General features: G+C 44.1%; 1 protein-coding gene across 3 annotated transcripts; it reads left to right on the top strand.

The window, feature by feature from the left end:
- The first annotated feature begins 54,034 nt into the window (after positions 1-54,034).
- Positions 54,035-70,967, top strand: ST8SIA3 (ST8 alpha-N-acetyl-neuraminide alpha-2,8-sialyltransferase 3). 3 transcript variants are annotated; one of them, XR_006383882.1, is made up of 5 exons: positions 54,096-54,483; positions 55,868-55,990; positions 58,469-59,026; positions 61,578-68,422; positions 70,325-70,967. XR_006383882.1 is itself a non-coding variant. In XM_044242904.1 (4 exons), the coding sequence occupies exons 1-4, from the start codon at positions 54,305-54,307 to the stop codon at positions 61,858-61,860; spliced, it is 1,143 nt and encodes a 380-aa protein (XP_044098839.1). In that variant the 5' UTR covers positions 54,035-54,304; the 3' UTR covers positions 61,861-70,967. The 3 variants fall into 3 exon arrangements, 1 of the variants encoding a protein (XP_044098839.1); XR_006383881.1 differs by having other exon boundaries at positions 61,578-68,434; XM_044242904.1 differs by having other exon boundaries at positions 54,035-54,483; positions 61,578-70,967.
- The last annotated feature ends 1,122 nt before the right edge of the window (positions 70,968-72,089 follow it).

Here is a 72,089-nt window from a genome sequence, read left to right as displayed (position 1 = left end):
CAGAAAACCTTCAACTTATAAGATATGATAGTCCCCTTTAAGGGGCACCATTGAGAAAAGAGGATCCCAAACTTCTGCGAGACACAGGGATGCATTCTTTGATCGGTGAGCAGAAGTTTCTGAAAGACAGGTGACTCCAGAAAGACCTTCTCTAAAAGAATCTTTAGAGCATGCAAATAATAAATTTTTGGTATAAAACCTTCGGCCATCTGAGCAGGTAATCTTAATTTAGTCCATCTATCAGAAACACAATTTGGATCAATCAAGCTATACTGCTGAGTTTTGTATTACTGTATCTTAAAAATTGGCCAAAAAAATACTTTTTTTTTTTAAATGAAAACCATTAGGGCTGTGTGTGTCTGTTTATACTTTTTTTTTTTTTAAAGATTTTATTTATTTATTTGACAGAGAGATGCAGGCTGAGAGAGAGGAGAAAGCAGGCTCCCCGCTGAACAGAGAGCCCGATGCGGGCCTTGATCCCAGGACCCTGAGATCATGACCTGAGCCGAAGGCAGCGGCTTAACCCACTGAGCCATTTTACTTGTGTCTATATATGCATGTGTGTTAGGTGTCTATGATAGTTTTCAAAGAGTTCTATGTAACTGGCCTTAAAAAAATAAGCTCTTACGGGGTGTCTGGGTGGCTCAGTCAGTTAAGCATCTGCCTTTGGCTCAGGTCAAAATCTGAGGGCTGTGGGGTCAAGCCCCGCATCAGGCTCTCTGCTTAGCAGGGAGCCTGCTTCTCCCTCTCCCACTTCCCCTGCTTATGTTCCCTCTCTCACTGTGTCTCTCTCTGTCAAATAAATAAATAAAATCTTTCTAAATAAATAAACAAAGTATTCCTAAAATTCTCAGAAATATAGGAACTAACTCAAATGTTTCTCAAGTGTACATGATCTCAAATAATATTTGATAAATAAAAGAGAGTTCAAGCTTGTTGGTTTAATAAAAACAGACATGTCTTCAAGATTTTCAACATTAAATGGAAAGTAAACATACAACTTTCTGTACTTGGGTTTCTTAGCCAAATAGCTCACATTATCTCTATGCTACAAGATTTCTCAACAAGAAAAATAACTTAAGATGGTGGTTAGCTGTTTAATGTGTAACCTAGACATAACTGCTAAAAATAAGTAATTTAAATAGATGTAAGTAATATAAAAGTTTGCACTAAGTTAAACTAAATAATGGATATTCATCAAACATCTAGATAATTTCCAAGTAAGATAATGTACTGAAATATTAATTGCTAAACAGAAGTTATCTACTTCTGGCTTCTTTTTTGTTAAGTATTTTCCTGATAAACATCTCAATATCTCACACTTTTTTTTTTTTTTTTTGGTAATAAAAAGTCTACTTGAGGAGTTCTATACATAAGTTTCCTACAAATTTTGTGAAAGTGTTTATCCCTGAGATGCTCAAGGAAATTATGTAATGACCTCTGGAATAAAACAATCTACATTTCAAAGCTTCCAAGCACTGAAAAAGCATGAGATCATCAAAAACACCACAGACACTACCAGCAACATGTTGAGGTTTTCCTGGGGAAATCTTCTTTAAAGATTCTTTCTTTACACTAAAGAAATAGTTATATTATGCTGCGACTCAATGTTTGCATATAATATATTCCCTGTCCCCACACCGCCCCAAAAAAGCGTAACTGAAACCAGACAAGAAGAGCCATCCGAGGGACTTATATCCTTATTTTGGTTGGTACTTTTTATAGCATCAGACCAACAGAGTAGGAATATGGCAAGAACATGTTCCCCTTTAGGAAGGGTTCCAACACTGTCACATTGCCTTCCAGCTCCAACCGCGACTGTCCACAGCAGGCTATCTAAGTAACTATCTTCTGACTAGCAAACCCACCAACCTAGACTCTAGTCACTTCCATTCGGTATGAGAGCTGTTATTTACCACCCCCTCCACCCCCCCATTTGAGTAGAAATATAGGCTTAGAGTGGAAAATGTCTCTTAAACATATTTATAGAGTCTCTTAGTATCAACAGTTCTCCCTCTCTTTATATACACACATACATACATGTATATACACTTGTATGTGTGTATGTATATATGTAATGTTCTTGCCATGAACATTTTCCCAACTATTTCAGTTTTACATAACACCAGATATACAGTCAAAATAACTTCCAATAACACCCAATCTGCCTCCTTTTTTTTTAAATAAAAAGGGTACTTGAGGTTACCTAATATTAATTGCTAAATATAAGTTTATCTACTTTTGGCTTCTTAATTTTTACAGAGAGACAAAAGATATTTATTTGGGCATATTAATAACTATTTTTGCCACATTCAAAAATTATACTATGAAAACATATATCTTGAAAAATATAAATTTTATAACTACGTATTAATAAATTTGCTAATCTATTATGAGATGTTGATATATGGATTCTCAACTGTCTGCTTCCTAGCTTCCTTGGAAAGTCAAAGTCACTACTAGTTAAAATTCATTATCATACATAAAAATAAAACTACTTGAAACAATAAGAGCGAAGGGAAATAATTTCAAATGCATTTCTTATATGAAAAATATGCAAGGATTATAGGATGTGTTTCAATTTTTTTAATTTTTAATTTTTTTATTAATTGAGAGAGAGAGAGCATGAATGCATGGGGGGTGAGGTACAGGGAGAGTGAGAGGAAATCTCAAGCAGACTCTGTTTAATGCATAACCCAATAAGGGGCTTGATCTCATGACCCTGAGATCATGACCTGAGCCAAAATCAAGAGTCAGATGGTTAAACGACTGAGCCACCCAGGTGCTCTTTTTTTTTTTTTTTTTAAGTAACTTTTCCTTTAAAAAATTATTGGTTGAGGAAAGAAAGAAGGAAGGAAGGAGGGAGGAAGAGGGAGAGGGGAGAGACAGAGGGAGGAAGGAAAGGAAAGGAGAGAAGAAGGAAAGAGGGGGGAAGGAGGGAGGGAGGAAGAGAGGGAGGAAGGAAGAGAAAGGGAGGGAGGAAGGAAGTGAAAAAAAAGAATGAAAGAAAGAGAGAGAAAGAAAGGAAGGAAGAAAGAAAGAAGACAAAACGTTAAGTGAATATAGAAAACTGCTGGAGATTTTTGGAAAAAATTGTGTTATGAGGTCAATGCTGACTAAAATTGCATAAATTTATTTATAAGGTGTTTTAAGTAAGCTCAATAATATACTGATACAAACCTAGAGTTTAATTTTCTCTCTCTTAAAAATAACAGAATGTCTTAACTATTGATCTGCTTTTAATAAAAGGTTATATAAAGTTTTATTTACCTTTAATGTAATCTTCCTAGGAAATAAATTTTTTTTTTCAAGTAAGCTTTATGCCCAATGTGGGACTCGAACTCATGGTCACAAGATCAAGAGTTGCATGCTCAACTTACCGAGTCCGCGAGGAACCTTGGGAAACAAATATTCTACAGCTCATCAAAATATTTCCTATGCTTCATGTTGTCTTTATCAGGTCTTTAATTACTTAGAAAAACTAAGTCTTTTCAATGTTGAAAGAGCTAAGAATTTTTTTTTAACTATGAAACTTTCTGTATTTGCCCTTAAAATCTTTTAATTGACACTTGAGCTGAATGGATAACTAAGTGTTGTTTCACAATGACCTGTGACTCCATTTGATTAAGTGTTTTAAACATTTTGACGTTTTGGACAAACTTCCCCAAATCAAATTCTGAATGAAGACTTTTCAACCTTGAACTGACTTAGTGATTTTTCCAGAGGGTCTTTGGAAGATCTCAAAGGACCTGCTCTCTCTCCTTTTAATAAAAGAAATGCAAATTATATTTCATATTAAATTATATGGGAAACAGTATCAAATGAGAAATGATACTCACCATTCTTAGGTTATATTTATATAGGTATATATTTTTAACATAAGTATTCAAAATTTATATGAAATTCCTAAAAATCTGATGTATCCTGGTGTAATGTTAGCAATCCCAGTTCTAGTTATTATTTTATAAAATTGTATATCACAAAAAAAGGAAATTTACTTATCAATTGAATCATTTTTTAGTGAACTCTCAGCAGACCTTTAACTATGGCTATTTTCAAGACTTTTTTTATTCATGGACAGTTATTATTTTACTCGTGATTCTTCCCTGAAAGCATTTATAAATCAACTATAGGCAAAAATGTTTCCTCTTCAAAGAGATCCATGGACAGTACTCTAGAATGCAGTACTCTAGGATCCATATTTCTGACAACTTTAAGATCATAGCACTGACCTGAGTAAAGATTTCTAGAACTCTCATAGAAAAATTGATTGATTATAAAACTGCTAACTCAAGATCAAACAAACATGAATTAATCACATGACCCTGAAGGAACTGATAAAAATGATTATAATTTTTGTGACTTCATTTAAAACATTACTGATTCTTTAATGTTTGCTTTTCAGGTTTATAAGGACCCCTTTTCTCCTCTCTTTGAAGCTATCAATAACTTCATACTGTAACTATTATAATTTACCAAAGCAATTTGGTAAAGTATACCATTGCACACAAAGGCTGAAACATGGAAATTTTTCCCCCTACCAGATCCCTCCAGAATTCAGAAACTCTTATTAACTTTTCTTGTTTTTTTTGATACCGTATGTCTTTACATAAATTCAATAATAATCTCTTCTCTTTTTAACAGTACACAATTAGACAAGTCCTTATTAGACAAGCCTTAGCTCGACTCCTTTGCCTAGAGAGACTTTTAAAGGTCTAACCTGAGATTCCTTATTATCAGACAATTTTAAAGAACTAATGTTGGCTTTATGGAGCCTTGGATATTAGCAAAGCTTTGGCTAAAATGTCATATTTGAGAATATGGATAGAATCATTATTCTTGCTACCTTTATATAAATAATCAAGCCAACTTTAATAAGATTAGGCTTATTTTGCAAACAAATTAGTTTCCTTGTGATTATTTTTCATTAAAATGGGATGACCATAGAAAAAAATTACATTTCCATAGAAAAACTATACATATACTCATGATCAGATTCTAGTCTGTTCATTGTCTTTAACATTCTATCATCTGTCTGTAAATCTCAGATAAACTATCTCAATAGATTATGTGTAAATGGTTTTCATGCCTGTTACTATACAGACCACTCAAAAAGCGTTGACCAGGATAACTCAATGAAGACCAGTGGCTTCATCATCAAAGACAGTCAAACTGCAAATCAGGAAAATCCATCAAATTGAAACTGCCATCTCAGGGTCCCTGGGTGGCTCAGGTGGGTTAAAGACTCTGCCTTCCGGCTCGAGTCATGATCTCAGGGTCCTGGGATCGAGCCTCGCATCGGGCTCTCTGCTCAGCGGGGAGCCTGCTTCCTCCTCTCTCTGCCTGCCTCTCTGCCTACTTATGATCTCTGTCTCTCAAATAAATAAAATTTAAAAAATAAAACTAAAAGAATAAAAGAAACAGCCATCCTCTTTCTACCATCTAAATTTCCTTCAGGGGCACCTGGGTGGCTCAGTCAGTTAAATATCTGCCTTCAGCTCAGGTCAATCTAAGGGTCCTGGGATCCAGCCCCACATCGGGCTCTCTGCTCAGCAGGGAGTCTGCTTCTCCATCTCCTTCTGCTTACCGCTGTCCCTGCTTGTGCTCTCTCTCTCCCTCAAATAAATAAATAAAATCTTTTTAAAAAATAAAAATAAAAAAATAAAGTTCTTTCAAATTCAAATATAGAAATGTTTTCAACTGGCTACCCTCCAAACTCAGAAATTAAGTTTATAATTTGCTCCAACTATTAACCTTTGTTTTTCTTGTTTTCATAGCAGTTTCTCTTATTAAATTATCTGATTATTCACAACATATACAGGCTGTATATGAGGAAGCTCACACAGAACATCCCCTCCTGAAATGAAATATCCTTGTGTTCATCTTCTTCTAAGTAATCATGAAAATGGTGATTGTCGTTACATATGTTGTGCCTATTTAAATAACTCAGAAAAACTGATACCCAATTACACATTACTTAAAAAATGTAGATTGCCTTAAACTTGAATCTTAATGTAATCCTTTTTTATTTATTTAGCTGGTTAAATTTTGGTTCCTGGAAATCTCTGCTCTAGAGAATTTTTTTTCAATCCTGGGCTATTTGTTTCTTTGCAGTCATCATATCAGCCTCCCTAGTGCTTTGTATCCTCTCAAGGGTTTTAAATGCCATTCATAGGTCAGATTTATCCATCAGGATTAGACAACTGGAAGAATCCAAGGATGGTTATACAAATGATGAAAACAGTGACTACGTGACCCTCCATCCCAACTACTCAACCATTGGAGGTGGCAACTCCATGACTCTCCATCCTGACTACGTCAACAATGATAACTGAGAGTAATACTATATTGGTTAGTCACCCACCCAGCTTGCTGAAAGAATGACCAAAAGAGGAGAATTGTTAAATAAAATCAAATGGAGGGGCGCCTGGGTGGCTCAGTGGGTTAAGCCGCTGCCTTCAGCTCGGGTCATGATCTCAGGGTCCTGGGATAGAGTCCCGCATCGGGCTCTCTGCTCAGCAGGGAGCCTGCTTCCCTCTCTCTCTCTCTGCCTGCCTCTCCGTCTACTTGTGATTTCTCTCTGTCAAATAAATAAATAAAATCTTAAAAAAAAAAAAATCAAATGGAGACCAGGCTTGAAAATCTCCTAAGTAGACAAAACCATTCAAGTCATGTAAATAAAACTAAATTGAGCTTATTTCAATAAACATAAGTGAAACTCAACTTAGATTATTTTTCATAAATGCCTCTGATGAGGGGCACCTGGGTGGCTCAGTGGGTTAAAGTCTCTGCCTTCGGCTCAGGTCATGATCAAAGGGTCCTGGGATCGAACCCTACATCAGGCTCTCTGCTCAGCAGGAAGCCTGCTTCCTCCTCTCTTTCTGCCTGCCTCTCTGCCTACTTGTGACCTCTCTCTCTCTCTCTGTGTCAAATAAATAAAAAATATCTTTAAAAATGAATAAATACATAAATAAATAAATGCCTCTGATGATTATAAAGGAAACTTCAGTTATCTTCCTAAAATGGCATGAGATACTCACTTTTATCCAATCCCTTGTTGGCTGGAAACCCCAATTGTAATAACCAATAATTGTAAAGGTTAAATTACATTCTCATTTTCACTTTATTAGCTCTCCTATAACATCATATCCCTGAATTTCATAACGTATTTGAATTTGAAAGAGCCTAGTTTGCAAACTGCTTTTATATGCACACACACAAAAATTCTTGCTAAATATTCTCTTACTTTTTTGGTTTTAGTTTTTTCTATTTCTGGATTTCAGATGCTTGAAAACTTCAAAAGAGATTTTTAAAGAACTCCCAAGCTAAAAAGAAATACAAGCAAATTACAAACTATTTATAACTCAACAAGAGTGCTGCATGGCAAAATTTATGGGATGCAGCCAAAGCAGTATTTGGAAGCCAGTGAAGAGCCATAAACAGATGTATTAATAAAAAAGATACGAAACGAACTCAACTTTCAAATCAAGAAGAGCAACAACAAAACAATCCAAGGAAAGGAGAAAGAAGGAAGTAGAAAATATTTTTTAATTATAAATTAATCAATACAATAAAACTGGTCTTTTGATGTGACCAACCTTTGGCAAGTTTGACTAAGAGCAAAAATGCATGAACACATGGTACTTGAGGAAGGCACAAGTAAATTTTACACACAAAGGCAAGTTCCTTAACTTTGCTCAGTGCAGGAAAGATGCAGATAATAAAAGCCCCTGGCTCACAAATTCCTGACAGAATCAGATGAAACAGCGTATGTATAGGACTTCTCACCTTGCCTGGCCCATAGAAACAACAGTAAACACTAGTAACCATGATGTCATCAACTTAGAGCAGTGGCTCTCAGTCACGTTGGGATTCCTGTGGTAACTTAAATTCTTGTTGATTGACTATTTCTGTTACTAGGAGCAGTCTGATTTTCTCATTGGCAGAATCACTTTTATCATTCCCCAAACTACTTCGTAACACAACAGTGTTCCATAGGTGTTTCCAAACTTGAGAGTGTCTGATTTTGTAATCTTCTTTCCCCTGAATATTTCTTAGGTTTCTTCTCAAATAAGCTTCAAGACTGGGAGAGTCTGAGGGGCACTGGGTATCTCAGTTGGTTAAGTGTCTGCCTTCAGCTCAGGTCATAATCCCAGGGCCCTATGATGGAGGCCTGGGTTAGGATCCCTGCTCAGTGGGTAGTTTCCCCACTCACGCTCTCTCTCATTCTCTCCCTCTCTCTCTCTCTCCTCTCTCAAATAGATAAATAAAACCTTAAAAAAAAAAAGACTAGGAAAGTTTGAAATTAGAATATTTTTCAGCATTTTCTTTCTTTTTCCTCTCTACCTCCTTAAAGTCCATATTCAATGGTTAGTTAGGCACAAAATAAAATTGTAAACAGTTAAGCTGTCTTAGTTTGGGTTCCGCAGAAGCAGACCCTGAGATGCGGATTTGTGTTCCAGTAGTTCATCTGGGAGACTATCTCAGGAAGCAACAACAGGAGAGCAGGAAACAGCCAAGGAAGGGAAGGAGGCCAAGAAAGTACATTAACGCCTAGGTTGTCCCTGTGGCACGTAGTAAGGTGTCAATCTCTTTTTCACTATTTGCTGGTCAGGAAGTCTATAATGCCCCTGACCATCTTTAAAACAATTTAAAAAAACCATTATTTTCTATTTGTAACAACGAACTAACCAAGAATAGAAAGGCCATCAATCACAAAACTGGCAGGATATAAACTTCTAATGAGCATCTTGGGGTCAAGAGGTTCTTCTTAGGTTCAGATGGCGGTATCTTAGCTTCCTGAAACACAATAACTAAGAAATGAAAGTAATAACAATACTGTGATTTGTAGGATCCCTTTAACCTTCCAAAATGTTATTCTACTCCCTTACGCTTTCATTCAACATGCTTTTACTTTAGATTTACATTTATAAGAAGCAGTAAGCTCTAAAGAAGATGCGTAAGATAATTATTGCCCTTAAAAATTCTTGAAATAACCTATAAAGTACCATATACATGGTCTGTGCACTGACAGAGTAGTTGGTTTGCATTTAAACACTGTGTTGTATTAAAAACATGGTTAGGGCACCTGGGCGGCTCAGTTGATTGGGCAATTGCCTTCGGTTCAGGTCATGATCCTGAAGTCCCGGGATGGAGTCCCACATCGGGCTCCCTGCTCAGCAAGGAGTCTGCTTCTCCCTCTGTCCTTCTCCCCTCTCATGCTCTCTCTCTGTCTCTCTGACAAATAAATAAATAAAATGTTTAAAAAATGTTTATTTAAACAGCAGATTGATAATCACATTTAGCAGGAGAAGCTTGCTCTAAGAGGAGCACAAGGAAACGGAAACTGACAAAAGAAAGGCAGATTCAAGATTCCCGTCTCGTGCTCTCTCTAGAGCAGGAATCAGCAAACTTTTCCTGAAGGGGAAAAGTTGCAAATATTTTAGGCTTCGCAGTACCCAACTTTGCCACTGTAGTGGGAGAACTACCCTAGACTACATGGAAATGAATGGACATGCAGTGTTCCAATTAAACTTCATTTACAAACACAGGTGGGCAGCAAGGTTGGACCTGCACTTTGTAGTCTGCAGGCCCCATTCTAGTTGCCCACCCATTGCCAGGATTGGTAAATGGAATCACAGAAGCTATTTTGATGGCTTTCCCTCACTCCTCTGTGTAGTTAGATTTACCGAAATTCATCAGCTAGGTGACGCAGTTCTACTGGACTGAACACCTGTGTCAGGAAAGACGGAGGGTATCTAGACAGAGGAAGGACAACATCTTGCCCTCACAGAGATCTTCACTGTGGAAGCGATAGTTAACTGTGCTTTAAAGATTCAAACTTTTCATTGAATAGAGTTGCCTCTGGGGCAGCTGCCCAGCCAAGGACTCTAGTTCCCCGTCTCCTTTGCCTCTAGGTGGAACCACCGACCTCACCGATGAGATATAAGCGGAAGTAACGCAGAAGTAACATGAGTCACTCATGATCCAAGATGGTGAAGACGCAGGTGTGCATTCTCCATGAGTTCATCCTGTGTTTTCTGGCTGGGTGTGTACAACTCCAGAGATCTCGGGGATGACAGAGCTACAGTCCAGAAGGAATCTGGGTCCCAGAACTCCAAGTGATTGATAAATATACTTCATTGGGCTAAGTCTCTAAAACTTGATGGTTTTATTCATCATGGCCCCTAGCATTATCCTGAAACAACAGTGCAGCACAGGACACAAACTCTGGAAACTGTCCTCCCTGAGGCCAGTGAGAACTATGCAAATGGTGAGCTGTCGCTCTTGCCATCAAGAACGACCCGGGGGCACACAGGGTGGCAAGCTTCTTTATTGCGCTCTCTTCATAGCCTCCCTCCTTCCGCTGCGGGCACCACGCCGCAGCGCCGGAACCGTGCTGGTCCACCACGCTCCCGCAGCCCCGCGCTCCTCCCCTACACGGAAGTTCACACATATACATACAGTTTGCAACAGCCAATGAGCAGCCCTTACATGCAGCACGCGCATGATCATTCCCTTCCACCACCTAAGGGTCACGCAGTGTTCACGCAGCTCTTACATAAGTTGTCAGCCAATCACATCTAGTTCTCAAAAGCACATGCGCCATCTTGTTCTTGTTCTGCCAGCGTGGCTCCCGACAGTGACCCGTGACAGTACCAGAGAGGGAATGATGGGAGAAACTCCTTCAAAGTGGGAATTCCAGAAATATGTACCAGTTAGTGGGCCTAGAAAGATTAGCCCATCTGATCTTCATAAATCACCCTGTCACCACATTTGACATGTTAAGACTCTGAGATTCAGGATGGTTCAATGACTCGGGTGGCCATGGGCTCAGAATCAACTCCAGTTCCCTTCTGTTTGCATGACACTGTCTGAAACCTCTTTCTGAAAAAGCACAACCCCATAATCTGGAGACTGGACTGCACTGGCTGAGATAGGGTTTCTCCAGAAGATACGTCCCACGTTCCTCTGCACAAGACAGCTAGCTGTTGCCGCATCTGCTGGAGCAGTCTTGCTCCGCAATCCATGACTGAGCCAACTCCTTTCCTTCCTCGGGGGAAGGAGCTAATCAGGACATGGGACCTGGAGCGGCGGGAAAGGGCTTGTTCAGGGGCAAATGAAGGTGCTCCCGGCAGCAAAGCATTTGTGCCCACCGCAGATTGCTGGCCTTCCGTCTTACCATCCTCCAGCAAGTCTGGCAGCGTGGGAGGGGAAAGGCAGGCAAGAGAAAGGAGCACGGCAGGGAGGAGGGAGGGGGGCATATTAACTATTTCTATTTTTCACTTTGAAAGATTTTTGACACATGAAAGAGAAGAATTTGAATACATCTGCACACACGAAAAAGCCAGTTTCCCAAGTGCAGCTTTCCCTGCTCCAACATTCTTTCTGGCAAGAGAAAGCAGCCCACACTTTGCCTTGCTTTTTCTTGTTCCTGATCATCTATCTTAAAAGCAGATTTCTTCTTCTCTTTTTTTTCCTCCCTATGGAAACAACAACAGGGGGCTATGACCTACAGGATGAAAACACACACCTCCCCTGACATAAACACCAGAACACACAGCTGTCTAGAACACACCGCTCTCCCCGGTTTGATTTATGCTGAAAACAAACCCATCTCCTTTATACTCATGCAAACATACCACTTCAAGATGTTTTGCAACCTTGCATCAGACGAAAATTGTATCTAAACCCACAAGTCTGTGTTAAAGAGCAGAATTCAACCAGAACAGATTGAATTAAGATAAACAGCTTTAAAAATACATTAACTGTTTAAATTCGCTTTTCCCTGCCCACCCGTCCCCTGTTTGTATCCACATACACAAACCGATTTGACTAGATGAGCTTAAAACTAACAGGAAAGGTGGAGGAAGGGTAAATTGCTGTGACCTTTCTGGCCACAGGTATCAAACACCTTTAAAATCTACATTCCCTTTGACCCAGTATTTCCACTTCTATGAATTTATCCTAAGGAAATAATCACACAAGCAGGCAAAGGTTTATAGACAAGAATGTCCATCAAAGAATTTATAACAGCAAAACAAACAGAAAAACACTTAAAAATCCAACAATAGATAACAATAGTTTTCTGAGCTATAGTTTCTATAAAATGAAACAATATGAAGTCATTTGAAATGATGATCCTGTTGTGTGGTGCATAAAGAATGAATTGTGGAACACTGAAAAGAAATTTAAAAAATAAATGAAAATTTAAAAAAATGATTCTGTTTCTACTTAAGATAGAAAAATATTAAGAAAGAACCAATTTATAAAACAGCATACAGTTATGTAGAGTGTAAGGGAACTATCAGAAATTCCTGTTTTGGCATTGGAAAGTCTGGAAAATATGTACACCAAAATATTCAGAGTGAGTTATCCTTGATTCATGGAAATTTGCGTGGCGTTAATTCTTTGCTTACTTCTCCGCATTCTCTCACTGTTTTTCTTTAAACAGACACTACTTGTACCACAACAAGTAATGAAAAAAATGAATACAAGTAAGCACAGTGGTTCTAAGATATTTTTGATCACTACGGTCCCAGCTACCTGGAATGGTCAAATTTTCCACTAACCCGTCAGTGGCTGCAGAATTAGAACAGAAACCCCCAGTTCAAAGTGTGCTAACTAAATGTTCGACACATCTAGGCTTCTCAGACTCCTTGCCGTGACACTTCTATGAGACTTTATTACATAAATATATAGTTTATATTTTAAAATACAGGTACAGTAATCGGAAGATGCCACGATTCCACTCTCCTCCAGACAGGTGGAGAGGGGAACAGGAGCCCTATAGAAATGGGTCTACCATGGAGTTTTTTTTGTTTTTTGATTAAGTAGGAAGAGCAGAGAGAACAAAGAATAACCTTCAGTCGACAGGTCATTTGATGGATGCCCTGGCCATCTGTAAGAGGCCTGGAGCACCCTGGGTCCTGGGACGTGGGCCAGGAACCGGCTGGTGAGGAGGGCTCCGCAGCCTAGAGCCTCCGACACCGAGCGCCCCTCGGCGAAAGCTGGGGTGGCTGCCAGGTTCATCTGTTTAATCAGCGAGCTCCCAGATGATGCTTGGGGTTTCATATGGATCATTCCAGCCTCTCTCAAATCGATCAACAAGTATTGATTGAGTGCCTACTGTTTGCCGGGCTTGACGCGAGGCATTTTGGGAGATGCGGAGTGAGTACAGAACAAGGTCTCTGTCCTCTTCAATTAGCGCTACAAGCCCATGCGTCGCGCGGTGGGAGCTGCCTGAGTGTGACAGTGGGAGTGGCAGAAATGCAGAGGACAGGGCGCACTGAGGTCAGGGAGGCCGGGAAGACTCCAGACCAAGGCTGACTTGGAAAGGTGTGTGTGTGGGGGGTCGTCCAGGGATATCACTGGTTGAGACATGAATATGTATGAGGGGAACACTAGCCACAGTAACAAATCACTCTGAAATATCAGCGCCCTGACACAGCAGAAGCTTATTGCTTGCTTATTTCAGGCAGAACACTGAGCACTGGGGATGGGGATGGGGGTGGGAGCCCTCCACGCAGGCCCTCCGGGTCCCACGCTGTGGCTTCACTTACTTAGTTCACATGCCCTTCAGCGCCACTCAGGGTTTCAACTTTCTCCCAGCGAACAGGGAGAGGTGGGCCAGGATCACGTGGAAGGTGGAGGTAGTCCGGGCCTGCCGGGGGCTCACATCACTTCTTCCACATTCCCGGTCTCTGACCCACCTGGTTGGAAAGAGGATGAGACCTATGATCCCCGATGGGCCCACCACTTTCAAACTTTGATGGGAAGTTAGCCACAGACAAGGCCAGAGGAGAGACCCAGGGCAGCAGATGGGGAAGGTGCAGGAGACGGTCACACGGGAGGGGACAGAATCTGGCATGGAGTGTGGAGCCCAGGGACAGAGGAAAGGAAGGGACTCTGACAGCAAGATGACTTAGGACGACTCTTGAGGTGATAACAAAACATACAGCTGGAAAGTTCAATCCAGGCAGAGACCTGCCTTGGTGACCCGCACTGTGGGGTTGGGGAACTGGAATGACTTTAGGGAAGGCCTGCATTCCCCCAGTGCCACAACGAGAACCCCTTGAAGGGTCTCAAGGCCCTGTGGCCATCTTCATTGTGGGCTTGGCCGGAAAGGCCGAGAAGTTTGCAACCCGCCCCCCTTCAATATTACTTGGATCTTAGCAAACGTCCATATTCCTGATGCAAATTAGATAAAAACCAGGAGGAGCTTAGTTGGAACAGAGGGTCCACGGGTCCCCGCTATCCTATGAGAACCATGTGGGTGGGTTTTCAGGAAGGCCCAGAGCATTCTACCTGAGGCTGTTGGGGGTGTGCTCTAATGGCCCACGGGGACGGAAGTCTCACCCCATCCCAGGGCCAGAGAGGTGATGAGGTGCTGTCCCATAACTATGAATGCCTGTGTTTATATTGTTTTCAACGAGGGCACATGGATGGACCTCCCCAGGCCTCAGCTCTCTCAAACCGGAGAGTTCAACAGGACGCTCTATCCGATTACAGCGGAGGGCCTCCGCAGCTCTAACAGCTGACCACGGGACAGCCCTCCACGCCGGAAGCCCGCGCAGATGCCGATAAGATCCTACACGTTCAAGAACTCAAAATTAAAAGTTGAAATAGGGGAAAGGAAAAGGTCTTAGAGATTGTTAGACGAACATTGTCCAAAATGTATTTCAAAAATATCAGTTCTGCAGATTCTTACTAGGCTGTGCAAATGTGTGTGTATTGTGTGTTTGTGTGTATGTATGTATCTACTCATCTACCTCTAAAATATAAATACATTGTCCAAAATGTATTTCAAAAATATCAGTTCTGCAGATTCTTACTAGGCTGTGCAAATGTGTGTGTATTGTGTGTTTGTGTGTATGTATGTATCTACTCATCTACCTCTAAAATATAAATACATTTCTTTACAGCATGTATCTATGTATGTCTACCTGTTCGTATCTATATACACAGTATGTGGATACATATTTCTGTAGAGGCTATATCCCTCCCTCTCTCTCTGTGCCTAGGTAGGTAGACAGAGTAAAGGCAGCAGCCATACGCTAAGCCTGGCATCGTGCAAGAGTTTTCATGCCTTGGTTCTTCTCATCCTCCCAGAAAACTTGTCATCAGTGCGCCCATTTTACAGACAAAGAAACTGATGTTTATAGAGTTCGAGCACCTGCCCGAGGTCACTGCAAAAGACGTAAGCTCGGCGGGAGCTCATGCTAGCCTCTGCTCTCAGCCCTCACACCCTGCTGCCTCCTGAGGGTCAAGCCAGCGTGCAGCCCGCTGGGGTGTTTACCTGTTTGTCTCCAGCAATACTTCTCAGAGCCCTGCCTGTCTATCACATGTGCACAGAGCAGCCCAGTGGTTAAAGCACAGATTTGAAGGCAAGGCTGCCTGGCCTTGAGGCTCAGTTTTGCCCCCTACTGACTATGACCTTGGGCCCATCATTTTACGGGCCCTCATCCATAAAACAAGTAGCACCTGCCGCACGGGATCTGGATGGCCTGCAAGGACAGTGCTCATATGCTTTGAGATCAAAACCAACTGCAGTTTACATGCCGGCTATTACTAGAGTGGGCACCGCGGTCCACCACACTGATCCTGGAGCTCGGTTTTCCCAGAGAGTCTCTCGGGGCAGTGGCACGACCCGGCCCATCCTTCTCACTTCACTGTGATGGAGCTGAGGCGATTAGGCTGGCTCCGTGCCCCTTAGGTTGCTGCTGCTCTAGCCTATGGGGGGCCGGAAGTCAGGTCCCCAGACGCAAAGCCCTGCCCAGCCCCCCAAACCCACTCTGCCTCTCTCTGGCAGCTTCAGCAAGTTTAGCCACAGAATTGTAACTAAACGCAAATCCCAAGGCTCCAGCCTTTCCTTTCCCTCTGAGTGTCTTTCCAAGGCCCGGGGAAGGGACTTGTTTTCACTCAGAACAAAAAACGACATGGTCCGAAGTTCTGTGCAGCGGCAGCGGCCTCCTAGAGGGCGGTGTCTAGGGCTGGCCCCGATGCAGCAGCCTTTCAGCGGCCTGAGGCCCAAGGACCCTGGGCGGGAGCGCTGCATGCGGGCGGCCCCCACCTCCGCGCCACATCCCAGTGGGGCAGCCCGCCCCGTCTGGGCAGTGCCCACAACACGCCCTGGGAGCCTGGAAAGGAGGAAGGAGGGCAGTCCTCTCTCTTGAGCTCTTGGAGGGAAGCATTTTGTAAAATAGAAAAGATTCACGTGGCTCAGCCAGTAAAATGACCCAAGCTAGGATGAAAAGCTTCCCGGGAGGATGACAGCTCTTGGATGTGAGTGATTCCTTTGTGATGCTCTGTGTATCTTACCGCTCTGGTCTGGCAAGTCCTGTGTGTGTGTGTGTGTGTGTGTGTGTGTAAAGGCAGAAAAAGATTAAGAAGAGCCAGGAGGGGAGAAGATGACCCCAGGGAAGGCCAGAGAGCAGCCTGTGAGCTTGGAGCTGTTCTGTGGTCCCTCCTCAGGGGGAGGCCTTGTTTCTACCTCCCCCACCGCCGGCTTGTGGGGTTGTGCTTGTCTGCTCAAGAGGTCTGAGCCCAGCACCCACCTGCCACCTTTTTCTCATCCTGATTACATAAGCTGGCCCAACATTTCAAGTACAGCACCCCCTTTTTGTGCTCTAGATACAATGTACCTTTAATCGTAAGTTATTAATGACTATTTATTACTCACCGGGTGCTGAGTTCGCTAAGCTGAGCGCTTCCCAGGACCCAATGTCCCCCGTGTGCACCATTTCCTCTTAAAGGAGGAGGATTCCGGGAACCTGCTGTCTCCCGAAAGGCCAGGGGAATGGTCTGCAGGCATTGGCTTGGTAGAAGGATTAGATTAATGGACTTCACAAATAAAATCCGTGGGTCCTTTCAGCTACTCTTGCCCACCTCCAGGGGCTAACACGTCAAGAGGGTCTGCGAGCTGCTGAGAAGGAAATCTCTCTCTCAGGTCTGCTGGCCGAAGTAATGACCGCCCATGACAACTCAGCTGTCCCATGAGATGCTCTGTCTATGCAAATGGACACAATTTATTAAGCATCGGCTGGGCTCCTCTCTTGAATCCAAATAAAGCAGTTTTGTTGTTGTCATTTTTTTGTTTTGTTTTGCTTGCTAGGCAAAAAAGAAACTAAATATGTTCGTGTTTAACCATCAACAAACATCTGTAATTATGCTTAAACATCCTAGTCATTGTTTTCAATATACTCGGGAGTTTTTGAATTAATGGGTTTTACTATTGTCCCTCTTTTTTTATGATTTTATGCTATATGTAGATTCAGAGAGAGCATGCGCACAGCGTAGGGATGAGAAGGATGAAAGATGAGAACCCGTCAGTTTGCCCAAAGCAAACTGTATGTCTGTGAAGTCCCCTAACTTCTCATCTCTCCCAAGAGATGTTTTAGGATCAGCACCATCTAGGGAGCCCGGGGTCACAGCTAAAACTGCTGGGGATCAATCACTTATTCAACAAGCACTTACTAAGTACTTACTACCCGGCAGATACTGCGCAAGGCACGAGGGACCCAGCTACACACAAGAAAGCTCCAGTCTCCACCTTGCAGAGTTTCCATCAAGGCGCTTGAGAGCTAAGACCATTAGATGGGTCCCCTAGTTAGACAGATGAGGGCAGAGGAGACCAAGACCCAGAGAGGAAAAGGAATGTGTCCAAAGCCACCTTGCGCCCACGTGCCAGAGCAGGGACGGAAGCCCAGGTCTGCTAGCCCTAGGCTAGGCTCTGCCCCAGCTTGTGTTCTCCGCCTCTAACAGAAGAAAGTGTCCTCAGTCGGCTTCCCTGTGCCTGTGGCACACTGCGGATCATGGGACCATGACAAGAGAAACCAGAGGAAGATCACATTTGAAACCACACCGTGCACACAGCTTCTGCTGCCTGTTTTGTTACCTGCCCATGTAAAGCACATCATCAGCTTCCAAAGGGCGGCTCCCCTATGTGCATCACTGATCACACATACATGTTTAGAAGAAAAAAAGTCCTCAAAATAGTTATACAAAGACATTGCTTAAGAAGAATCTTTTCTCGACACCAAAAGAGACCGGTTCTTCTCAGATCCCAAGGAGTTTACAGGTGAAGTCAGAAGTGAATAGGCCTGAGCTGGAGGTCAGAGTGGACCGCAGCATGAGGTCACTGCCTTCTTAACCTCAGTCCCCCAGGCATCAGTTGCTCCCCCTCCTCTAGGAAGTGAGATCAGGAAAACAGGCAGCAGAGGTGGGCCGCAAGAAAAGGACAAATAATGACACTGGCTAATACTTACTAGCACCTTCTGTATGTCTGGAGTTGGGTTATATTCAGCATGTCATCCAACGGCCGCGACAGCCTGTGAGGTGGGTGTTAGGGCCCCCGTCTTACAAGGGAGGGCATGGAGCTTCACCTTTCTCCCAGGTACTCAGCCAATAAGTGACGGGACTTAATTCCAAACCTGAATCCCTCTGACTCTAAGGACCTTCTTTTGTCCACCACAGCAATAAAATGGAACAGTTTTTGTGGGAAGAGATGATGAGAACAAGGAAGAAGTACGATGAAAAGGAGGGGAATGGGAGGGGGCTCAGGCAGTGAATCAACAAATGTTTAATAAACACCAGCTACACACGTGGCATTCTGCAAGGCAACTGGCAGAAGGATACCAAGGAAACCGGTCCCCCCTGCCGCCCCAGTGAGGGCATGAGCCCAGCGTTCACCCACTGGTCAAGCCGGGAACTGAGTCAACACCCATGACGTCGCTCCATCCCTCACCCCCCAACCCTTTGCAACTTCCACCGTCTAGATCCCTTTGGATGCCCTCTGTCTATCTGCTCACTTGCTAAGTGGGGAGACTCAGGTGTCTCCTTCATGAATGCAAATGTAGATAAAGTCATTAGGACAGCCTAAGGCACCTAGCAAGTTCCCAGTAATAGAACATCACCAGAATAGTAGGAACCAGCTCCCAGCTCACTACGGGGAGCTGTCATTCCTGCATTTTCTTTACCAGCTGAAATGATGGCGAAACTGACACCGGAATCCTCAGAGAGCAAGATCAAACATGGGGAAAAACAGGGGTGGTTTCAGGCCAACGGGTCCACCCTCTTTTGCTAAAGATATCTTGGGAGTGTCAGGTATCTGCATTTTTCACATGTAGGATCCCATTCTCTCTTAAAATTTCTTCAAGACCTAAATGAAATATGAGCATTTTAGAAATGGACCCCCGACAGAATAGCTTTGTGAGTAGCACTATACACTAGGAATATATATGAGCCACTTCTATAATTTCAAATTTTATGTATCCACATTAAAAAAATAGTAACAATATTAATCATAATTTAAAATTTTTATTTACCCCAATAAATCCAAAATGTTATCATTTCATTGTATAATCAATATGAAAATTACTAATGAGGGAGTTTACATTCTTTTGGGTGTGCCAAATCTTAAATAGCTGGTGAGTATCTTACACTCACAGCGCATCTCAATTTGGACTAGCCACAGTTCCAGTGCTAACCGTTACACGTGGCTAATGTCTACCATTTTGGATGTTGTACATTTAGAGCAAGCTGAGTCTGTTCCTTTAAAGATCAAAACATCTCCCCCATTAACTGGGGTGTGTGTGTGGATCATTAGAGTAGCAGGTGGTCCTACTGGTCTCTCTTCCCCCAGGGAATGTGGGAAGAAGGAGCCTGTATCTGGCCAGAGCAAATCACACAAACCCATCCAAGGTCCTGCTGATAATACATTCATAGAGTTTCACACCCCAGCACACAAACAGGCTCTGGCTAAATAAGCTTTTACAAATACCTTCAGATCTGTGACCACCCCTCCCCAAAACTGGCTTCACAAAGACAATACTTCTGCATCCCAAACACTCCCTTTTAAATGACCACCCAAGGCCCCCACTTTCTCTAGTTTCCTGACAGCAATAGAGCTCTGAATAATTTATTCATTTTTTACAGATTTCCTAAGCATCACTGGAGGCTGGCTACCTTGCTGGATGAATGAGATATAGCTCCTGGCCTCAAGGCTGTCACCAGGGGACACGAGCAATATTAGGACCCACCTTTCTCGGTCCTTTTTTTAGAATTCCAATTGGAATTATCATGAGTGTATCCCAGAATGACAACTTTTGTGACCACTCAGCCTGCAAGCTGGCTTCTCTGCTCTTGGTTGTGGTACCCTCTGGATTACTCAAATTAGCTGCCCTATACTACCTCCACTGTGTATTTCAAGTCCGCAGTTCGTGTAGGTTCCCAGAGCCACCCAGGTAACCTGGAGAAAGGATGTTTATCCAGCTGTACCTCTGACCCAAGATCCTTTCCCCCACCCTTGTGTTCTAGGTGCTGGAGATCAGAGTTACAGACAACTGTGGACTGACTCCTGTAGGACAATGAAAGCCATCAAGAATTCTGCTTGTCTCCAATTTCTCTCTCTGTCCAGAAAGACCAACCAGAGGACTCGCGAAAGTTTTCATGGAAGAAACAGCCAAGTAAATGCCGGTAGTAACTGACTCATGAAGACATTAGATGTAAGCTCAGTCAAGTACACTGAGTCTTAACAGCCAATACGTTGATGGTCTCAATTATTTCTCATCAACCAGCTCTCGTGACCATGTGAGGGCACAACCATAGTCTTAGAACTAAAACTACCCATGAGAAGACATTTAGCTCTCACATAACACGATCACCCCCAAAACCATCAGACTACATGACCATCAGGAGTTCCGTTTCGAAGGAGACAAATAGAGGTGTTGAGGTGGCTATTGACTGTATGAATCTGGAGTTCAGGAAAGAGAATCAGACTAGAAATGGAAATAGATGAGTCATCAGCGTACGGATGATATTTAAAGCCAGGAACCTCTCAATCAGGGGATTGAGAGAAGATAGAAAAGATTAGAGATCCAAGGACTGGATACTGGAGTTGGGGAGATGAGGATTCTGAGGGGGTATAGTCCACACAGCAAGAGGGAACACAGAAGAGTGTTAAGACTCAAGTGAAGAAGAGAGGAGAGGGATAAAGAGGAGAGACGGATACACGGAGTAAGAGGCTACGCTTCAGGGCTGTAGCAAGTAAGATGGGGATGAAGAATTGCTCGCTGGTTTCCTCAACATGGACATCATCAGTAACCTTGATGAGAGTGATCCTTTTGGATTGTTGGGAACAAACGCTTTATTATGGTGGATTCAAGAGATACTGGAGGACAGCAGTTGGTTACAGAAAGTATAGACATCCTTTCAGAGTTTTTGCCATAAAGGCAAAACGTTTTGCAAAACGATGAGGCAGTAGCTAGAGGCAGTCAAGAGAGTCTGTGCTTTATTAAAGATGTGGAGAAATTACAGCATGTCTACACGACGATGGGAATGGTCTACAAAGGATGGGAAATTTTAATAATTCAGGAGAGAGAAGGGTGATTTCAGGAACTATGTCCTTGAATTGGCGAGAGGAGGGAATCCAGTGCAAAAGCTGAGGTTCTGGACCTAAGGGAGAGGAGATTGGTCATCCATAGCAAAAGGAGGGAAGGCAGAACTTCTGGTGTCAAAAATCCAAAAACAGCAGGAGCCTGAGTGGCTCAGCCTTTGGCTCAGGTCATGATCCCAGGATCCTGGGATTGAGCCCAAGCATCGGGCTCCCTGCTCAGTGGGGAGTCAGCTTCTCCCCCGGCCCCTCCCTGCCGCTTCTGTACTCGCTTTCTCCCTCTCCCGCTCTCTCTCTCACACACACACAAAAATAAATAAAAATCTTTTCTTAAGTATCTAGAAATAGCAAAATTAGAACTACCAGATCAATAAAATAGTATTTAGTAAGAGTTTATTGTGCATTTAAAAACAGTTCACAAATGAGGAGCTGCCAAATTCAAAACTGATATGAAACTCATGGCCATGACATCACAGGCTATCTTACAAGGAATAGAGAAGTTGTTTAACCTTTACAATGATTGGTTATTACAATTGGGGTTTCTGGTCAGCAGGGGATTGGTTAGAAGTGAGTCTCTCATACCATTTTAGGAAGATGACCAAGTTTCTTTGATAACCATCATAGACATTTACACGAAATAACCCAAGTTAAGTTTCACTTATGTTCACAGGCTAGGTTTAATTTTGTTTAGGTGGCTTTAACGGTTTTGTCTGCTGAAGGAATTTCCAAGACCTCTCCATTTTGTATTTGATTTTAATTCTGGGCACAGGGGCAGGTAGGTGAGTGGACTTGGTATTGGGAGTATGCACAAGTTCTCCTCTAATAGCTTCTATCTTCCTGTTGAAATAGCAAACCAAGATCATCACCTGGTCGTAAATATGGGGAAGGTTTGAGGAGAGAGGAAGGAGAAATTAGTCAGACGTGAAAGTGTGAGCCGACCCGAGAGAATTCCACTGGAATCCACTGGAAGTCAGAGGTCGTGAATTTAAGGCAAGAGTGGTCGCTGTGGCCGTGTGTATCTGTCTGGTCCCATTCAGCTGTGCAGGCGCAACTGTAGGGCAAGAGCACAGATGGATTGGGCCAGAGAAGGAATTTGCGGGGAGACGCTAGCAAAAGGAGCGCGCGCGTGTGTGTGTGTGTGTGTGTGTGTGAGAGAGAGAAGATGTAAATACAATGACAGGCCACAGAACTGAAGGTGGGTAAGGAGGGAGTGCAGCACGGTGGGAGGAGAAAGGACGGTGAGAAGGCGGTAGGCTCAGTGGACTTGCAGGCACCAGGCAAGGGTGAGTTGTTAGGTTTGGGGAACAGAGAGCGGGAACCGAACAGACGCGGAGTGCACGTTACTGCAACACAACGGCTGGAGCTGAGGGGCTGGTGATGACGGCCAAGGCCATGACTTGAGAGGAAGGTGAGCTGGAAACCGGGGTGATTTGGAAGGAAGAGGTCCAGGAGCAGGTAGGCTAAGGTAAGAAAAGATCCCCTACCACTAATTGCAGCAGGAATACAGGCAAGGGTCATAGCCAGCTGGGAGGCAGAGTCTTCAAGGAACAAGGGGGATGACCCTGGAGATAGCGAGGGGAAGAAGGGGAGCCGGGGGGGAGCACGACGACCAGCACGGATCTTAGCACGCTCTGTGCCAGGCTCTCCGCCCTCCATAGCCCTTTGGAGCAGCCATCATTATTACCCGCATGAGGATAAATCAGATCCCAGCCTCGAAGAAAGAAGTTTCGGCAATCACTTTCACCTCGCCCTTCCTCCCTCCCTGCAGGTGCTGACTGCTGGGCACAGCCATGCTCAGGTTCCCACATTAACAAAATGTTTCCCTTCACCTTGTCCACAACATGCTACTGCTTCTAGAATGGTTTCTTTCTGCCACCAGCTGCCTTGAAAGAAAAACGTACACGCCCTGTTCCCTGACCCACACTTCAGGTTTCTTGAAAGTGGCTCCAAGTGAACAAGTGGTTGGACCCAGGCTTCCCTCCTCTCCAGCCTCTCTCCCTCGTTCTCTCCTTGAGCTGTCGATGACCACTGGCCCCGCATCCCCACTGACCTTGGCGTGACGTCCACCTCCCTTGTCAGCCACGTGTAGGTCCCTCCACCTCTCTGATAGTCTATCTGGGTCATCTTCAGTAGTTCCTCTCCTATGGGTAACTCTTAAATTGGCCATTCCCCAAAACCCCAAGAAGGCTTTTGGTCCCAAACCCCAGAGCCTGAGCCAGTGGTTCCTAGCCATCATGAGACATCACTGTCACCTGGTCCCAGTGCCAAAAGTCTGAAGTAATGGGTCTGAGATGCTGCCCAGTATCTATATTGTTTTTCAAGTCGCCCAGGCAATTCCCCTGTGTGGCTGGTACACTGAGCATGTCTTGGGGGAGGGGGACAGAGGAAGTCACAAGAGCAAGGGAGTGGGGGCTAACAAAACTCCCTCCCCCTCAGAACCCCTGCACAAAGGGCATGCCCAGCATCTGTCCTGCTTCTGGTTTCTGAAGCCACTTCTAAAACATTTTCACTTCTAAATCTTTCCCTCCCCCGCAAAAATCTATCTCCCTCCTGAGCTGAAAACAATCTGCTAGAAAGGAAAAATAAGTAGAATAGACCAATTTCTCCTTGTTAGGACAGCTCCACAAGAATTGTTTTATTGCTTTTCTTGGAGTTTGATTTTTTTTTTCTTATAAGATCAGGCAAAAATGAGCATTAGTATTCCATGTATCTACAGAGGTGACCCTTGGTATTAGAGAAAAAAAATAACATAAAGCAACAGACCGTTCCCATCAGGATCATGTTCGGCGTTATTTTTCTCCCCTAACAGTGTTTTCACGATTCGGATAATTGAATGGGAGCATTAGAAGGTCCCCTCAAGGCCATTTGGTGCAGCCCGTCATCCCTCGAGGAACTGGGGAGGCTTCACTCCAGGACCATGATCTTATCGTCAGACCCACCTGAGTTCCAGTCCCAGCTCGGCCACTTTCTAGCTGAGCCCCTTGGGCACGGAACTTACATTAATATAGACCCCTCAGTATACTTGCCCACAAAAAGTGGACCTCGATACCCGCCTCCACTGTACCACAGAGCTTTTGTGAACAATAAATGCATCAACAATGAATGTCAGTCCCTTGAGTTGAATTTTGGATGTTGCATGTGATATTTGAGGCTGGAACCATGACCACACACAGAAGCATTTTGACACGGTCAGTTTCTGTCACCAGAATTCAGGATGCTCTGTGGCATCAGTGTCGTCTGTGGGCAGACCACAGGGCCTCCTAGGCAGCAGCCTGTCTTGGCCAGACGTCTTCTCCCAGCAGTTTGCCTGGCACCAGGAAGCACGCCATTATTGATAAGCCCTCACTGGAAAGCAGTGTGGTAAAAGGAAAGAAGTCAAAATGATTACGCTGACCCCGATTCTACAAACTTTTGACTGTGGGACCTTAGGCAAGCACCTTAGCTACTCCCTGTTTTCTCCTCTGAAGGTGAGGATGATAAAAGTTGCTCTCTGGGGCTCCTGGGTGACTCAGTCAGTTAAGCGCCTGCCTTGTGCTCAGGTCATGATCCTGGGGTCCTGGGATGGAGTCCCACATCAGGCGTCTTGCTCAGCAGGGAGCCTGCTTCTCCCTCTCCCTCTGCCTGCCGCTACCCTTTCTTGCGCTCACTCTCTCTCTCTGTCAGAAAAATAAATAAAATCTTTTTTTAAAAAAATTTCTCTTCCCCCCCTCGTATTATGGGGGTCAAATGAAATTGTTTAAGGCAGTAACTCTCACTCAGTAGCAGGAAGAACCATGAAGAACGCGAGGAACTTTATCTGACATCTGCATTTAGATTTTTCAAAGACACCTCAAACCCAGTATGATTAATACCAAACTCATGCCCATTCCAAACCCGCTCCTTCTCTGTGATTCTCCGCCTCATCAAATGGCAACACTATCCGTACATATGGTTGCTCAGGCTAGAAACCCAGGAGTCATTAATTCTGCTTTCGCCCACCATTCTCATCTAACTCATCACCCAAAACAACCAATTTTCTCTTAAAAATATCTATGGATTGCTCTAGGCAGTATAGACATTTTAACAATGTTTATTCTTCTGATCCAAGAGCATGGAATGGTCTTCCATCTATTTGTGTCTTCTTTAATTTCTTTCATGAGTGTTCTGTAGTTCCTCAAGTACAGATCCTTTACCTCTTTGGTTAGGTTTATTCCCAGGTATCTTATGGTTCTTGGTGCTATAGTAAATGGAATCGATTCTCTAATTTCCCTTTCTGTATTTTCATTGTTAGTGTATAAGAAAGCCACTGATTTCTGCACATTGACTTTGTAACCTGCCACGTTGCTGAATTGCTGTATGGGTTCTAGTAGTTTGGAGGTGGAGTCTTTTGGGTTTTTCATATAAAGAATCATGTCATCTGCGAAGAGAGAGAGTTTGACTTCTTCATTGCCAATTTGGATACCTTTTATTTCTCTCTGTTGTCTGATTGCTATTGCTAGGACTTCTAATACTATGTTGAACAAGAGTGGTGAAAGTGGGCATCCTTGTCTTGTTCCTGATCTCAATGGGAAGGCTGCAAGCTTTTTCCCATTGAGGATGATATTTGCTGTGGGTCTTTCATAGATAAATTTGATGAGGTTCAGGAATGTTCCCTCTATCCCTGTACTTTGAAGCATTTTAATCAGGAACGGATGCTGGATTTTGTCAAATGCTTTTTCTGCATCAATTGAGAGGACCATGTGGTTCTTCTCTCTTCTCATATTAATTTGTTGTATCACATTGATTGATTTGCGAATGTTGAACCATCCTTGTAGCCCAGGGATTTTCCACCGGCATTCTTCAAAGAGCTGGAGCAAATAATCCTAAAATTTGTATGGAATCAGAAGAGACCCCGAATCGCTAAGGAAATGTTGAAAAACAAAAATTAAGCTGGCGGCATCACCTTACCTGATTTCAAGCTTTATTACAAAGCTGTGATCACCAAGACAGCATGGTACTGGCATAAAAACAGACACATAGACCAGTGGAACAGAGTAGAGAGCCCAGATATGGACCCTCAACTCTATGGTCAATTAATTTTTGACAAAACAGGAAAAAATATACAGTGGAAAAAAGACAGTCTCTTCAATAAATGGTGCTGGGAAAACTGGACAGCTATATGTAGAAGAATGAAACTCAACTATTCTCTTACACCGTACACAAAGATAAACTCAAAATGGATAAAAGACCTCAACGTGAGACAGGAATCCATCAGAATCCTAGAGGAGAACACAGGCAGTAATCTCTTTGATATCAGCCACAGCAACTTCTTTCAAGATAGGTCTCCAAAGGCAAAGGAAACAAAAGCGAAAATAAACTTCTGGGACTTCATCAAAATCAAAAGCTTCTGCACAGCAAAGGAAACAGTCAAAAAAACAAAGAGGCAACCCACAGAATGGGAGAAGATATTTGCAAATGAAAGTACAGACAAAAGGTTGATATCCAGGATCTATAATGAACTCCTCAAACTCAACACACACGAATTAGGCAAACATATCAAAAAATGGGCAGAAGATATGAACAGACACTTCTCCAATCAAGACATACAAATGGCTGTCAGACACATGAAAAAATGTTCATCATCATTAGCCCTCAGGGAGATTCAAATTAAAACCACATTGAGATATCACCTTACACCAGTTAGAATGGCCAAAATTAACAAAACAGGAAACAACATGTGTTGGAGAGGATGTGGAGAAAGGGGAACCCTCTTACACTGTTGGTGGGAATGCAAGTTGGTGCAGCCTCTTTGGAGAACAGTGTGGAGATTCCTCAAGAAATTAAAAATAGAGCTTCCCTATGACCCTGCCATTGCACTCCTGGGTATTTACCCCAAAGATACAGATGTCGTGAAAAGAAGGGCCATCTGTACCCCAATGTTTATAGCAGCAATGGCCACAGTTGCCAAACTATGGAAAGAACCAAGATGCCCTTCAACAGATGAATGGATAAGGAAGATGTGGTCCATATACACTATGGAGTATTATGCCTCCATCAGAAAGGATGAATACCCAACTTTTGTAGCAACATGGACGGGACTGGAAGAGATTATGCTGAGTGAAATAAGTCAAGCAGAGAGAGTCAATTATCATATGGTTTCACTTATTTGTGGAGCATAACAAATAGCATGGAGGACAAGGGGCGTTAGAGAGGAGTAGGGAATTTGGGTAAATTGGAAGGGGAGGTGAACCATGAGAGACTATAGACTCTGAAAAACAATCTGAGGGGTTTGAAGTGGCGGGGGGGTGGGAGGTTGGGGTACCAGGTGGTGGGTATTATAGAGGGCACGGCTTGCATGGAGCACTGGGTGTGGTGAAAAAATAATGAATAATGTTTTTCTGAAAATAAATAAATTGAAAAAAAAATATCTATGGAGTCCATCCCCTTCTTTCTACCTCCACCTGAATCTCAGCCAACACCAACTACTGCCAGGATCACTATCTTGTAATTGGCTTATCTTTTCCCACTCTTGGCCCTCCATTGACTTTTTCTGATATTTCTCTCTCTCTCTCTCTCTCTCTCACACACACACACACACACATACATACATGCATAAAAACACGCATTAAAGCTCCTAAAAAGCCCTCCAAATGCTTTTGTGATGAAGACTAAAGTTCTCAACACATCTTGGCTCCTACTCTGACTCTCCAACTTCACTTCTTACCTTCTTACCTTCTCCCTACCCTCAGCACTGGTTAACTGGATGGGGCTTCTTTTAGTTCCTTGAAACAAACGTGCTACAGGACCTTTGCACATGCCTTTGCATATGCCTTCTCTTTTTCCTCCCCCACTCCCTTCCCCTGACTAACTCCTACTCTTCCTGCAGATTTCAGCTCTAGCACTGAGTCACCACATTCTTAGGGATCGGTGTCCTGACCTTTCTGACCAGACCAGTCCTCCCTGTTATCCCTCCCGTGACCTCACCACCTCTCTTCCACAGCATCCGTTGCACTGGTAGTTTTATATGTTCGTGTGAAAGAAGACATTCCATCTGATTTCTTGCTGACAATTATATTCACAACATAAAGCACAGTGCCTGGCACACAGTAGGAATTTTATACACATTTGTTGAGTGAATAAATGAGTATGGCTCACAAAGGCATATTGGAAACCAGCTCTTGAAAACAGCAACAACAAAACCCTCAGGATCCTTTTAAGCTGTTAAGGAATGTTTGAACCTCTTCGGTGCTCAGAAGAGCTTTTGGCCTGATGGAACATCTTTACGCTAGATTGTCTGAGATGCCCTCCCATTCCTCTGAGCACTTAGGCAAGCACACCTGGTACAAACAGAGATTCTCAAGCAATCTGCCTTCCCAGCACTGAATCCTGTTTTCCTTGGGCACTTCCCAGCTGCTGACAAACTTGCTGAACACTCTTCCCTCTGGTTTAGAAGCTTCTTTTTCCTGGTGGTGGGTATTATGGAGGGCACGGATTGCATGAAGCACTGGGTGTGGTGCATAAACAATGAATTCTGGAACATTGAAAAAAAAATTAAAAAATAAAAATTTAAAAAAAAAAAAAAAAAAGGAAGCTCCTTTTTTTCTCCCAGGCTTTATGAAGCCAGGTTAAAGCCAGGAACAGCACTCCATGTTGCCTACCAGGCTTGCCCTACAGAGGGACTCATTGTAGAAGGTTCTCTCCTGATAATGATCTGGCTGGTGTCTACTCTTCCTTCTCTGAACTCCATAAGCAGCAACACAGCAGGAACCAGGTTCTGACCCCTGAGGCAGGAGGTGAGGAGCTGATCCTTGTATCCCTGGGAGGTGGGGCCCCTGAAGGAAACTGAGGTCTTCTCTCTGTGTCCGACCCTAGAGAGGGGTTCTCAGCTATAGCCACTGTGAGGGCTCTAATAGATTGATTGATTGATTGATTAATTCTGACCAAATGAGAATTAACCCAACATGAAAGATGGAACGTGCTGTATTTTTTTTTCTTTCCTCCAAAGTCCTTGATGTTACCACATACTGTGTTGTGTATTTTCTAAGTTTTGTTTTGTTTTGTTTTTTGTTTTGTTTTTGTGTGAAAGGAAACGAGAGGACGAGACAGATTCGGGAACAAAGGGGAGGAAAGAGTGGACGAAGTTAGGAAGGAAGCAGTAGGATAGGAAGGGAGAGAGTAGCGAGAAGACACGAAGAGAAAGAGGAAATTGGGAGGAAGGAAGCTCCTTCAGGAGAATTTTTTCAGTAAATCCCAGCCCACGGGAGCTGTGCACATGGGCTCCCCCACTTTCTCCTCCTGAAGCCCGAAGGCAAAGCGAGATGCTGTGTCAGTTACAGGAAAAATCAATGAAGATACTGCTCAGGAGTCCTTTTCGCCATTCAATGCGGATGGTATCCTTCACTTTCTACCACTGATTCATTTACTTCCAGCCTCTCTCGGGGCTGCTGACATATCGCTATCTCTGAAGAATAGGAAGCAAAATCACCTTTGTTTCTCACTGCAACTGTTCCTCCGTACGGTTTGTTACGGGAACCACCACGTGACCTCCCCTGGCCTATAGGGCTGAAGGGCAAGATCTCACCGGGCCAACCCTCCTTGGGTGCCTTCTCCCACCAGCCCAGCAACTCCTTCAAGGAGCCCAGGCCCCATCAGGCCTCCAGCATGGAGGCTGAGAACTTCTCCTACCTTTACCCTCGGTTTTCTTCAGGGCATCTGTCCTCTAATGCATTAAAACCTGCTCTCCTGCCAGTACGCTCCCAGCTCAATAGTAGTGCGGAAGGGGCCTTCCTAGAGACGGGTTCTCCACAGCAGTAACAGGTAAGGGAAGTGCAGGTATGAAACTCAGGATGAGCATCCCCGGAGCAGGCCTTGTAGGTGAGGCAGGAGGCCGCCTGCATGGCTGAAATCCCTCCTTTACAGAGTCCTTTACTTCAGCTAAGTAGTGCCCTTCCCCTGGGAGCCCATTCTGGACTTGCCATATTTCTAGGGCGTCCAACCTTCAGTCCCCATACTGGTTTCCTATTGCTGTTGTAACAAAGTATCAAAACCTTTTGGGTTAAAAAACATAAACTTATTTTCTTATAGTTCTGGAGGTCAGAAGTCTGAGCTAAGTCAGGGGGGGCTGCATTCTTTCTGGAGGCTCAAGGAAAGGATTTGTTTCCTTGTTTTTCCTACTTTCTAGAGACTGCCTATGTTCCTTGACTCATGGCCATCTTCCTTCATTCTGAAAGACACCGCAAAGCCACTTCCGATCTCCGTCTCCCTCTCTCTGTCTCTTTCTCTCTCTTTCTCTTCTGACTGTGCTTCCCTTGTCACATCTCCTATTTTGTCTTTGACCCTCCAACCTCCCTCTTAGCAAAAGCCCTTTGATTCCATTGCCTCCCCAATAATCCAGGATAATCTTCAAAACTCGTGAATTAATCCTACCTGCTAAGGTCTTTTTACCATGTAAGGGAACAGATTCATAGGTTCTAAGGTCTAGGACAAGGACATTGTCCCCTAGGAAAAGGGGGTCAGCGTTATTCTGCCTAACACATTTCCTCATGGTTAGAATGAGTGAATGATGCAACCATATTTCTTTTCAGCTAGAGACAGGTGGGATGAATGGAGAGACTCGAGAGCTGGGTAAGAGGGGGATGTTGGGTACTACCGAAGGGTAAGAGGGCAGAAGTGAGAGAGAGAAGTGACGTAGTATTGCTTTCGGTGACTTAACACCCTGCTTTTATGTGACTAAACTCAAGGGAAAAAGCAGTCAACAGAACAAATCCCAATCCTCCCAGATTACACAAAATTTGGTGCTTTGCTATAAAGGAATATTACTCTGCCCCAAAAAGTAATGAGCTACTGGTGTATACAACAACATGATTGAATCATAAAAATAAATTTTGAGTGAAAGAAACAGACACAAAAACTGTATTCTGTACAACTGCATTTATAAGAAGTTCAAGAACAGGAAAACAGATATAGGATTGAAAAAACCAGAACACTAGTCCATAAGAAGTAGGACTTGACAGGAAGGAGGTATATGGGAACGTTCCTGGTGATGGGAATGTTCAAAAACTTCGTTGGGACTGTAGATACTCCGGTGCATATATTTCCCAAATTGTATGCCTCGGGTCTAGGCATTTCTCTCTATATAAAATTTACCCCAATTAAGATTTTTTTTAAAAAAGTTAAGAAACATAAAATATAGATCAGAAGACTCACATATCCATGTACTCAGACTTGTCTGCAGAGAATGGAGAAACTGAGGTCAAGCAATAATCGGAGAGGAGCTGGCTAGGCATTGAGGCGAGATGATGAGCTCTCAGATGGAAAGAGTCCAGGTGCCAAGCAGAATAAACAGAGATAAATCCCCACTTAGACACAGCCTGGTGAAGCTGCAGGATATTAAAGATAAAATCGTCAAAGCTATCAAAGAGAGAGAGAGAAAGAGAGAAAGAGAGATCACCTACAAAACTGTGTTCCTTAAACACACTCATTAAACTGACCTTTCTCAGGGTACCTGGGTGGCTCAGTGGGTTAAAGCCTCTGCCTACCTACGGCTCAGGTCGTGATCCTGAAGTTCTCGGATCGAGCCCTGCCTCGGGCTCTCTGCTCAGCGGGGAGCCTGCTTCCCCCTCTCTCTCTGCCTGCCTCTCTGCCTGCTTGTGATCTCTCTCTGTCAAATAAATAAATAAAATCTTAAAAAAAAAAAATAAACTGACCTTTCTCTTTTCCGCAGCAACAGTGGATGCCAGAAGACAACAGAACAACATCTCCAAAGTGTTAAAGGAAATGTAATAAAAACTATATACTCTGCTAAATGATCATTAACAAGTAAGCACGAAATAAAGATATTTGAAATATACAAAAACTAACAGATTTTTTTTAACTATCCCCATGCCCTCTTTGTATAAACTAACAGGTATTCTTCTGCAAAAAAGAAAAGTTGAACTAGAGGTAAGGCTTGAGGCACACAAGGAGCCCAGAGATTGTGAAACATACTGGCAGCTTTCATTAACTAGTAACTACAGGAGGTCGAAAAGACGTTTCACTTTTATTTATTTATTTATTTATTTATTTTTAAGATTTTATTTATTTATTTGTCATAGAGAGAGAAGCGAGAGCAAGCATAGGCAGACAGAGTGGCAGGCAGAGGCAGAGGGAGAAGCAGGCTTCCCGCCAAGCAAGGAGCCCGATGTGGGACTTGATCCCAGGACGCCGGGATCGTGACCTGAGCCGAAGGCAGCCGCTCAACCAACTGAGCCACCCAGGCGTCCCACGTTTCACTTTTATTTTGAAAGGTAAAATAATATAAAAGAAACATAATGAGTGTTCATCATAGGAAACTTGGAAAGTACAGAAAGTTATAAAGAAAATATAAAGACCACCTATAGTCTAGCACTGCTGTTTCCACTGCCCCTGGAATCACCCCTGAAGCTCTGTAAATTTTTTTTGCAAGAAGATTTTTAATGACATGCCTTTTTACTTTTCACAATGGATACAACCAGAATAACATATATGTATATATTATGAGACACTATTTTGCTAGGATAAATCTCCAGCAAACACTGTTCTAGGAGATTCTTTTAAAAAAAAAAAAAAAAGATTGTATTTATTTATATGGCGGAGAGAGAGACAGCAAGAGAGGGAACACAGCAGGGGGAGTGAGAGAGGGAGAAGCAGGCTTCCCGCTGAGCAGGGAGCCCGATGTGGGGCTCGATCCCAGGACTCCGGGATCATGACCAGGGACAAAGGCAGACACTCAACGACTGAGCCACACAGATGCCTCTGTTCTAGGAGATACTGAACAATGTGGCAAGGCCTGGTTTTGTTGCAGCAGAGAGACCTTTCAGTCCCCCTCAAACAAAAGACATAGAAGGAGTGCGTAGTAATCCTGGATTGAGAAGCCAAAATGTTACTTCAACACTGGTGCCAAGAATATACAATGGAAAAGGTAATCTTTTCAACAAATGGAGTTGAGAAAATTGGACATCCACATGCAAAAGAATGAAATTTGGTCTTTTTCTTAACACACAAAAATGAACTAAAAAGGGATTAAAGACTTGAACCTAAAAACTGAAACTATAGAACCCCCAGAAGAAAACACAGGGGAAAAGCTTCATGACATAGGTCTTAAAAATGAGTTCATGGGTGTGACATCAAAAGCACAGGGACCAAAAGCAAAAATAGACCAGTGGGAGCAACTCAAACCAAAGAACTTCTGCACAGTAAAGGAAACACTCAACAAGAGTGAAAAGGTAACCTACAGAATGGTGCAAAATATTTGGAAAGGGGTTAATTTCCCAAATATATAAAGAATGGCAACTCTATAACAGTATGAATAACTCAACTAAAAAATGGCTACAGACTTGAATGGACATTTTTCCAAAGAACACATACAAATGGCCAACAGATAGATGAACAAGTGTTCAACATCACTAATCATAACCACTCTGAGATATCATTTTATATCTTTTAAGATGTGATTATTTAAAAAAAAAAAAAAACAAGAGTTGTTGAAGATGTGGAGAAAGTGGAACCCTCACAGGCTGTTGGTGGGAATGCAAAATGGTGCAGCGATGAAAAGCAGGATGGAGTTTCCTCAAAAAATTGAACATCAAATTACCAGATGATCCAGCAATCCCACTTCTAGGTGTACGTCCACAAGAACTGAAATCAGGATCTCAAAGAGATATCTGGACTCTCGTGTTCATGGCAGCACTATTCACAACAGTCAAGAGGTGGAAACAACCTAAATGTCCCTCAGCAGGTGAACAGACCAGGATGAGATGGTATATAGCTACAGGGGAATATTATCCAGCCTTTAAAGAGAAGGAAATCCTACAATACGCAACAACACGGATGAACCTTGAGGACATCATGCTAAGTGAAATAAACCAGTCACAGAACAGTCACGATTCCACTTATATAAGGCATCTAAAATAGTCAAAGCCATAGAAATAAAGAATCGAACGGTGGTTGCCAGAGGCTGCAGGGAGGGAGACATAGGGAGCACGAGTCAATGAGTATAAAATTTCAGTTATGCAAGATAAGTAAGATCTCGACATCTATGTATAATATTGTGCCTATAGATAACAATACCACTTTTATACACTTAAAAATTTGTTTAGAGAGTAGACCCCAGGACCCTGGGTGGCTTAGTTAGTTAGACGTCTGCCTTCAGCTTGGGTCTTGATCCCGGGGTCCTGGGATCGAGTCCCACATCGGGCTCCCTACTCAGCGGACAGTCGGCTTGTCCCTCTGCCTGCTGCTCCCCATGCTTGTGCTCTCTCTCTCTGACAAATGAATGAATTCTTTTTTTTTTTTTAAGACTTTATTTATTTGGCAGAGAGAGAGAGAGACCAGGAGAGAGTGAACACAAGCGGGGGGGAGGGGGTGGTGAAAGTAAATAAAATCTTAAAAAAAAAAAAGAAGGTAGATCTCATATGAAGTGTTTTATCATAATAATATTTAAAACATTATTAATCTTTTTTTAAAAAAAGATGTTATTTTTAATCTACCTCTGTCATTACACAGCCAGTTGTCTCTCTGGGCTCCCAGATTCTCATAAGTAACACTCCAAAAATAACTCTCCCTTCCCCCAGAAAAGGCCCTGGCTCTAGCACAGTGGAAACTTCTGTCTAGTTCCAGCTCCCTGGGCAAGTGAACTGAGAAGCAAGAGCCGCCTGCAGAGAGAGCTGGGGCCCGAACCGCACCCACCCCGGCTGGAATCAGATTTCCCCGGCTGTGCAGGTGGCTCCGTCAGCTTCTTCCACGCTCCCTCCCGGGGGCCCAAGGTGGCCCGTCTCCTCGCCGTCTCCTCCACCTCCGCCCTTCGCGTTGAACAGACCCACAGGCGAAGGTTCTGCCGCAACACTTCCCACAAGCAGATGACAGGGAGGGCCAGTCCTCCAGGATCTGGGAAGAGGCATAAAGTGATCCCCAGCAAAAATCTGTTTTCACTTTAAAAATGCATGTGCCTTTTGTATTTCATTCCATACTCTCTCTGTATTTATTTTACTGGAGAAATCTTTCCCCTGTCCTCCAAGTAAAACGGATACACAGCAAGGAGATGCACCACATTCCTCTACTGGGCTTTAAGTCCCTCCCAGCCCATGTGGAAGCCCCCCAGCCGCGCCCCCCCCCCCCCGCATTGGGTACACTAGCTGGTGAGAGAAGCAGGGGGTCTCTCAGGGCTCCTCCTTCCCTCCCACCCCCACCGCACACCGGTGCTCTTTCAGCCCCTGCTTCCAGCCCTCTGTTTGGAGGCCCCTTCCGGTTGTCACTGTCGGATTCATACTTGACCCTCAGGGTCAGAGGCCTCGGCAGTTGTTTCAACCCAGACACTCCCTTTGGTTTACAGGAGGAGGCCCTACCGCAGTCCTTAGACCCACAGAACCCCATTTCCCAGCACCCTAAGGAGAGGGGGGCACTTCTGAGAGCACTTTCAAAAGTTCAATGTCCTGGGGCATAGTATCAGCTCAGGCCACCTTAGCCAGACCCCTCCCGCCAACATCCGTAGCTGGGTAAGTCTAGCCAAGGAGAATTCCTAAGGCAGCTGAAAAGAAGAAAAGTGGGGCTGGAGGTAGGGGAGAAGGTTGAGCAGAGCAAACAGAGGGCAGCCCGCAAACTGAAATGCAGGCAACCAGCCCCAATGCCCGTGCAGGTCACCACTACAGGGACCAAGGGGTTGGGTCCTGGTGGGTAAAGGTTGCCACCTCCCACCTGACATGTTACCCAAACAAGAGCAGTCCCCTGCCCCCCCCAGAGAGCACCAAACCCAGCTCTTTGGGCCCTTGGGATAGACCCACTATTGGCACATTTTGCAAAAACTCTTGCTCAAATCATTGGTGCCTCAGAATAATTGTTTCCTTTCTCCTCTGCTCCTCTACTGGCAGCCTGGAATTTTCCGTGAGCAACAACTGATGGTGCCAGCCAGGAATTTCTAGAAATCGATGGTCTCCAATGCTTTTTTGATCACTCATGTCTATTAGTAAAAAACTTAAGATGTGTTCCCAATATATGGATATTTAAAAATTTATCAATTACATACAACTGTACCTGTAGGTTAGTACATTACACAGAAATAGGCATTTTTGAAGGATGAGTTGAAAATTAAAAGCAAACAGACCTAATGTTTCTTGCTCCACTCCATCCAGCCCATCATCAGGTGCAACCTGCTTTGGAAGCCACGGCTGTACCTCATTGTCTGTTACTCTTTTGTTTCTTAAACTGTGTTGAGGTGCCATGTCTCTGCCCAGCCATTCATCTCAGATGTGCCAACTTGCGAAAGAATGTAAATGTCTTCATCACCGGGATGAACGTGTGTGAGGATGGGAAGAAGAGCGGGGAGGGTTAACCCGGCCCTCAATCTCAAAGGATCGGCCTACACATTCTGCAACAATTCAAACGCCCAAGGGACCACTGTGTGCCTGGCACTGTGTTGTGTACTGAGCAGAACGCAGGGAAACCCACGGATGAGTTGGTCATAGAGCCTGCTCTCTGGGGCACCCCATCTTTGCTATTGCGGGTGCACACATCACTCAGATTCCGGGCAGCTAGGCAGAAGGAGGAAATAATGGACTGTGAGAATGTAAGAGAAGAGCTAAAAGGTAGGCAGTGGAGGGGTGCCTGGGTGGCTCAGTGGTTTAAAGCCTCTGCCTTAGGCTCAGGTAATGATCCCAGGGTCCTGGTATCAAGTCCTGCATTGGGCTCTCTGCTCAGAGGAGAGTCTGCTTCCTCCCTCCCTCTCTCTCTGTGCCTACCTCTCTGCCTACTTGTGATCTCTGTCTATCAAATAAATAAATAAATTCTTTTAAAAAAATGTTTAAAAGGTAGGCAATGGAAGCAGGTTCCTGAAGGATGGGCAGGACATTGCCACAGAGGTTGGGAGGGTGGGAAGGTGGACTCCCCACAGAGGGCCTAAATGTCTCCAAAATTCAGGTAATAAAATATGCCAGAGGGGGTGCCCTAATGAATATCCCGTGTCAAAGTCTACTGGATGCAGGAAAACACCGGAAGAACATGCTTTCACATAGAACCAGGCGTGGTTCCCTGGGCTCCAATGCTGGCTCTTCCACTAGCTAGCCATGGGACCCGAAGCAAGCCATTCCACCTCCCTGAGCCACAGCTCCTTCTCCTATTAGGTTCAGATACTCCAGTTCTCAGGGTTGTTGCAAAGGGTAAATAACATAAGTGTTTCCTTTAAGAGCACAGGATCAGAAAGCAAACTTTCTTGGTCCAAATTCTGCTCTCCCATGGGCCAGCTGCATGTTGCTTGCCAGCCCCTGTTATCTCAGTCTCTTTGAAAAAGAGGATAGGTACCTTCCTCAGAGAGTTTCTTCTGGCGTGTGCAACAACGCTGGGGAACAGACAGACAGAAAGCCCAGCTCTAGAGGAGAATGTGTTACAGAATAAGCCTAGAACATCTTGTCACGGGAGAAAACCAGGCAGCTATCCAAGGTCACAGTAGAAGATCTGAGGATCCAGCCCGAAGCGACGCCTACTTTGAGGGAAAGTGTCAAATAAGACTAACAATAACAATGGATTGAAATATATCACATTTATAAAAATCCATATGTTCATACTGATATTTTTCAAATGATCCCATTCTGAAAGTGCCGGATGTATTATCCTGAAAACTGAACAAAATAAGATTAAAATCAAGCATTGAAGTCACCCTTCCTGAACGAGCTGTATCTCAAGATAATTCAATAGTTGATGAGGGGATATTTTACTCTGTACGAGTGGGTTCTATATTTTGGACCATAAAGTGGGTTCTATATTTTGGACCATAAAGGGGAAAGAAAGGACAGAATAGCATCATCTTGCAAACCCTCTAATGAATTAAAGGGGCTGGGTACGATCTTCAGTGCCTGCTCCCACCACTACAAGAGACAATTCTGTGACTGATTGTGACATTCTGTGACATTCTGTGACTCTTGACACAGCACCATCTCTGAAGAACCCTTGGCAAACAACAAAAGCCAAACCTGGATCTCAAGAAGCCTCTAAATCAACCTGTCTGCAGGAAATACAGGGGACAGGAGAATGTGCTAAATGCTCTCATGGAAATGCAATCAGCAAGATCCAAAACAAACGACCCAGTTTCTTCAACAAGAACCTCAAAGTCAGGGAAAAAAAAAAAAAAGAGGGAGGGAAAGACAGGAGAGTATATCTTCAAAGTTCTCATCACAAGAAAAAAAATTCTGTAACCATGTATGGTAACAGGTAGTAACTAGACTTACTGTAGCGATTACTCCCCAGTGTATACAAATATCAAATCATTATGTTGTATACCTGAAAATAATATAATGTTATATGACAATTATACTTCAATAATAAATAAATTCACGAATGAAATACGAAAAAAAAATTCAGAAATTTTCAGCCATATTTAAAGCCAGGAGACTAGTTGAGTTCATCTACGGAATGAATATAGATTAAAAAAAAAAAGAAAAATAGTAGCCTGGGTTCTGAGTCCGGGGTTCCTTCATGGGTGACAGTTTAGGGAAATGAGAATCGAGGGGGAAAAAAAAAATGAGAAGGGACCATCAGTGAGGGAAAAAGAAAACTCAGAGGAGCATGACGTTCCTGCATCCAGAGGGAAATGATCACCTCTGTTAAATGATGCTGATAGTCTAGTAAGCTTAGGACTGAAAGACATATCAGCATTAGATTTAGCAATAGGAAAGTCATTAGTGATCCTGGCAGGAGTGCGATCTCTGGAAAGGTATAGCCAAAACTCGGTTAGAGCGGGTTCTAAGGAGAATTGGAGACATCAAGAATAGGCAACTTTTTCAAACACATGATCCCTTATTGTTAACTGCACAGGATTGTACACTTGAAAGTGTACAATCAACTGAGAGTTGATCTGAAACATTTGTACCACACAGAGACACACACACAGATACGCACACACACAGACACACACACACACACTCACACAAATGGGGGTATTAACTATCTTAACTATGTCAGTTGAGGGATGGGTTCATTATCTTCATCTTGGTAATCATTCCACAATGCATATGAACATCATTTCATCACATTTTACACTTTAAATATATACAATTATATTTGTCCACTGTTCCTCAATAAAGCTAAAAAAGAACAGACCACTCTTTTGAGGGGTTTTGCTCTAAAAGGAAGCAGAAAACTGGGGAGGTAGTGGGAGGAGTGTGTGGAGTCAAGAGAAGAAATTGTTTTAGGGACGGGAGAAATGAAAGTGTGTAGGTAGGCAGGTGGAGCGAAATGGCAGGCAGCAACAACTCGATGATGCAGGAGAAAAGGATGCCCTCGGGGAGGCGAGGGCAGACAGGGTCTACTGCACAAGGACAAGGGCAGCAGTCCATCCATGGTAACGCGAGGGAAGGATAATATCACGATGACACAGACTCTGCAGATGGTAAGACATGCAGCTGTGGAAGTTCTGTTCTGGCTGCTTCCATTTTCTCAGCGAAGTCATCATCTACGAGCAAGAATGAGGAAGGGGCTATAGAGAGAGGAGGTGGGGCGGCAGGTATCCACGTGAGGGGAGTGGAAGGCTGAAATACACATGAACAGTTAGGGTAATGCCTGCAACGCCATCATAAAGTTTTAAGAAAGCACTTAGAGGACACATTTAAAGGGCTTAGAATAGTGCCTGCCGTACAAACACATAACACAGATTCATTTTTTTTACTAGGCCCCTCTTCCTAAATCCCCTCCATCTTCAAGAACTGGCACTACTTTGGATGTACACAGTTGACTGAAGACCCAAGCGTCTCCATCTGACAGCTCTTGGGCTGAACCCCTGGAAAACAGCTCCTGATCTCAAAGCCACTGGAGCGGTCCCCGCCACAGACATCTCCCCGCCCGTGAGGAGTCAGCTCTGGAAGGCAGCCTTCCCAGCAGCAGGCACAGCAACAGAACACTGTGTCCTGCTGGGAGGAGAGATCATTCGGACCAGAGAGCTCCTGGTCGGTAATTACGGTCCCAGCCTTGGCATTTCCCCAGAACGTGGTGGGGCTCCTGGGCTCCCAGGGGCTTCCGAGCGGTGAAATGGAAATCATACTTAGCTGCAGGGTGTGCAGGCTCGGGGGGCTCGGGGCTGGGATCCTCTGTGGTGAGCTGCCAGCATGAGGGTGTGTTAACTTATGAAGATGGAGATGAGTCACCCATCCGCAGACAGGAGCGGGGGCTGGGGAGACACTGAGTGTGATGGTGGGAAGTACTGAACCACGAGTCTAAAGGCTTGGGGTGAGATCTTGGCTCTTCCACATGAACGATGTTACCTTGAACTATTCAGGTTCCTTTTCTGTAAGGAGAAGTAGTGATGATGATGATGATGATAGCTTTACTCAGACTCCCACAGGGCACAGCTGCAGCAACTCTCAAGTGTATGCTCCAAAAAAACAAGGGAGATGGGAAGAGGCAAGACACCTATGCCAGCCGTCCTCTGTTTGTACCTGCAGAGCCACTCCCCACTCTGATCCAGTCCGCTTCATGCCCTGGGATGCAGGCCTGGATCTGAACTGTACCGACTGGCCTCCCCGCCCTCCCGTGTTAGGTTCAGTTAACCCCAGACTCCAGCTGGAGACCAGCGACTGGAAGGAGTGTGAGGTCATGCATCTGTTTGCCATGGCTTGGATACATCCATCTACTAATGATCACAGCTCTTGGAGGCTGTCCTCTTCTTCACCTACCCTGCCCAAGTCCTGGTGGCCTCTTGTTTTCCTGCCCTTCGGGAGGGGAGGAAGAGCTCCTCACTGTCCTTAGCCCCATGATGCTTCACCACCCCTTACTGTTCCCTAAGTCCTGCCTACATCTTTCTTAAGCTCTCTCTAATGCCCAGTTTGGTGGCATCTACTATTTTTTCACAAGATCTGCCCTGGGTTCTCTTTCCTACTAAGTAACAGACTCTTGTTTCATCTCTCAACTGAGTACAGAAATCATCAACAAACACTTGAGTAATATTTATTGAGCAGTTAATGTATACCAGGTTTCAGTTAGGTTACAAAAAAGCGAAAAAGCATCACTTTACTGCAAAGGTCCTGAAGTCTCACTTGAAAAGTCAAGGCATATGTACATCAAAAACCATGAGAAGTGCCTTGCATGTGCTTAATGAGTCTTTTTCTCCTTACTAGATGGAGAAAACTGCTTTTCAGTTGCTGAATCCCTGGGTCACTTGTCCAACCTGGTCTCCTATAGACCAGGTCCCTATAGCACCAGGAAGCATAGTAAGCAAACTATAGGATACAAGTTGTAAGATTTCCCCTTGTAGCACATACTCTATCAGAATTTCCAGTTTATTCACCATATCCCTAACAGGACAATGAGCTTTGTGAGGACAGAGCTCCTATTCATCCTGTCAACCATTCTCTTCTCACCTGGACCACTGTGGGGCTCCTAGCCATCCTCTCTGCTTCAACCTTTACCCGTCCACCCTCCATTAACATTCTTCACATGGTATTAGGAGTGGCTTCCAAAACTATAAATCTAACCCTACTGCTCTACCATTGAAGACCTTCCAAAGTCTTCCCACTGCAACCGTGATCAAGTCCAACTCCATCAGCTACAAGGGCCTATGGAGCTCAGGAGCCCATCTCCCTCTTACCACATGCCTGTACTAACCTTTATGTACCTCTCACACACCAAGTTAAGTCCAACTTTTGGACCACTGACTTGCTGTTCTCTCTTCCCGGACCATCTGGCTCTCTCCTTGCTCTCTATCTACTAGGCTTCAGCTCAAATGTCACATCCCCTTTTATGCTTTATACATAGCACCCAGAACCATGGAAATAATTTTACTCACTCATTATCTGTCACTTGCACAGTATCATGAGAGTGGAACCTTGTCTTTGTCACTCACCACTAGATCCCCAGAGCATGCAACACTGCTTGGCCACACAGTATGTTCTCATTAAATATTTAGTGAATGAAGGCATAGTATTCAGCTGAGCTCAAAGATACTTTGGAGCAACATATTAGAAGACGAGAGAGGTTCTTTAAGCAATAATAAGGGAGAAATAAACAAACCTGATACCTTATGTTGTTTTAGCAAGTAACTGACAAGAGCTGGCTCATGAGAAAGAAGAGTTGAGTCCACACACAAGTGAGGTATTAGACTAATCCCCTAGGAGCCCTTATAAGTCTGCAGACCTGTCCTTCATAGACTGAGAGGGGGTAGGGAGCCATGCAAAGCAGCCTCACTCTCTTATGTACCCTTCCCCATTATCTTTTCTCTCCCCTCACATTTCCTTCATCTTCCTTCATGGGTACTGAAGTATTGCCTTCATCCAGCACTATCAGAAAAAGTCTCTCTTTAGACCAGGGACCAGATTTTTTTTTTTAATGAACATCAGAATTTAAACAATGTGCCATGGGCACTATGTCAGTTAGGTTGCCTTTGGCCAAATTAAACCCAAACTCAACTGGTTTAAGCAAGAAGGAAGATGTATTTTCTCACATAGCTAGAGGTCATGGCAAAAGGATGCTTTAAGGTCAGCAAGATCAATTCTTTGCAAAGTCCTCAGGACCTAGTTCCTTCTGTCTTTCTACTTCATCATCCCCAGTACTAGGTTTGTCCTCAACTATCTCCCCTCAGGGTCACAGGATGGCTGCCACCATTCCAAACCTCACAGCAAACACAAAAATGTCCATGGGAAGAAGAGCAACCACTCTTCCTTAAGAATCATTTTAAAACTGAGGTAATAATCTTCCTCAGAAATCCTGCCAGACACTTCTCTTCATGTCTCATTGGCCAGAAGGAGCTCATGCTTCCCTCAAAGCAGAATGTAGCAAGAAAATGGAATTATCATTTCTGCTCAAGAGCAGAACTGATGAAGAACTGCTCTTGAGCAGAAGAGTTTGGAGAGTTTGCCAACAGTGCCAGTTATATGCACTAGTTGGGAGTCTCACTGTGTTCCAGGGTAGTTGCAAAGTTACCCAGATTTCAATATAATAATCATTGTGAAATTCAGTATATGAAAAGATTGCATAGCCCTAAATTACAAAGTAATAGGATAATATGTAACTGATGAAAGATGAAAAATTCCTAATTTTAACTCTTTGTGGGGACTGGGAGATGAGTGGGAAAGGAAAAGGAAACCGGAAAGCTTCCTCAGAGGAGATGTCAATAATAAAGCCAACATACCTTGACATTTACTCTACTAATGTGCTAAGTGCATTACATAAATCACTAAATTTTATCCCTTCAATAACCTTCTGACATAGTTACTACTCTTTCCTATTTTAAAAAAAGAAACTGAGGCACGGAGAAATTAAGTAGCTTTTTCCAGGTCACCAATTTAGTTTACTGATCCCTGGATTCAAGCCCAGGCAGCCTGATTACAGATCCATTCTTTTACTTAATCCCTAGGCCATTCCGCCTCCCTAATCCTGCAAAAAGTGTTTCAAAGGAACAACTTTGAGTTTCCCCAGATGCTTTAACTAGAGGCAGAAAGTCTAGGCAGACAGAACAAGTACACCTGCTAGAAAGTCATTACCTGGTTCAGGCAGGAGGTAGTTAGGACCTGGTTAGATGGTACAAAAAGAAAGAGGCACATTGAAAAGTGTATTATTTTTGAAGGAAGAAATACTAGTACTAACATCAATATAATTGTTTCTGGATAGCTGTTGCCAGAAGAGTCTCGTGTCAGCAACCTTAAGAAAAATTTAATTTCTATAAAGGATTCACAGGACCTGGAATTGAATTTAGAAAGCAATTTGGTGTCTAAGCAAGTTGACTCACGAAGTCCATCTGGGAGTTCCCCCATATCTGCCATTAACATTTTCCATATTCTCCCTCTACATTCCAAAGGAACTGAGAGCCTTCCTTCCTGAACAGATGGCCAAGGGATGGACGAATCCACTCCTGGTCCAGTCAGTGCCCAGAGCACAGCCTAGCACCGACTGTCCATCTGGATCCAAGGGCAGGGCAGTGTCAGCCAAATGGGGAGACCATGATGTAGGCCTTGATTAAGGAGAAAGAAGATTCAAAGCTGATTTCCAGGACTGAAAGGATGAGGCTATTGGAAACAGTCATATGGTTGGAAAACATTTTTCCAATTTTGCTGAAGGAAGGGAAAACATTTTTCCTATTTTGTAGAAGGAAGGGAGATGTGCTGTTTTGAACAGGTTGGGATTGAGAAGATGGTAGCACATCTAAGAGATAGCATTAGAGGGGCAAGACTGGAATGCAAGTCAGGACTGTACACACAGGTATGAGATTCAGTCAAGCAGATCCATTCACCCAGTCATTGAGCATGGGTCTGTCCTGGGTTCTAGAATGGTCCTAGGTTCTCGAGCTGCACCAGCAGTTGGAATAAAGCCTCTGTTCTTACCTATGGCCTATGTTCTACCCAGGCCCTTGCAAATAAATGACTGATTGCACAACCTCCCACACTATTCGCTGTACGCTGTGTGACCATGACGAGAAAAGAGCAAAGTCAAAGTCATGTAAGTCGAGAAGACAAAACAAAGGTGGTGAAGCAGAAAATAAAAAAAGGAGTGGGACGACACCAGTAGAGAAGAGCAGGGAACCAAGAGAGTATCATTTCATTAAAACCAAAAAGGAGTGAATTTGAAGAAGATTTAATGTCCAATGGGCCCAGGCTGGTAGTGAAGAGAAAGCCACTGAACTTGACATGAAGATTGCCACTGCTCAGCTTCCAGCAATGGTTTTTGATCCCCACTGGGTATCAGAATCACCTGAAGAGCTTTAAAGACACACACAGATGGCTAAGAGCAACCCCCAAGATCCTAATAGAGTTGGTCTGGGGTGGGGCCTGGGTTCTGGAATTATTCTTCAGTTGTTCAAATGACTTAAATAGTTGAGAAACGTTGCTTTAAAGAAAGGGATTTCAGCAGTAGAAGCTACATTGCACAGAATAGAAAAGAAGGTATTTTTTTTTTTTCAGTAGTGGAACTAGCAGTCTTAACATCAGACATGGATGTTTAGCCTCAGTCTCTTCCTGCCTGGCTGTGTGATTTAACCTCCGTGTGTCTTATCTATGAAATCAGGATAGAAATACTTGCTGTGCCCAACTCACAGTTTCCTTGGGAGGTCAAGATGGGATAATAGATGTGAGAGTACTTTGAAAAAAGATTGAAGTGCTATAAAAATGTAAGATTTATATGGTTGTCAGTTTTTTTCCCCCAAAGATGGCCCTAAAGATAGTGATTATCAACTATAAAGACCCACGTGGAACCAGCATCCCTTTCCACTGAGCTCACAAAGAAAGCATCCTTTGATAAGTGCTCACAGCCACTGTCTAAAGGTCTAAGGCTGTTTGCAGCTCTCTCTTTTTCACAGTTGGCCCAGCACAGAACCTAGAATAGATGCCACTTTCACAGTCTTGCAAATCCTACCTAATATTGCTAAATCACACAGCCATCCAACATAAAACTCAAGAGTGAAACATGCTGCCATAAAAATTAAAAATTAAGTTTAATGTTATAAGGTTTCCATTTAGTTGTCAGTCCTACTCGTTACAGAGAATGGGGAAGGCAGAGGAGAGACTGAGAGGCGTCTGTGCTAGAGGTCAATGCTGCAGGATCAGAGCAGCCTAATTCCCCTGGCAGATGGGGAAAGATTACCCAAGATCTGAACCAAAACTCCAAGGTGCTCAAAGCATTCACTGACCACCTTGGGGTCTACTTCAGGTAGGTAGTTGAATATACCTATCTCTGTAACATGTCATACCTGATCCCCAAGACATGGGGACCCATCTCCCACTCTCTGACTGCCCTTGAGATAGCACCTGGTACCAGGGGAGCAGTGGTACCTGTTTGTGACGACCAAGGTCCAACAGACCCCCAGATGACAGGCGGGAAGCGCAGTATGGTAACATGCTCGATACTCCCTCTTGGTTGTTGTCTTCCTCCAGTAAAAATACAAGAACTACAATCTTTGTCAAGTAAACAACACACATAATGGTTGAGTTTCTTTTTTCTAATAAGTAGCTTGAACTCAGAGCAAGAATAAAGACAGGCCACCTCCTGCCTAGAAACTGAGCCAGGTGTCAGATAACTTGTGTAGGCTTCGGAGATATCTTGGGGAAGATCGGTTACCTTGCTCTCGCCTCTGAGCCTGGTCTGGCTCCTTCTACTCCAGGTGCAATGAGGGAGAAGGTGCTAATTACATTCTCCATCTGCCTGCTACTCCTCTGATACTCTCCACCCAACCTTTTCCACCTGCAAGAACGCTGGCTTCAAAACTACCCTCCTCAAAACAGAAGTACAGACACCCACAGCCAGAGAGTCCCTCATCTTACCCCACCTCCAACAGGATTTAGACCTTTTGGCCGATAAAACTATACAACAACAGAACAAGACAGGATTTTGAAACAAAAAGATAAGAGGTTCTTTGTAAGTTTATATTAATCCTCTCATTCATTGAGAAGTTACTTCCCTTATGTTCAAACGTCCTTATAAAAAGCTAACCATGAGGAGAAAAGGGTCCAGAAACGACGGTGGGTACCATATCCTTGGCCCCTGTTTTAATAAGAAACATCCACTTCAAAGAAGAACGTTTCATGCCCCAGTGTACAAACCCTAAGCTTCTAGCGTCTAGCATGGGAGGCAACAAGGTTTACGGAAAAGAGCTATAACTGTGCAGTCATATGGCCCTATATTAAAATTCCATTTTTTAAAAAAGCTGCTGTGAAGTTGGCCAAGTTACTTAACCTCTCTGAGTCTCTTTTTCCCGTATCTATGGAAGGGAATAAAAATGCTCTCCCATAGCATTATTGTGAACTTGACTTGATATAGAGCACGGACATCTGTCCTATACAACATGCAGCTGTCTCTTCCCCCACGGTCCCTGCTGAGACTGGATTTTTCAATATTCAGAAGGTCCAGTGACCTCTTATCCCTGTGAATTCCCTGTAAACAGAACACAAGAAATCTCAGGCAAGGTGCATGCTTATAACTGGGAAGGGGCGTCCAGAACCCAGGGGAGGGGGATACTTAGTAATCCATCCATCGACAATCCCTACCATTTCCTCTGCGGAAGCAGTACCTATCAATAAATCATCAAGTGGTAGTGTACTTTTAATAATTACATGGAAAGTTTACTGACTTTGGTTATAATAATATACAAACAAAAGTTTGGGTTTTTTTCTCCTCTCTCCTTTTTCCTCTCAAAGATATGGTGTTGACAATTACCATTTTAGAAGCATAAGGGACAAAATCTGCCCCAAAACTCGAGATGAAAGCTAAAATTAGATTTCTTTTTAAAACACCTCCTCTGACGGTCTGTAGGTAATGTTACTGCGGCAGCTCTAACCATGGGTGATTTCCTACATCCACAGTCAATGCAATAAAAAGACATAATAGACATAAGAATAGCTTAAAAGTTAACTGTAAGATTATTGTTCAAGTAGCTTCTCCAAGTATAATATCTGAGCCTCTAGAAAAAAATGATCGCTGCAAACATTTGAAAAGTGAAAATTCTATGCAAGGACCCAGGAGATTAACACAATTGAACATAATAGCTCCTTCCAAACCATTTCCTAGGGACTGGATCACAAAGAGTCTGAAGACGGCTTTCCAAATATATTTTATTTATTCAATGAAGAAAGGGCTATTTGAAGTTCTTGTATTTCTTTCACATAGAGACGCTCCACTGAGCCTTAAGAGAAGCATTCGTCTGTAGGCATAAATGAGTAATTCCTCAGCTTCCAGAAAACGTAATCATTGCAAACATCTGAAGTGTTAAAATTTTATGCAAAATATCTTTTGTAAAGACACAGACAAAAACCTTGAAATAAATATCATTTTAAACTGGTCTCAGCAATTATGTTTTAAAAATTAATACTCCCATGCCCGTGAATGTGTAGAGCATCTCCGGGTGGCAGCAGTGGCTGTCTCTAAGGAGACAGGGTTGGAGGAGTCTCAGTGTTCCCGGTGCCTCTCTCCTGTGCTTTATAGTTTGTACTGTGTGCATGCCTTATCATTGATCTAGCTTGATACAATTACGTTCTTTAAACATGGTTTCTTCACTAGGTAAGACAACTCATCCATTCTCGTCCCGGTGTATGATCTTTCTCTACAACCTGTGCTGGAGACCAAATTTCTCCCGGGCAGAGAGGTTCCCTGCCTTCTTCCCACCCTGAATATCAGCTGGGTTGAGTGTTGTGCTGACCCTAAAGAAGGCAATGAAAGGGAGATGCTGTCTCTTGGCTGACTGCACAGGATGGCTGGCTCTCTAGACCCAGGCACCAGCCCCGCCCAAGCTTCCTCTGGCCGCAGAGCAGGCCATCGGGCTTCAGATGAATCCATCTGGTTTTTCCTTGGCTGCCCCTGGCCCTCCACTCCTACAAGTAAATAGCTTTTTCAATGCGGCTATGTACTCTCTTCACCAGTAATCCTGAGACACGGTGACCAAGAGAGGAAGTCAAAGCCCCTCTTCATCTGAGCCCTGGAACCCACCGGAGCCAAATCCTCTTCAGGAACACAATAGTTGTGTGGCCTCAGACACAACCTACTTAACCTCTCTGAGCCTCAGTTTCTTCATTCTTGAAACGCTGGCCAACCCTCAGAGGGGTGGAATAGAGGAAACAAGATCGGTTGTTAAAATGCGTAGCACAATACCCGACACATAGTAGATGTGCAATAAATGTCATATGACATGATCTTCCTCCTCCTCTGTTTCCTCCTCATCATCATCAGTTTTAACTGATTCTCACTCTCAAAAGATGATGCTTTCAAATTTCCCAGGGCTGCACACATCTCCAGCTCTGTCTCAGGAACCACTGACAAGCATATGGAATAGCGGAAAGGGTAGGCTTTAGAGTCAAAAAGGCTTTACCTTGAACAAAATCATTAACATCAGTGTCTTCAGGTACGAAGTGAAAATAATTCTACCTTCCTCTCTAACAGACTGGGTAAAGATTGCAGATTATGTATAAAAGGCTCCTGGCATATAATGATTGCTCTCTACATCTTGGCTGTTTTCACTTTATTCCAAGTGGGCCTATCTATTTGCTGGTCCCGGAATGCTTATCTCTCTTCTGCCTCCACATCTTGGTTCAGCCTGGTTGCCCCTGCCTGCCCTGCCCTCTGCTACCATCTCTGCCTCCAGAAACTTCCATGCATCTTTTCTAGTTTCAGTCCCATCTGAGGGCTTCTGTGAAGCTTTCTTTGTCTACAATGGCTTTCCCACCTCTGAGCTCATGAAGTATCTTCCATGGAAAAATAGGAGGTAGAAACCCCCAGAGTCCCAAAGTCTTTTCCCCCTGTGGCCACTGTTAGACCTATTAGAAACTAAGTCAGGCAATGTGTGCTGGAAGAACTCTAGTCACGTGTGGCCAAAGAGTGGTTTCCCAGTGGACTGTCCTTGAGCTCCCCGGACTATGATCTCCATGTCTTCTAGGAGGGTCACTGGCCCTTTCAAAAGTCGACTCCCTGATGCCGTACTCAGGAGTGAGGACCTCTGAACAGAAACTGGTCAGTTGGTTCATTCATAAATTAAAGTGCCCTCGTGCTCCTTGCGCGTGAAGAGGACACGCCAGCTGATGTACACCTGAGCAGCTGCTGTTTCCATCTCCCCACGGGCCTGCCTCCAGCGGCTCCTCCATCCACTCGGTGCAAATAAGATTGAGCCATTCCTCTCTTAAATGTTGGGTGGGTTGGGAGCAGAGCTGCCAAGGACACAGCCAGCTTCTTAGCACCTTCCAAACCAGGACTACCAGGACCCTTCACAATCTGGTCCTCGCTCCCTTTCTAGGCGCCTTTTTTTTTTTTTTTTTTGTCTGTCACCTCATTGTGTCTTGGCATTCCTCAAGCCCATTGTAATCTTCCCTGCCTCCTCCTCTCCCCTACTTAGAATGTCCTTTTTTAAAAAAAATTATTTGACACACAGAGAGAGAAAGATCACAAGTAGCCAGAGAAGCAGGCAGAGGGTGGGGGGAAGCAGGTTCCCCACTGAGCAGAGAGCCTCACTCAGGGCTCGATCCCAGGACCATGGAATCCTGACGTCATGACCTGAGCTGAAGGCAGAGGCCTAAACCACTGAGCTACCCAGGCACTCCCTAGAATGTCCTTTTTAACCTCTTTACCTAATGAATCCTACTCATATTTTACAACCCAGTTCAGATGTTGCCCTCTGTGAAGAACTCTGCCAACTGTCACAGTCTGTTGTCCGGTTGACCCCCCCGCAGCACTGTCACTGTGCCTGCTGGCCAGGACTGCTGGGCACCTGCTTATTGATGCTTGTGCCTCTCTCCCACAAGACCATAAGCATTAGGAGGATGAGGATAATTTTGCTACCCTTTATCTGTCCAGCAAGGTGTCTGATAACCACACATTTTATTTAATAAGCTGATGAAAGAAAACAGAAATAACTGAATGAAGCTCACTCTTTTTTTTTTAACAGTTTTATTTACTTATTTTTAGAGAGAACACAAGCAGGAGGTGCAGAGGGAGAGGGAGAGAATCTCCTGCAGACTCTGTGCTGAGCACAGAGCCCAATGTGAGGCTCGATCTCACGACCCTGAGATCACGACTTCAGCTGAAACCAAGTGTCAGACGCTCAACCGACAGCACCACCCCGGTGTTCCTGCATGAAGCTCTCCCTAAGGAAAGACTTCCTTCCCAGCTTTCCCATCCAAAATGCCTGGAAGCTACTCTTGGTAGGTATGTTTTTGTGAGGAGCTAGACAGGTTCCCAGAGCCATGTTTGCAAAAGGTAGGCAGTCACGGAGGTGAGAGAGGGAAGCACTTGTGCCCAAAATAACAGCTCCCCGAGAAAAACCCAAGTCAGAGGGGTCTTTCCTCTCTGTATTTCTTGTTCACATTCTCCTATCCTCCCATACAGGTTTCATTCCTAATGAAATTTGTTAAGTGATATTCTGCAGAAATGTCCTAATTATTTTTTTTAATTTACTAAATAGCTATCAAGCCGGGCTTGGAAAAAATCCTATACTCAGTACTGCAGTTGCTCTGGGAAGCACCATCCCCAGGATTCTTCCCTCTGGTAATTGCCATTTCCACCTTTAGGCCTAGCACAGGATTCCTGTCTGCTGGGTTATTTTCTGGCTAATTTGGTTCCTTTACATCATATGACTTTCAGTGACCCATATGCAATATGGCAATCATCCTACTAGGACTTTCTTTAGAAGGTTCACAAAGGTATGCAAAACATAAGCAATCTATCAACTTTTAAATCCAGGCAGAATGAGTCTGGTTTTCTAAGTCCCAGGAAAGCCTACTACATTCTTTTAAAAAAGAGAACCAAGGAGCTTCTTGATCTCTGCCATTTTCTGTAGGAAGATGCCTCACCAAGTACATCCCTTCCCATGCATTCTGTAGTGGGTCATTTATAGGGTCAGAGAAAGACACTGCCCAAGCTGCGCAGCTCGTATTTAGTAACAGCTAAATACAGGCCCGGAGCTCTGCCAAGGCCTTCACATGCCCTGCATCATCTTTCCCCAACTCCCGGAAGGTTTTTATTCTGATTCTGCCGCTGAGGAGCCTGGAACACAAAGAGGCTGATAACTGAGCCTAGGTCACAGAGCTGTGGGTGCCAGAGCCAGCTTTTGAAGTCAAGTTCATTGGCTCCAGAGTCCGAACGTGTAACCATTACTCTGAGCTCCATGCCGTGTGCCCTGCTTTCGTGTTCAGGGAGAGTTTTTCCAGTACATGGGATTCCTAGACAGTTCTCAAAGGGAAGATCTTACTCCTTTTAGCATTTTGCACTGTATTCATATGGCTTTCTCTTTAAAAGAAACTACAGTTATTATTCAAAAAATAGGAGTCAAGTATTCATCATATACAGATAAGCAAGCCTTTTCTAACACTTTTTAAATAACAAAAGTCCCATGAGAAAAAGATGATTTGTGTCCTCTTGGCCCACATTTTAATTGTTTTTTGTTTTTTGTTTTTTTTTTTTAAAGAGAGCATGCAGGTGTAGTGGATGGGTGGTGGGGGCAGGGACAGAGAGAGAGGGAGAGAAGAAATCCCTAGCATGAGAGAATCCATGCCAAGCAAGGAGCCCAACGCAGGGCTCCATCTACGACCCAAGATCACAACCTGAGCAAAATAAAAATTTGGATACTTCACCAACTGAGCCACCCAGGCATTCCGGTTCACATTCTTAGATTTGAGTATAAAATGCCCTCGTGGGTGCAAAATGAATGACTCCCTTCGTCATTCATTGGAAATAGACATTTGCATTCTGCATGTTGCTGCCCACCACCAGACAGATGTTTTTTACAAGGGACCTCATTCAGTTCTCAAACATTTATTAAGCGTGTCCCCTACATGGGACAGTTGCTGGGCAGTATGTGCAAACAGTGAGGAAGAAGATATGGCCCTGGCCTTTTAGAAGTTTACAATGCAGAAGTTCACCCCTTTGAGGAATTTGAGGTCCACAGAAAGACCATAACCTCAGGTCTACCGAAGTCCATAGATAAGAAGTTCAGGAGAGAAATAAATCATAACCACCTAGGAAAGTATCAGTTTGCTTTATTGGAAAAGATTCTCAGAGGCCAATGTCTCACCTCCAGCTTCTTTCATTAGTGCTTAAGGACCAGTATTGGGAGGACAAGGCCAGGAAAAGACTAGGGTAGAAAAAGCCACAAGCTAATTGCAAACAACAGAACTCAAGAAACGTGCTGGTTGCCACTGAGAATCCAGCAGCCTGCCTGAAAAGTTACTAATTTTTATTTCCAATGGGTGTTAAAACCAGGCAACATATGAATATTCTGAAACAAGCTGAAGGTCAAGCAATACAAAGCATTAGGCAGTGAGCTTTCCGTCCACCCTCAGAGGCAGCCTGGTTCTCGGGCTCCTTCAAAAGAGAGTTCTGTGCATTTATAAATTTTGTAATGCCTTCAGCTTCTGGGCTACACAGGGCTAAGTTAGGTGGCCCATCCCCAAGTCCTGGTCCCAGGAACAGGTCAGGAAAGTGGCCAGTGTACAGTGAAATCAGGGAGAATTGCTCCAGGCCTGGCCTACTCAGGGCCACTGCCCAGCTGACAACTTAATATGAGCTGGGACAAGGACAGGGAAGGAGAAGCCAGGCCCTCCACACTCACAGCGTACCTCACAACTGTGCTAGGCACTACCCACCCTTTAGTGAGAAACAATGTATGTGGTGGACATTCCAAGTGGAGAGGGGAGAGAGTCTGGAAAATTCTGGGGAGGTTTTAAGGGCTGACAAGGCAGGCTGGCCCAGGAGCTGTTAGGGCTTCTTGGCTAGGATGCTGACTTGCTGGGGCACGTGCTACCCTGTGGGGCCCAGGGCGTGCCTCAGTGGTGAGGAGAGTAGCTTTTAAAGGTCTGTCTTCCTAAGACCACTCTCTCTCTGCCTCTAGGAGAAGCACGGAGCTGGTGTAGAATCTCCATGAGCAAGCCCAGTGTTGATCACCCTATCCTGTAATGTATTTATAAAGTAATGAACGGTCCGTTGAGCCAAGTTTGGGCTTCTGTCTCGCCCCGGCACCTCCTCGCGCGAAGCCTCGCCCGGGGAGCCTGTGGACGTGAACTGCAGCCTTCCAGCCTCGACTCCCCTCCCTCTGCCACCCCTCTTCCCTCCTCCATCTCTGGCCCTCCCCTCGCTTATTTGGGAGATTAGAGTTCATTAATTAAATCCTGTGCTTAGATCGAACTGTAACATTATTCCAATCACATTTATCTTACAGGCGGCGGAGGAGATGGCAGCCTCGCTGGAAACGCGCGGGGGAGCCTGAGCAGGCTGCCGGGGACGCACAGCGCGCTCGTTCGCCACGCTGCCGCGCAGACCCTCCATCTTCCTGCCCAGCCTCCTGGCCCTGCTCTGCCCTGTCTTGGGGGTCGGCTTCTCTCTAGGGCTCCTGCTCTTCCCCACCATCCCCCCTGGGCCTCCGCGGCTCCCCAGCCCGGTCCCCCTCCCCCGCCACACACGCTGACACGCGCGCGCGAACACACACACACTGACACGCCAGCGAGCTGCTGGCCGCTCAATGGACCGATTTCCCTGCTTCCCCTGATCCCAGCCCAGCCCGGGATGAGAAATTGCAAAATGGCCCGGGTCGCCAGTGTGCTGGGACTGGTCATGCTCAGCGTCGCCCTGCTGATTTTATCGCTCATCAGCTACGTGTCCCTGAAAAAGGAGAACATCTTCACCACTCCCAAGTACGCCAACCCAGGGGCGCCCCGAATGTACATGTTCCACGCGGGATTCCGGTGAGTGCGGGCCTCTATTTGAGCGCCCTCGGGTATCTGGCTTATGGGGATGGTGGGTAAGAAGGAGTGTTTTGGCTTCTCCCAGACACTTTGGGCACGATAATTGCGTGGTCCTTCCACTCCTCTCTCTGATTCCCCCTTCCCCCCTCCTTTATTTTTTTTTTAACCCAAAGCCCCTAAAAGCCGTTGTCCTAATTGATGTGATTGCATTTCTCGTATTCTTCCTCGTCATCCCTTCCCCCATTTCAAAAATGGGGGAGGGCTTAAGGAGAAGGATGGTGGAGGGAGAGGCGATATGGGGGGCGGATGGGAGGGGGCGCTGAACTCGGAGATGGACGTGCGTGAGGTGAGCGCCTACCCGGTGCAGCGTCCGCGGACTCCACGGCCGGACTCCAGGCGGTCCAGGGCCGATTTAATGGCGCAGGCGCTGGATTCCCCTTGCGCTGTCCTCACTCCTCTCCCCCACGCCCCACCCCATCAAATGATGCGCGGTTCTATTCTCCTGAAGCCCCTGGGGTATTTTACCTCGATCCTTTCCCCCAGCTGCCACCACCGCTTCCCGCCCCCCCCCCCGCCCTTTCCGGGATTTCTGAATTTCCTCCGCCCTCTGCGGGAAGCGAGCCTCCTAAGGGCCGCCTACCCTCGCCCCTAGTCCAGTTCACCTCCGGGCGAGGGGCTGGACTGGGAAAGCGCACGGCTCAGCTTGGCGCAACTCATCGAGAACCGCTGCCTCTACCAGTGACCCTTAGGAGCTCTCCCAGGAGGACCTCCTGAGGGGCAGGTGTACTATCTGCAACCTGTGGTCCAAGCGGGCCAGAGGTGCGGAACCTAGAGAAGCCCCACCTGGACTGAAGAGTGGAGCTGGCCTGCGGCCTCCAGGGGTCCCCAGCCAGGGGACAGGGAGTGAAGTCAGACTGGGCTCGGGAAGTAAGAGGTTAAGGCAGGAGCCCTCCCGTCTTCCCTTGAGTCTCCGGTTTCCTCTGCCCTTTCTCCAAAAATCAATTCGCCAGGACAGCCGGGGCGTCGCGGGTCGGACAGCGGAGGCGCGGCCGCTGTCCGCGGTGCTGACTCCCTAGTCCTCAGGGCGCGTCATTCTCCAGCAGTGCGCCGGGCTCCCGCCCCTGCTCTCCGCGAGACGGCCATTTTATGGTCTCTCCCGGACCCGGAGGGATGGACAATGGAGGCGGATTTCCCTAGTTTTCTTTTTCCCCCTGGGTGTGTGTGGGAGCGGAGAGTGGACCAAATGAGAGAGCCTCAGGCGGGATGGAACCAGTGCGTGTACCAGGTGTCCCCCTCCAGCCCCAGCCGCCTGGGCTTTAATGGCTACGTTGCTTCCCCCAGCTAAGGCCAGCACGTTTGTCTGTGTACTCATGCTCCTCTCCAGGTCACAATTTGCGCTGAAGTTTCTAGATCCGTCATTTGTGCCCATTACGAATTCTCTGACCCACGAACTCCAAGAGAAACCTTCTAAGTGGACATTTAATCGGACAGCGTTTTTACATCAAAGGTAGGATAGGGGGAAATGATCCGAAAGGTGTTTTTGAATTCTGGAGTTCAAAAAACAAAACAAAACAAAATGATCCAAAACAACAAAAATCTATCCCCCACCGCGAGGTATTATTTGCATTGTCTTCTTGGCCTGACTGCACAAAGGCAGGTTGGGAACCCTTTATTATGTATGTAGTGTCCCCTCATAAAAAGAAAACATCAAGAAGACCAAATGAATGTAAGAGAAAAAGATATTTCCAATATCCCCCCCAACCTGGCCTTAATTGAACACAATAATTTATAGTTAACATGCACGGGTAATACTGCCAAAGCCATCTACTAAAAAAACTGAATTAATTAAAAATAAATTAAAAAGTTAATTGCCTCAAGACCACCCAACAATACATTTCAGTCTCCTTCTGAGGAAAAAAAAATTAAAAATGAAATAAAATAGAATTGCTTCACCCTGAAATACACAGCAAATACTACAATCCATCCCTATCAATTACTAGTGAAAATCTTGGCCCAAATATATGCAGGTATCAAAGTTCAGTTTTGTTTTGGTTTCCCTATTTGTTTTCATTAAACCTTTACAGGCTTTAACATATGGTAAAAGCTACCTAACATCATTTTTATAGGTTGTCTTGTAACAGCCTCATTTATACATGAGGACTTTACGTGTATGTATGTTGTGGGTATGTGTGTGTGTGTGTGTGTGTGTGAGAGAGAGAGAGAGAGAGAGAGAGAGAGGAAGAAGGATGAGATTTATTCATATTTATTATCCTGAGTGATTTCTGGTCTCCTCTTCGCAACCCCAGATAAGTCACTGCGTCTTCCTTCTTGGTGGGATTATTATGCTGCTAAATGGAATGTGAGCCATCTAGTGTATTCATTAGGGGTGTGAATACTTATTTTACAGATACTCATTTTACCACTCATTTATAGGGTTGTGTTTGTTCTTAGCATTTGTAGTTACCACACTCGTTTTTATTTTAAACTAATGACAGAATTAAAACAAAGTCACTAGATATCTAAGGTGTCATGAAAATATGGTTTACTTGAAAAGCTGATATAGCCATGTGATTAGTATTAAAATTTTTAGAATTGTTTAATCAGAAATTACTCCATGGCAATGATTAATATGAAAACCAAAGAAGTGGCTTTCTTTTAAAATATTGGGGTTTTAGTCCAATATTAATTTTACAGACAACCCTGAAAACTTTAATGATAGTACACATTTTACTTTCCCTAAAACATCTTCCTAACTGAATAAAAATTTTCTTCCTACACTAGGCCATGTGACCCAAATGACCAGTCAGAATGATATTTCCTTCTCAAAACCTCCTTCCTTTCAATCCACTTATTAGGAAGTCTTTACTTTTCCCAGTATCCTTTTAGATTTACTTTACGTTTATAGTAGGCAAAGAATAGTTTGTAAAGACAACATAGGTAACTTTGGAAGTTCTGGATTAAAGCTTTCAGCTTGTGTGGCTTTATACTTTGACAAATATGTAATTTTTTAAAATAAAATTCCAGGTTAAGTGATGATACACACATTTAGTTTCAATCCTGCTATTTTTTAGGGGAAAAAAAACCCACTGGAAATTCACAGTGTGATTTCTTAGAATTAGTAGCAAAGTAACATGTTACTGGTCTCTCTTAAATATTTTAAATAGCTGAAACTTTAAGAGGAAATGCTTAATTTTACCTAAAGCTCAACATGAAAGCAACCTGAAACTGGTGCTAAGTATCACCCTTGCCTTGTCTATCCTCTATGCATATCCTCTATGCATACACTTTCAGGGTTTGTCATGGCCTTTTTTTTCTAAGGATTAACTTACTCCAACTAAATTGTGTTTCTATATAATCAAGTAGGAAACTGTTCTTGTTTCATTATTCAAAGGACCTTAATGAGATTATCATCTCACTTCTATTAAATATTCAGCTACACTCACTGATACTACCACTTCCATATTGTAATAATAGATAGTACTATAGTGATTCATATCTATTTGGCTCTTATTTGGACACCAGCGATATCTGATATTCCTTGAACACTGCAGTCCAATAGCAAACAAGTAGTCCCTAGTTACAAACTCTAAGTCACCACTGTTTGTACGTTAATGTGAGCTCTTTGGAGCCTGTGTAAATTGTCTCCCTGTATTTTCTGACACAGTTCGGCCTATGCCCCCGCCCCAACCCCGATCAAATACACTTTTCATGTAGGACAGAAAACCACAGAATGGCAGCTAAAACTGTGAGTTAGAACATTTACAAGTATTGAAGGATTATGTCCAGAACTTGACTGAGAAATTAGCACGTCTGTCCATTCTGAAGCAGTCCTTCCCCTAACAACCACAATTACTATGAATGTATAATCTTTCTTGGATACAATGTACTTACGATTCTTGTCTGAATGAAATGGCAGCGTAAGACATAAGATGCAAAATCAATTCTTTTGAATGGGATGCATTTAATGAATTTCTTTTCATTTTAGGCAAGAAATTCTTCAGCATGTCGATGTAATAAAAAATTTTTCTTTGACCAAGAATAGTGTTCGGATTGGACAACTGATGCACTATGATTATTCCAGCCATAAATACGTTTTCTCTATTAGCAATAACTTCCGATCACTGCTTCCAGACGTGTCACCCATTGTGAATAAGCATTTTAATATTTGTGCTGTGGTTGGAAATAGTGGGATCCTGACAGGGAGCCGGTGTGGACAAGAAATAGATAAGTCAGATTTTGTTTTCCGTTGCAATTTCGCCCCTACGGAGGCTTTCCAAAGAGATGTTGGAAGGAAAACCAACCTTACAACCTTCAACCCCAGCATTCTGGAAAAATATTACAACAATCTTTTGACCATTCAGGACCGTAACAACTTTTTCCTCAGTTTAAAAAAGCTCGATGGGGCCATTCTTTGGATCCCTGCGTTTTTCTTCCATACTTCAGCAACTGTTACCAGGACATTAGTTGACTTTTTTGTTGAACACAGAGGTCAGTTAAAGGTCCAATTGGCTTGGCCTGGAAATATAATGCAACATGTCAACAGGTGTGTATATTTTATTGCCTTTAAGTCTTACCCCACCAGATGGCAAATGAATATTGTAATCTCTTGGGGGTGGGAGGTATCCGGTTAGTGACCTGTGGTTAGCTTAGCACTTTAGGGCAAATTCTTAATTTTTGTAAAGAAAGAATGAATCATTCTAGGTAAGAAGTGCAATCTTCTACCCCCAGCTGGTAACAGAGTGCCAAATGGTTGGATTGGTGTTTCATCAGCCTCCCCTCTCTATTCCCTGTCTCCCTCCCTTGGTGGCAAGCCTAACAGGTAGTCATAGAAATCGCCAAAACTCAAGAATTTTCTTCAAATGGATGGCTAGGTCCCCATAATGTCAACGGCGAAATTAGGCAAACCAAGCAGTTTTCTAAAAAAGATGCAATTGACTTAAAATGCGTCTTTTTATTTGATATTTGGGAGTTTTGTCGATGTCCAAGATTAGAAAAACACCTAGGTGGATCACAAATTGTATAATCGGCCTTTATCATTTGGGATTTCAGTGCCAAAACATGTGAAGGGTATTTTATGAGCTTGTTGTTATCCCTTATAATTTGATAGAGAGATTGACCAGAAAGACAACATTTTCATCTATTCTGATGAGTCTTAACTCTGGATGTACACTAGAATCACCTGGAGAACTTAAAAAAAAAAAAAAAATACTGTTGCCTGGGCTCTAGTTCAAGGGATTCTAATGTAATTTATCTGGAGGTAGGAGGGGAAGGGCCCAGGTACCCGCTTTCCTTAATAATTCCCCAGATGATTCTAATATATAGTCAGAATTGGGAGCCACTAATCCAGGGCATTTTATAAAGTGAAATTAATTGTAAGACTCATTTTCCTTTAAACCATCTGGGGAAACTACCTCAATCCTAATATCCCCTGTGTAAGTAGCCTCCATGTCCTAACATACTGTCCAGATCATCCTAAAAGTTAAAGTGGGTTCTGGGAGGACTGGCAACCAGGGAATTCAAAGAATTTTTGTCCCCATCCTGTAGTCCTCTAAGACCTCCCAAACATAAGATCTGTTTAGTTGACCTCTCACAGAAGGACGAATCATCATCTAATCAAGTGGTATGTATCTAACAGGTAGGATTAGGACCATAATGTGCAGCCCAAACTGGAATTTTGTCTTTGCAAGAAAGAAGGTGCTATTAATAATTACAGCAGGATAACAAACATAATTTGGGGCTATCCTAACTTCCTGGAATGTATGGTCATCTTTTTGAGAGGTCATAGAGCCCAACTCCTAAGTTTAAAGATGAGTTAACTGAGATACGAAGAAAAGGAGTTATTTACAACAGGTCGCTGCCCAAAATGGGCAAAAACAGAATCTGAAGCCAGGCATCCTGCTAACCTGTCCTCCTGTGGTCTTCTGACCTCCTTGTTTTGCTCCCTTCTTGCTGTAGTTGAGTTTGGCCATACCAAAACAATCAACAGAAGTCATTCTCACTCCTTAGGTAAGAAGATCGAGACTAAACTTCTAAATTTCAACTAGAATGGGGAATGATCTGTGTGTGAAGCTTTTCAGTAGTAAAGAAGGAACTACACGTGCTTAGAAACTTCAGGAAATGGGCCTGGTGTGGCCTACTCTGCCCCCAGCTTTCCCAACGGGCTGTGGAGTTAACCGTAATGCTTCACAACCACTCAGGCTTGAACCAAACACATGGGTTCAATGAAAACTCGAAGGAAATACAGTCCACAGAAGCCTGATTCATGGATAGTTTCATTTTGCTGCATAGTCAATGATACACACACACACACACACACACACACACACACACACACACCCTGTGGTCTCAAATATGTGGTGGTATAGGCAGGAAGCTTCAAGTTACTGTCTAAATATGGAAGGAAAAAATAGCCATACTTTAGCATTTTTTTTTAAATTCAGAAAGGGTTCAAATACTTTTCTTAGGCCCTGCCGTGCTAAAGGAGGGCTCAGGACCACCTAGCTAGACAACAACGGAACAGGGAACATGACTTTTTATAAGAAGGTACGGAAAAATAAGTCCCCACACTCTTTCTAGACCAAAGAAGAAGGATTTAATCTCTAGATTTGGGAAGAAAGTGACACAGGAGGTGCCCTTAGATTAAACAACCTCCTCCCCACTTCCAAGGGCCCTTTGTGTATGAGAAGCAGAGTCATTCTCAGTGCTGGCCTTCTGAGCTGTCACCACTGAGGCAGAGCCACTGCTCCTGAGGACAGCCAGGGGTAAGGGCTGGCTTGGAACAAGAACGGCCTATATGGTCACACAGAAGCTTGTGCTCAGGAGGCTCTGGGACCTGGTTTAATGCTCAGTTACCGCCCTCTTGAAATTCTCAGTGGTTTGTCCTGGGTCTCACGAATTATGTAGCCAGTCCTGCCCCGAGTTGTTCTGTGGTCTAAAAGACAGACTCAAGGCTGGTACTATTTCTGGGGGAGGAGAAAAAGGCAAGGACTATTTAAGTTCCATATACAAATCCACCTCCCAGCCCAGTCACGGTGACCTTCTCGGAGTGGAACCAACACTGGCCTCTGAAACCACATGTACTTATTATTCCGCAGGTACTGGAAAAACAAACATTTGTCACCCAAACGGCTGAGCACAGGCATTCTTATGTATACCCTGGCATCAGCAATATGTGAAGAGATCCACTTGTATGGATTTTGGCCTTTTGGATTTGACCCCAACACAAGGGAAGATCTTCCATACCATTACTATGACAAAAAAGGAACCAAATTTACCACCAAGTGGCAGGAGTCCCACCAGCTGCCTGCCGAGTTCCAGCTGCTGTACCGAATGCATGGGGAGGGGCTCACCAAGCTGACTCTGTCACACTGTGCCTAAGACTCGGAACAGCAAGTGCCAAACGGCCATTTAAAAAGTGCCCCAAATCAAACGGAATAGTCTTCAGAATAGAACCCTAGAGATTTCCTTATAAAGATTGTCTGCCATTGAAAAGCAAAGATTGTCTCCCTCCTTTTGCACTGCTCTTTTAAGGGTCTTGGCAAGACAAATGAGTTGAAGCCACATGATTTAAACTTGATTGATAAAGGGAATGTTGCATCTGGAACTATGCTGCTAACGAAACGGTGTGAAGTATTTTCGTGTTTGTATTTTGATAATAAATGGCCTCCCGTTTTTTATGAGGATGAGAGCTGTAGTTCCCGCAGCTTTGAGATACGGTCCTCATAGTTTGGGCAGGATTTCAGTTTTGCCTGGGTGGGATCGGACTCTTCAAAATGGAAACAGACAAAAGAATCGTTTGCATCGCTCATCTCTCACTCTCTCTCTTTCTCACTCTTGTTCTCCATCTCTTTCCCTACAACCCTCCACCTGCCCCACCACTGTGGAGTTTAATAATTTGCTAGGAATCCTATTAAATTAGCTTTGCCTGTATGTGTTGCATCTGTACTTGTTTGATGTGTTCAAAGCTCTGGGTAACTTTGATGTTTCATGACCGACTGACGAAATCATGCTGGATCCCCTTAGGATGACTTTGATAAGATATGCCTCTTATGAAGTTCTCAGTGACCTGCGCAGTCATTCCACTGCAGAGCGGTCCCTCCGTGGTGAGTGGCATAGAAATCAGTGCCTCCTTCCCTATCATAAAGAAAATTCATGTCGTGGGTGGCATTGCCTCTCTTGACGTTAGTGTTGTTACGGCAAATCATTCTATCGCCATCTGCAAGCACATTCCAGCCTGAGTCTGGGGCCTCCCACAGTCTCAGCCCAAGCGCTGGGCCAGGAATTCTCTCTGAGCATAGAGGCAATGAGTCAGCTTAAGAGTCTGGAACACATAGAGGAAAAGGAAGAACGCTGAGAAGTTGTTATGGAATCCCGTGTACCTGAAAGCCTTGTAAGCCTGGTGTCCTTTCAGAGTCTTTGAAATGCAGATGGGTTAGAACAGAAGAGAAGATTCAAAGTTGACCAGGACAGGCCCCATGTGAACAGGCTGAGGTGAGGTCACACTCCGCATCCTTGTGTCCACCAGCACCTCTCAGAACTAGTTGTGCCCTGCAAGACACTTGTAGACGGTGGCTACTCCCTCTTCCCACTGGAATCTGCATGTCTAAATCTATATATCTAAAAATTAAGCATTTCATAAGGAAAGACCATTGGGTAATAGGAGGATTTGATACAAAATAACCCTTGGAATTTGAGCTGTCTAGCCCTGGTGTGAAGGAATTAGTTGGCCATTTTCTTCTTTTATTATAACCGCCTCAGAAGTAGAAATCACATCACTCCCATCCCTGGCTTTTCACTGAGCAGCACTTTGTTGTTTCAGTTCAGCCCAAAGTCTGGCCAAGTTGATGTTAAATTTTAATAAGAGTTTCTTTCTTCTTTCCAAATGCCAGTCAAGCACATTTGTAATACATCTGGGTGGGGTAGCTTGTTCTTTTCCAGAAATCTCATTCTAGATTGCTTGTAATGTTACAGACCTGTTTGAAGTAATTGCTTTAGTTCTGTCATCAGCTCACTGTCCCTCTTTGGGAAGGTATCACCATCCCCAAAGTTAAACCGCACACAGTAAGAAAAGACATCATTCTTAGGCTCATCTGCCTTCTGGTCCGAAAGGGCAGCTGTCTTGTTCTCATGTTTTTCAGAAAGCTCATCAGAGCAGCTTCCATTGGTCCAGATGGTAACTAGTGAAAGAAAAACTGTACAGGTTCGAATGTGTTACCAGTCGGGACACACCTTAAAAGGTTGTATGAATGGCAATCCAAATAGACAGGAAAACGAGGAACGGATGTTTTAAAATGGGAAACATTAACACAGCTCAATACCTGAAAAAATTGGAAGAGGAGACAGTAAAAAACATTTTTAAATTCACTGGTATCATTGGATGGGCATCAAAACGCCCCCATGCTTGTTCTCGGTCACTGTGAAGAGGACAGTACTCCAGAGCCCGTGCTGGGCTCTGTTAGGATCACAGCAAGATTGATAACCGACAGAAGTGTTTAGTTGGCTCTTCTAAGCACTTAGTTCATTTGGTTACAGCTAAGTGATATAAATGCCAGTGTTACACGGGCCAGATCCTGACTCGAGAGTTTTAATCCCAATGTGCCCATTAGATTTCCCTAAATATAAATATATAGACACGTTGAACCAAGCAGATTGAAGGAGCAAAAAGACCAGAATCCCTAAAAACAGCTTATTGTACTTTTAAAGTAGACCTCATCATAATGCCATTTTTGGCTTGCAGTTTTTTGGGGTTTTGTTTTTTTTGTTTTGGTTTGGTTTTTTGTTTGGTTTGGGGGGTTTTTGTTTTTTTTGTTTTTGGGTGGTTTTTTTGGTTTGGGGCTTTGTCTTTTCAAGTTCAGGAAGATGTTTAACATCTCACGCTGCTCTTGGCTCCGTCTTAACATCAGAGTGAGAGGACTTTTCCATCTTCCAACATCATTTCATCTGTCGTTTTCACAAAAACTCAGACAGAATACTGAGGAAACAGGCTGGTTTCCCAGAACCAGAGGGCTTAGAGATCAGGCTTATCCTGTTTCCAGGCATAACTTTCTGGAACTGATCCAAAAGACCACCCTTCCCTTTTCTTCAGAGATCTCTGAAGAAAGCCTCGGGCCATGCCATAGTGGTTAACCACAATCTCATACCTTATAAATTCTTTCTGCACAGCCTATATCCCTCCTGTTGCAAAAATTAGACCCCAAGTGTTGGTAAAGCATCTATCCCAGTTTTCAGCATGTAGGAAGCACTCAATATATGGCAGCTTTTACTGTTGTTTCTTTTGTTCATTGTACCCTTGACCTAGAATTCCAGCACAGAGAAACTCAACCTCTAGCTGATCATACGCCCTCTCTTCTTGTTTTTAAAAACTGTTTCAAAGATCAAACCTATATAACCACTGTCGCCACCAAAAGAGTTGGTAGGTCCCATGAGTCCTGATTCAAAAGGCGGTGGTATAAGTAACCAGAACTCCGGGGCTGTGTGGTTAAGAGCAGTGAAATGGGCAGACAGGACTATTAAGTCCCCCAACCAATTCAACCCAGATACAGACCCCTGGCTTGTGTATTGCCCTTGCTTTATTTGTTCTAGGCTAAGTGCATCCTTTTGCCTGGGATCCTCACAGCAGAATTCACCCTCAGCTGTTGCGATAAATTTCACCACAGAACCCTCAAGACCATGTATGTATGATAACAACACAAATGACCACGTCAGTTGTGGAGAGAAAAAAGCCCACATTTCATGACCAGCTTAATGCCAGTCCCTGAACCATATTTCATTGGTTGTTCTGAGAGTCATGTGCAGACATTTAAACCAGGGGATAGAGAGCTAAAATGAGATACCAAGACTTCCTCCCACACCCAGATATCTTCCCCATATTCGTTGATTAAAAGTTACAGTTCCTCTGCCTTTGCTTCCACGTCTCAAGTGTCCTTGACCATTGAAAAGTGCTGTGTGTTTAGTAGTATTGTGTGCCTAGCAGGGCTGACTGTGACTGCTGTACCATTTGCCTGTGACCTTGATGTCAGGCGTGTGACCATGGGGCTGCCAGCCAGGACGTGCAAGGGGAGAGCTTCCTCGGCCTCCTTGTGCCCAGGCCTCTAGTTATCCATGAATGTGAGTGCCATGACTAACCTAATTTGGTGGGGAAGTTAGAGAAGGGAAGACCTTTTTTTTCTGACTTTGGGCTAAGCAGTAGTTATTAGGAACTCTCAGACGCAAAGAAAGCTTAACCTGGGGCTGGAGGAAGCAGAGATGGAATTGTAGAACCATAGGATACGGGAAGTCAAGGAGCCTTTCAGCTTCTCTAGTCCTAATCTTTGATGCTACAAATGAGATATGGAGAAATAGGGAGGCTAAGTGATTTTCCCAAGATTGCACCAACTATCAGTAGAACAAGTATGACTCCTCATCTGCTCCATATTAGTATTAAATGAAGGTGGGCCTGAAAAGAATGTATTATAGTCTGGGGTCCTCATGGTACAGAAAATAAGTCAGACTGTAAAGAAGGAAAATGTATTCTCTTCTTCCCACCCTAGAAAAAAAGTATTTTTTTGTCAATGTAAAGCAGTATTTATTTGTTGCCTAGGCATACAACAGCCCACTGGTAATCACCTACGTTCTCGCCTGAAATGAGAGAAAACCCCCTTGGTCGATCATGATTCTGGTAAATCACAATTTAGTTATTAACAGTTCATATTTGACGGCTGGAATGTCATCCAGTAATACAGTGTTCACCGTATCAAACCTTGTCTTAGCAATATGGATGTATAATTTGAAGCTGAATACTAAGAATAGTCATGTACTTCTTTTTAAAATTTTTATTCAGCTTATTTAAGCTGGCAAACACCCCCAAACAGTTCACTTGTTGCATCGTTCCATGTGTATTATTTTCAGCGGGGGTCTGTTAAGATCAGGAATACATTCTGTCAATGCTTTCCACATTGTAATTTCAACAGCAGATTTTGCATTATTGCGTTAGTTCAATATACGAAGAAGATGTGCAAATAATAGTGAATGACATTAAGCTGAGTCTTCATGTGCAAAATAACAGACCAAGCAATTTTCTGTATAAACCTGGACCCTTAAGTCCTTTTCCTCTGATTGTTTAAATGGGCCAGGCAAAAGTATCTGTTCAGCCTCTACTTCTTCCTGAATATGCAGAACTGTCCTTTTGCTTACGAAGATTGTTGGGACTGTGTGTATGTGGCTGAAAACCCAGATGGAGCATCACAGGTGCCAGAGACTTAAAGCCCCTGGGCCACCTGCCTGACCTATCTGGGCTCTGTGGCCCAATTAATCAAGGCCACGGGTGAATTGACACCAAGGACCAAAATGACTAAATACACCTCTCTCGCTCTGATTGCTTTGTCACATAGACATAACATTGGAAATGGGAAACATTTTAGAATGTCATTATTGTATTACACAGTATTTCCTAAAATTTGTTTTTATTGTGTTGACTTATTATTGAAGATATGTATTTTAATAGATGTTTTTATCCTCAATGCAGCCCATTCTCATGTTGTTAATTACAGTGGAATCACAGTGAAGAGCCTGTCGCAGAAAAGCTGACTCCAATCTGAGATTACAATGGGTTTATGGGGTTAGGACCTGGATTATGCGGCTGATCCACCAGCAAACAAAGCTGTAGGACATGAGGAGCTCTTTAAGACACAACTCTGGCACCCCACCCCAGACCTTTGACTCAGAATGTCCTGGGATAAGCTAAGCTTACAAAGATTCCCAGGTGATTCTGATGCCGCCAGCATTTGGAAACAAATAATATATAGCGAAATCATATAGACCGTTTTGACCAGAGTAGCTGAATGCTTATCACTCCTCAGGCAATTAAGTATCACATCTGTTCCTTGAAGTTATCATAATGCACAGCGATACAGACACAGTCTTAGTGACTCAACGATTCAACTGTTTTGGCTGAATTGACCTGTCACTAATTTGTAAGCAAACAGTAACTGGTTAATTTAGTCAGAATGGATACACGCCTGAAGACAGCTGGAGTGAGGGACATAGCTTTAATATACTTTACCCCAAGGCCAGCAGTTTACAGTTCACTTTTGATATTTCAGACGAAGAGGGAGATCTCAGGTCATTCCTCTCTACAAATGGATAGACTGAGAAACAGGGAAGTTAAATGATTCGTTCAGATTCTACTTTGGATGTCATTCCCAGAGCCTAAACTCTTCCTGAAGGGGTCTGATTTCTCAACCGACAGGTAATGCCCCAAATGCAAAGATCCTCAGGTTACAACAAAACCAATCAAAAAAAGGAAATGCAAGAAAGTTAAAATTCTAAGACCAACTGAGTATAAAATTCCAGGAGCAGCTGAGCTAGCGGTTTCTGGCTGCCCTGGGCCAGCCTCTGCTGGATAAGGTGCCACCGTGCTAATGAAGCTTTGGACAGGCTCCTTTTGCCAGCTGTGTACATGCAAAGCCTTCAAATTATACATCATCAGAGACACTAAAGGGCTCCTTTGATTTTCTTTCTGGGGAACTCAGACGATTGTAGCTCTTTAGCGTGCTGCTAAACACGTAAAAGCTGGCTCTGGAGAAGGGGGAGCCCTGACCTACAGCACCTGCTGATCCCCATGGTATCAATACTCTCGGCATTGACCGTTTCAAGCTACGAACTTACTGTTAACCAGGTGAATATGTAACAACACGTTTTCAGGAGCCACTAGGAGCTGGCGCAAGCCCGGGACTGCCTGAGCATCTTCTGAGTCAGAAAGAACCAAACAGGACAGGCTAGCAGCGGCTTTGGAGAAACTCCCAAGTGCCCCCTCCCCACAAGGAGGCATTTCTACTTCGGTTAAATCTACTACTTTTTAGTATACTATTGGGTCCTTGAGGCTAAGGACTCTAAGATGTGCAAAATATTTCCTAGCCGTGTGACTCTTAAGAACCTCTCAACAGACCACTCCGTCCTTTGGGTAAGCTTCCAGGTAAACGTTCTTTAATTTAACTGCCAGTTCCAACCATGTTTGGCTGATCTTTCCTTATATCCTATAGCCCATTGCCTGTTTCCCCAAATCTCTCATGTTCCTGGTTCACTTGCTCCTCATTCTCTGACACAGTACCCAGAAATCAGTGCCTGCACGGGAACAGGGGAAGAACAGACATCCATCCAGTAGTTTCAGCTGGCCCCACCACACCTGTAGAGGCTCCATGGTTCAAAGGTCTCCCACCAAGGGACATCTGCTAAGCCTCAGGCCCAATGCTTGAGTATGCTCTCGGCTGGGGTTTTTTGCCCACAGAAAATTTCTAATGGACAATAAAGACCACAAATAAGAACACCAATGGGTAAACTTTGTAGAGGGAGCCATCAGGTGACCCTTGCCCTTAGCTATGCTAGTGGAAGGCTGGACCCCGGGAAAAACTACCAACAAACGTTTGGCCACTGACGTTCCCTGGGCATTGAGCAGTAGTATGACAACTTTTCTTCTTCTTCCTGCTGGCTCTAAGTGAATGCCCTACTTAACCGAGTGTTTTGAAATCAGACACTCTGGTGAGCCACAGGACAAGCTTTGTTTGCAAATTAAAGGTTTTTCTGATGGAAATCATTCGTAGGTAGATTTGATTCAATCCTTTGGAAGACAACACTGGAAAAAGAATGGATTTAATTCCTTAAACATCATAAGTGGACATGGGCTTTTATTCTTTAGGTAGTAAATCAAAATTAGATCGTAACAGAGAAAATCTACTTTCCTTACTGTAGTAAAATATCCTTCAGGGTCTGTAAGGCATTTCTAGACTACAGATGTTTGAAACTCAACTTGAACACTGTCTATCTTGTGTTTAAAAGGCCAGGGTATCCCTCTGTTTTCTGCACTCTTTCTTAACAGTCTTGGAAATGAGCTTGCTTCTTTGTACTGAATAAGCTACCTTTTGTTTTAAATAAATCAGGTACCTGCTCAGAGGTTTTTCTGTATTCAACAAATTGCATGTAGCCTTGGCACAAAATATACCTTCATTCCCTGTTTTTTTTCTTTTCTTTTTTTTTTTTTTGGTGGACACCAGAGAGATGAGTCCATAGCTACCAGCAGAAAGGACTTGACAGGAGGCCCCATTTTATTATGAACAAATTCACAGCAAAACCAGCCTTGAGGAACCAGTCACTCCCACAGTATTTTTAGCGAAGGAAGTAGGTTAGAAAAATTGGTAGATGAGATGAGATGAGAAGAGAGGTTAGATCAACGTGCAGATGTGGGATAAAGTCACTGAAGTACTTACAAAAAGGAAAGGGGAGGTTTCCCTCTGAAATCTGGAACCTAAATTATTTTGCAAGGCTTAGAATAATTGGTCTCCATGTCAAAACACCCTTTAACCACATTTCAAAATCCAAATCTAAGCCCTTATTATGCAAAAAACAGCCTTACAGCCAAGAGCCCTGGGAGGGGTTTATTGAGGATTTGAGATCCAACCACCAAGCATCAGCAATTAGTGCTGAAATCCTCCCAGGACACGGAACAAAAATACTGAACCATCACCATGCAGCCCCGTATGCTCACAGAGGAGAGTCAACCCCGCGCAGAGCAGAACGTCCCAGCTCTAGACATTATCTCAGGTCCAGATTTCAGATCGACATCTTCAACATGGTGATGAGACGGCTGAGGTCGGGAAGGGAGGAAATGATTTACCGGCCCAGCTAGTTAACGGCAGTTAGAGTCCCGGGTCCCCCAACCGCTGACTCTACTTGAGCACACCTTGCTGCCTCCGTACTTTAGACGGGAAGCTAACAATCCATTGTAAAGCGTAAATCAGAGATCAAGACAAAAGAATGTTTGTGATACCTTCTCTCAATTGACCTACTTGGTTTCACCACTTCATTTCAGCATCCTTTTAAAGAATGTTATACCAAGGTAGAAGGAGGAACAAAGCTCTTTTCAGAGTGATGATGAAACCAAAAGGTGGGAGAAGAGTGAATGTAAGTTACTGAAGAAATGAGCAAGAAGCATGCGTCAGGGAAAAGAAATGCTTCCTATATTGTCACAACCCTAACCCTCCCCTCACACACTTGATGCATTTATTTTGGAAAATGCCGTTTTACGCTAAGAGACTGGCATTGAAGAGTTCGCTCCTTCTCAACTACATCAGAAGCATCCTTGCTCTTGGGGAGAAGCTGCGGCCCTTCGGATCAGACCCCCTCCCCTGGGACGGGCAGCCTCAGCTGTCCTGAGAAACAAGATGCCAGACGGATGGGGCCACGGAGACCTGAAAGGAGCCAGCGCCGCTGGACTGAGGAACATGTAAATAGCTTCCGCCTTCTCGGTAAACAAGGATAACCGTCTTTCTTTTGTAGAGGTGATCGTGTGTACCTTGTGACTGTAGTGCGTGAAGAAAAACGCAGTGATCTGCTTCGACGGCTCCCCAGATGTACCTGTTCCGTGTGAATATGCCTGCCTCGTTGCCTCATGTGCCAAACACAGTACTGAATGCGTTGTTTTTGAATAAACTCTTCTAGCGTGCATTGGGAAACACGGCTGGGTGTCTCTGTCCCATCTGGGAGACCCTCCCATCCCCACCCCCACCCAAACACACTCATCCGATGCAGAGGTTAAGCGTCCCTCCTTTTGTTCAGTCCCCGTGTTTTGAGAAGTTCTCCTCGGAGAGGTGGACCACGCCAGGAAGGCTGGGCTTGGCTGCCTTCAGCCATGAAGGAGCAGCAAACAGTAAAAGCGCCCCCACGCACCATCCTTCCATAGGTCCCTGAACGCAACAGGCCTTCAACATCATTAATGATAATACGTTCATCTTGAGTGTACAGTCACACACGCTACTTAAGGTCACCAAGAGTCAGGTGGGAGGGTGGGAGGACAGGGAGTTGGTCCCTGTCGCACAGACAGTGGTGGAGTTAAAATGAGACTGCAGTCTGATGCCAGTTCTCTCCTGCCCCTTCACCCATTCTAGTCTCTCTGCAGGCCACCTTCCCACAGAGCCTTCCCTCAATGTCCCCATCAGCCTCCATTCCTTTACGTGGTTTTATTTTTCTTCATAGGATTTTCTTTCCTTGGGTTTTTTCCTAAGATTTTGTTTATTTTAGAGAGAGAGAGAGTGTGTGTGCATGAGCAGGGGGAGGAGCTGAGGGAGAGAGGGAGGGAGAGACTCTCCAGCAGACCACGATGAGCAAAGAGCCTGACTCAGGGCTCAATCCCGCGACCCTGAGATCGTGACCTGAGCCAAAACCAAGAGTCAGATGCTCAACCAACTGAGCCACCTAGGAGCCCCAGCATTTTCTTTCCTTGTTTGAAATGACAGTATTTAATTACTCCATTGTCTGTATTTCCCACTTATTATAAGCTCTGCCTTCTGCAAAGTATGTAACTTCGCTTGTCTTAATCATACCCTGCTCCCAGTGCCGATAGCAGTACTGGAAGCCGAGTAGGCTATCGCTTCATCTCTGTTGGATGGATGCATGGATGGATGGATGGATGGATGGATACACCAGAATCTATATGTCACTTCTCTTTTTCATCTCCCTTCCCATCTTGATGCCTACACCACAGACACAGACACTCTGTTCTGACTGAGCTGCCTCAAGGCCATGAATATTATGTGTTGACTGAATGAATGAATCGTCCTAGGAACTGTTTTTCTCAA

This window comes from Neovison vison, chromosome 3 (assembly GCF_020171115.1).
Source record: "Neovison vison isolate M4711 chromosome 3, ASM_NN_V1, whole genome shotgun sequence".
Taxonomy (NCBI): domain Eukaryota; kingdom Metazoa; phylum Chordata; class Mammalia; order Carnivora; family Mustelidae; genus Neogale; species Neogale vison.
Note: the sequence above shows the minus strand (reverse complement) of the source record. Positions and strands in the feature narration are given on the sequence as shown.

Excerpts from the sequence above, each read along its gene's own strand:
- ST8SIA3 (XM_044242904.1), top strand. The coding sequence starts at position 54,305 with ATGAGAAATTGCAAAATGGCCCGGGTCGCCAGTGTGCTGGGACTGGTC. Across the intron at positions 54,484-55,867 it reads ATGTTCCACGCGGGATTCCG|GTCACAATTTGCGCTGAAGT; the intron begins GTGAGTGCGGGC and ends GCTCCTCTCCAG. Across the intron at positions 55,991-58,468 it reads ACAGCGTTTTTACATCAAAG|GCAAGAAATTCTTCAGCATG; the intron begins GTAGGATAGGGG and ends TTTTCATTTTAG.